The sequence below is a fragment of the Meles meles genome, chromosome 3 (genome assembly GCF_922984935.1).
Source record: "Meles meles chromosome 3, mMelMel3.1 paternal haplotype, whole genome shotgun sequence".
NCBI classification, from domain to species: Eukaryota; Metazoa; Chordata; class Mammalia; order Carnivora; family Mustelidae; genus Meles; species Meles meles.
This window is the reverse complement of record NC_060068.1, coordinates 61,570,252-61,642,340: the sequence shown is the minus strand read 5'-3', so window position 1 is coordinate 61,642,340 and position 72,089 is coordinate 61,570,252.

Sequence of the window (72,089 nt, the reverse complement as noted above, 5' to 3'; positions counted from 1 at the left end):
TTAAAAATTCAGTCAACATGGCAACAACATATCTGAACACTTACCTATTTCTTAGTGAGAGAAGGAAAAACAAATGATCGCTTAAGTTGTGAGGAGAAATTAAAATGCCCGTATTTCAAGTTTTGGAAATCAGGGAAGCCAACATGGAAAGAAACTGAAAACTTACAATAGTGGGGTGAAAGTCCTTCAGGTTGCATCTTAATGTCCACTTTAATTTCATTGCCACTACAAACATTTTCACAGGGACTATCTCTGGGAAAAGCAGACAGTCACTCTGTCAACTATTAGAGCTCATTGGTTTCATTTTTCTGCCCCTTAGCCTCTGGTCACAAACACTGATGACTTCCTAACGTCAAAGATACCTTGTTAAAGGACCAATGCCAAGTTAATTTACTGCAATAAGAGAGGCCACTCTCTTGAGAATCTTAGGAGAATCTTGGAATTTATGGACAAAATTGAGAAATCTCTAGGTTTGGAAGAGCTATTTAAAAGTGTTCAATGTTGAGGGCAGGCCCTCATGGGCTAAGCATGGGAGCTAAGTATACGATATGATAGCTGAAGATTAGTAAACACAGAGATATGAGAGTTTAAAAGAAACTTGAAGAGTAAAAAGCAGTTTGATGATTCTAGTGTAGCAAACTATTGAAGAATAATCTATTGTTCAGACAGATGGATTTTCAGGAAGTATGTGAAATAAACAATACAGTATTTGGAATGTTATCTTCCCGCGCAAGAATTTCCAGGAATGATAAAGTCATGTTAATATAGGTGATATGGTGGGGCACCTGGGTGGCTCAGTTGGTTAAGCATCTGCCTTTGGCTCAGGTCATGATCCCAGGGTCCTGAGATCAAGCCCTGCATTGGGCTCTCTGCTCAGCGGGGAGCCTGCTTCTCCCTCTCCCACTCCCCCTGCTTGTGTTTCCTCTCTAGCTGTCTCTCTCTCTCTGTGTCAGATAAATAAATAAAATCCTTAAATAAATAAATAAAAATATAGATGATATGTTGGTAGTTATCGATGTTTTCAGTTCTTACTCTCTTACGGGACTTAAGAGGCTGATAGTTTCATTATTAAGGCTGGGACTCTGATCTTTGATTTGTTGTGCATCCATATTGTTCTTATCTTCGCAAACTTCCAGAATGGATGCCTAGGGCTCACCGCTGTTAACAGCATTTGACAAAGAGTAGAATGTATACTGCTCCTGGTTGTGAGTTCTGGGGGAGAGAAATCAAAATAAGTATCCAGAAATTATACTTCACTTATACCTCCTCTTTCAACACACTGTAACTCCATCTCACTATTGTGCAAGGTGGAAGTACACAGCATATTTTTAAGACCTTATGTTGCCTGGGAGAGGTGACGTTTATTACTAATACTGCAGGTCTAATCTGACTTTGAGAAAGGAGTCTGGCACACAAGAACTATCAGTGGCTTTAAACAAAGAAGGCGGCTGTTTGTTGAAATGATAATCTGCATGACCAGGAGGGTTTCTAAAGGGGAAAATCAAGGAAAAAAGAATGCAAGTCACATTTTTTTACTTTACTATATTTCTTTTCATTAATCAATGCATATACATTTTGCATAAGAAAACAAACATAATACTGCTATATAGAAATCTTTGTGAATCAATACATCTCATAATACACCCAGATTGTTTAATTCACATTCACTAAATCAAGTATACACACCATCTACTTTATTTAATAAGCAAACTAAAGAAAATTAGTGCAGCTTTCTATTTTTATAGTTCTTATAACTCTTTAACTATTTTTGTACATGATATATGATTTTTAATAAAGTTTTCTTTATATAAAACCCAGAATAATAGAAAATCTAACTGTCAATTTGAAGGGGGACTTGGATTTAAAGGATATATGTGTATGTGTGTGCATGGGTATATATTTATATATATAAATATGTATGTAAGATAATAAGTATATATAAATATGTATTTAATTTTAATAGATACTATCAATTCTGTTGCAAAGGGCTCATAGAATTTCATCCTTCTGCCAGCATGTATAAGAATTCCCATTTCCCCACCCTTTTTCCAACATATCAAAGGATTGAAATGGAATTGAAGTAGGGATGAATGAAAGCAATTTGAAGCAGGGCTCTCCTTTAATCAGAACATTAAGTCAGTCAGTTTTCTGTAATATTTTATCAGCCTCCAGACCATTAATTCATCCTTTTAAATAAGACACTGGAATTCTATCTCCAAATTCTGAAATTATGTAATTTGGGCCATAGTCAGCATTATGCAAGTCACAGCTGAGTACAGCCCCAATATTTGAAAGCCTTGCTGTGAAGGCTGGTTGAAAGAAGAATGGAGAGGAGCAGACAAGAGACTTAAAGATGGCAGAAAGAGAAAACAAAGTCAACACTACTAGGTAGAAGAGAAGGAGCAGCTTAAGTTCATGAATTTCCTTCTGATTCCACTGAGGAGTCTACCTGGGTCTCCTTTTCTCATCCTGATTGCTCATAACGTTTCCCTGAGGTTTAGCTGGCATAGTTTTCATTTGCTGTTACCAAGGACCTTAGGTCTTTAACAAGTTGAAGAACACAAAATGTCACCTCTGAAATGGAAAGTCATACAAAATGTGTAAGTCCATGAGCTGAAGAAATGCATCCATCCATACAGATAGAGGAAAAACTTATGGATGATAAAGGCTTGGCAACACAAATACCAAATCGAGTAAAATATGTGTAACCAGAGGACAATCGAAGGAGAAAGTATTTGCATTAATGAATGAAGTAACTCTTTGCATAACTATTTGCATAACTCATTAGTTATAGCCATAACAGTTTGCTGGTAACAAGCAAAGATTTGAGGAAAATGGGAAAGTGTAAAATTTTCAGTGCTTGTCCAAAAATATCCAGAAGAGAGAGTACTTTGATCCTGCAAAAGGCTTGGTGTTAAATGTTCTCCCCATTTTAGCTTTAAGGATCTATGACAGTAGACCAAGGATGAAATTGTATTGCTTGTTCGAATACAACTTTATTCTTGTCAAATGGCTTCTAAGAACATTGCCTCATGAGATTCTCGTCACTCCAATGCATAGTTGAGATTGTATTTCCATTACAAAATTTAGAAATTGAGATTCAAAATAGATAAAAATAAATCAAAATAAATAACTTATTATTCAGAGTCTGACAAGGCATTGCAAGGACAAAATAAGAATACTAGTATTTTTGTCTCTTGATCAGTGCTATAATCTCTAGCCTGCCAGAATAAATTTAGGGGAAACTTGTAGTGCAGAAAATTGTACGTCTACTTTAAATTTCAACAAGATATGAAAGCTATTTATTAAATAAAGGTCAACCTCACTTCATATAGTATTGGCCTCAAGGGCAACTACTTCTACTGTGTCTCTTATCCAATCCCCAAGAACAAGGCTAATAAGGAGATACAAGAACCAGGGCAGTTTTGAGCCTTGGTGCTAGATGTGGAGTTTTCTGTTAGATGAAGGAAGGAAATGGAAAGCCATTGAGACTCTGTTACTTGTCTTTCCTTGAAATCTACCCTCCTTGCCATGTTCCTTTTGACTGTTCCTTTTCTCGACTAGCATATTTTATATAATAAGAGAAACCTAGAATTATTTCACATTTTCAGGGAAGTGTCTCTTTATTGAGCTACAAGAAGCGTTATGCCCATTCTTATAATGAAAAAGAGCCAGATTAATCTAAAATTCATTATTTCTTTTACCCATCAGAAACCCAAGTTCACAGAGCAGATTGATGGCCCCAAACCTGAGAAGATATTAGTGCCTACAAAGATAGAGGAGGGGTGAGCACTCGTTTCCATGGATTAAACAGACCCTTAGCCAGACACCAGTAATAACTGATGAAGGCTGATTGTGGGTTGGTGGGACACTGTGAAGCCCAGCAGAGAAAAAAACTGGGGCGATAGCACATTCCTGTAGGCTGTCTGCAACGAACACTGAAAGATGCTCACAGAGAAGATCCAAAAGAGACTTAAGAATGTGTTCATTGTAGAACTTGTGGACTCGGAGGAGAACAGCAGCCTTGAGAGTTGGGAAAGAAATTCTTATCCTTAGGACACTGAAGAAAACTCAAGGCAGCTTGAGGATGGGACTCGAGGAAGAAAAATAACCACTCCCAGGCAAAAAGCAGGACTATGCCCTCAGCTCAGAACTCAAAAAAGAGGGAGGGGGAGGGAATTAGAAAACTCCATCCCTGAGACCCAGGATTTAGAGTCTGCCTAAGACAGATTTCATCCGAACAGCAGAGAATTTCTGCTAGCAAACTAACACACTTGAATTACAAATTATAAGTATGAACAGAATATTGCAGGGAGTCAGCAGAAGTAAAACACAAACATTGCAAAAAGATCTTTTCTGAAGAGAATCTTCAAGAGGCAACCTGAGGTGTAGCACCCAGATGAGACACTGTTCTGGCATACAAATTCCCACACCAAACACAGAGTATGATTGCAGAAATTTGAAGCCCATGGCACATTGAGGGTAACCACAGGAGCAATGAACACAGTTCAACTGCTAACTGAACTCAAATAGAAACCATATGTAGTATGTTTTTAGATCACAATGGAATTAATATAGAGATCAGTAACACAGAGATTTTGAAAAATCTCCAAATATTTGAAAATTGAGCAACACAATTTTAAATAATCCATGGGTCAGAAAAGTAGTCTCAAGGGAAATTGAGAAATAATTTGAAATGAGTGAGTATGAAAATTCAACATATCAAAATGAGATTTGCAGTGAAAGCAGTGCTTACAGGAAAATTTATAGCATTAAATGTTTATACTGAAAAAGAGGAAATGATTCAAAGCAGTGGTCTTACTTCCTACCTTAAGAAAGCAGAAGAAAGTAAACTTATTGCGAGCAAAAAAAAAGGAAACAATAATGAGTAGAAATAAATGAATTTGAAAATAGAAACGTGATAAGTGAAAATCTGTGAAACCAATAACTGTTTCTTTGAAAAGGTAAAATTGGTAAACATCTAACTGACAACAACAATTTTTTAAAAAACACAGAAAAATGCAAACTACCAATATCAGGAATGATAAAGGAATGGTGCTACTGACATCATAGACATCATCAGGACAATACAGAAATACCACGAACAATTCTATGTCCTAAGTTCTAAAACTTAGGTAAAATTGACTAACTCCTCAAAAAACAGACTACCAAAATGCACTCAAGAAGAAATACATAGCTGGAATAATCCTTTATCTGGCAAAGAAATTTAATCTTCTCCAAAAAAGAATTCTATGCCCCGGTGATTTTATTGGTAAATTCCACCAAATATATTAGGAAAAAATAATACCAAGTCCTATCTAGAGAATAGAAGGGAATACGCTTCCCAGGTCATTTTATGTGGCTGACATTATTCTACTGTTTAAACCAGATAAGGGTTTTATAAGAAAAATACTGAAAAATATCTCTCATGAACTGAGACATGAGTCCTTAACAAAATATTAACTACTTAAATATAGTAATATATAAAAAGGATAATCTATCTTGACCAAGTGGGATTCATCTCAGGAAAGCAAACCTATTCAACATTTGAAAATTGATCAGTGTAACTCGCCAAATCAATAACCTAAATTCCTAACAATGGTTTTGGGGATTTTTAGGTATGTTTGTTTCAGTTAATCATGAGCTTATTCTAATATTTGAATGGAAAGGCCAAGGAACTAAGGTAACTTATATGATTTTGAAGCAAATGAATAAGTTGGAGGACTCATATTGCTTATTTTCAAAACTTACTAAAATCTACAGTATTCAAGATGTGATATCTATCAAAGAACAAACAGATCAATAAAACAGAATAGGAAGCCCAGAAATAACATCTATTTTAATATAGTAAAATGATTTTAACAAAAGTGCAAAGACAAATCAAGAAAATTTAGTCTTCCAACAAATAATGCTAATAGAACTCAATTTCCATGTGCAAAAAAGTGAATTTGACACACAACTCACACTTTACACAAAAACTAACTCAAAATGGATCATAGACCTTGATGGAAATCCTCTAGTTGGAAAATCTGTGTGATTTGGGTTTTGCCAGTAGTTTTTAGATATGACTCCAAAAGCAAGATTCATCAAAAGAAAAAGATTATGACTTGGATAAATTATCAAAATTAAAATATTTATTTATAAAAATAAATATTTATTTTTAAAATTTAAAAATAAAAATAAAAATTTAAAAATAAATATTTATTTATAAAAAATACTGCTAAGATAACAAAAAGGGAGTGCCTGGGTGGCTCAGTGGGTTAAGCCTCTGCCTTCAGCTCAGGTCATGATCTCAGGGTCCTGGGATCGAGTCCCGTATCAGGCTTCTCCCTCTCTCTCTGCCTGCCTCTCTGCCTACTTGTGATCTCTCTTTCTGTCAAATAAAAAAAAAAAAAAAAAAAAAGATAACAAAAAGAAAAGTTATATCCTGGAAGGAAATCTATACAAATCACTTACCTGATAATAGACTTGTATACAAGGTGTATAAAGAACTTTATAGTTTTCTAAAATTAAAAAAAGGTGCATTTAAATTGATATTTCATCAAAGTAGATATACAGATAATAAATCAGCACATGAAAAGATGATCAGCATCATTAGCCATTAGAAAAATGCAAATTAGGGGCGCCTGGGTGGCTCAGTGGATTAAGCTGCTGCCTTCGGCTTGGGTCATGATCTCAGGGTCCTGGGATCGAGTCCTGCATCGGGCTCTCTGCTCCGCAGGGAGCCTGCTTCCTCCTCTCTCTCTGCCTGCCTCTCTGCCTACTTGTGATCTCTCTCTCTGTCAAATAAATAAATAAAATAAAATCTTAAAAAAAAAAGAAAAATGCAAATTAAAACTCCAGTGAGATATCACTACTCATACTAAAATGACTAAAGTAAAAAAAATTACAGCATCAAGTGTGGTGAATGTAAAGAGGAACTTGGTGGGAATGCAAAATAGTATGGCAACCTTGGAAGATATTTTATCAATTACATATGAATATAAACATACTGTATATTTACCATATAACCGAGCTTTCCTATTCCTAAGCATTTACCCTAGGGAATTATAATATTATATTTATGAACACTTGTATGTTTATATTCATAGCAACTTCATTCATAAGCTCCAAAATTTGGAAACAACACAAATGTCCATCTGGACAGGAATGATGAACAAATAGTGCTATACCCATGCAATAGAATACAACTCAGCAAGAAAAAGGAAAAAACAAAACAAAACAATGGATTCTCACAGAATGAATCTTAAACACATTTTTTAAGTGAAAGAAGTCAGACTAAAAGACTTCCATTTTCTCTGATTCTAAATATATAGCATTCTGGGAAAATACAATGCCGGAAAGTAGATCATCCATGCCAAGTTTGAGTCTGAGAGGAGGGGTCTACCACAAAGGGTGGTACAAGGAAATTTTGGAAGTGATAGAACTATTTGGTACAGTACTGTGGAGGTGACTGTATGACTTGGTCCTTTTGTCAACACCCAGAGAACTGTATGCCACAGTGAGGGAATTTTACTGTGCAAATCTTATTTTTTTATTTTTATTTTTTTAAGTAGGCTCCATGCCCAGTGTGGGGCTTGAACTCATGACCCTGAGATCAAGAGTCACATGCTCTACCAACTAGGCCAGCCAGGTGTCCCTGTATGGAAATTTTTTAAAAAATGAGTTAGAATGTCAGGGGAACCCAAGAGGAAATATAAATTCTGATAATTGAATTTAATAACTGTATTATAAACCCACACTAACACAATTGTTAAAGAAACTGACTTAGATCACTTTGAAAAATATTGTCTTGACTGGATGATATAAGATGAAAGGTGAAAATAACTGAATACAAACACTGTGAAAAGAATAAACACAAAAATAGAGTGGAGGAAAAGCTGCTAGGATTCCGTGGCTCATTTTCTGTGATCACTAAGTCCAGGGGGTCACTGCTCTTTCACTCACTCAGACAGTCTTTCCTGGGATTTACCTTGCCTTGCTTCCTGCCTCTTCTCATCACTGGAATGGTAGGATCATAAGAGTATGAACCCAGGTGAAAGGGTTCAATGTGCCACTTGGATTAATGTTGTCTAAACATAGGCTGGTCTCTTGCCTGTCTAAAGGATTTCCCATAGTTCCATTGCCATTTCACAAGGCACTCAAAGCCCCATCTGATAATTTCATTTGCCTACCTGTGTCGCTGTGTCTGTTTACCCTCCTGGGGACTACAGTGATGGCTGGTTGAGGAGACTCAGTGTTTTGTTTTTATTTGTTAAAGAGAAGAAGAGAAATCCTGGGGAAAGGGGCAGAGGGAGAATCTTAAGCAGGCTCTACTTCCAGTGTGGAACAGCACACAGGGCTCCATTTTACGACCCTGAGATCATGACCTGGGCTGAAATCAAGAGTCAGGCCCTCAACTGATTGAGTCTCCCAGATGTCCTAAGGACTCAATGTTTCTAATTCTAGGATTCCATGAATTAATTCTCTCGTTCTCTACTACTCTTGCCCATTTTAGAGACAAATAGACATTTCACATATGAGACAGGAAAGAGTTGGAGAAACAGATCTATCTACTTAAGCTAGGCTGTGGTTAGAATAAGAACTTAGAGTTAGAAAAGGCTGAGCTGGATCTATATTGCTTCAACATTGCCTGTTCATAAGCCAATTCTATTTAACTCTTATGCAAAATCAGTAGTGTCATTGCAGCCCTTCTCCTCCAGGTGAAATTCACACAGATTCAGCAATATTTTTAGGGAAAGTATATAATAAAGAAAAGATTATATGTGGCATGCTTGGAACTTTGTATATTTAAGAATTTTAGAAGGAATTCACTCTAGGGCAGCCTGGATGCAGTTAGTTATGCAGCCTACTCTTGATTTTAGCTCAGGTCATCATCCCAGGGTCATGAGATCAAGGCCTATGTCCAGCTTCCTGAGCGGGGAGTCTGCTTGAGGATTCTCTCTCATCCTCTTCCTCTAACCCTCCCCCACTCATGGGTGCACACATTCTCTTTCTCTCTCTCTAAAATAAGTAAGTCATTAAAAGAAAAAGTTGAAAAAAATTTACTCTTCCAATATGACCGAAATATTCCATGTGCAGTATAAAAAATCGTAGTATTTATGCTGTCTTTTCCAAGAATATGTTAGAACATTTCAGCAACTTCATTTCGTTCTTATCTTTATGTCCGTCTGTGAGCTGTCAATTAAGGAATTTATAAAACTTTTAAAAATTTATGCATCTTATTGATTAATACAACCAAAAATTAAATGACTAGGGCAGAAAGGTTATAACAATTTCTATTTTTAAGACTTTTTAGTGGGTTAAATAGGTGATAGGGATTACAGAGGACACATATTGTGATGAGCACCAGGTGCTGTATGTAAGTGATGAATCACTAAATTCTACACCTAAAACTAACATTTATACTCCATTAATGAACTGGAATTTAAATAAAAAATTGGAAAGAAAAAAGCAAACAAAAACAAAGACTTTTTACTATAGTAATATGTACAGCAAAATCATGTCTGTGTGTGTATGTATAAAATAAGTGTGAACTTACTGATATTTCCATACTAATACTGTGTATTTTAATGTGAACATCTGGTAAATTGGTTTCAACAGCACACTTGAATATCTAAATCTTACTCATGCTTTGTAGTATTATTTTCAAACACTTTCTTCATTTTCTATATTGTATTTCTCCAGGAAGATTAAAATAATCTTCAGGGCGCCTGGGTGGCTCAGTGGGTTAAAGCCTCTGCCTCTGGCTCAGGTCATGATCCTAGGGTCCTGGGATCAAGCCCCACATCGGGCTCTCAGCTCCCCGGGGAGCCTGCTTCCTCCTCTCTCTCTGCCTGCCTCTCTGCCTAGTTATGATTTCTCTCTGTCAAATAAATAAAATATAAAAAAAAAATAATCTTCAGTGTAAGGACTATAAGTGCAGGTTTTTTATTTTTTTATTGAGGCCTTGAAATTAGTATAGTCTTCACACAATGTCCTTCAATATGCATTATGATTCAATCAGAGAAGCAGTTATGTTAGACGGTATCTTATGGGGAGAGGAAAGGAGTACTTGGATCTACTGTCCAGTGGTAATGAAGAGGCACTGAAACCCTAGTATAAACTCCACAAAAGTTGGTTCTGTGGGATAAAAAGAAGGAAGAGTTTTTCCGTTAAGTGGGATTTGTAGACCTTGAGTTACGCCTTATTGTCTTCTGCTTCTAAGGTCTATACTCCAAAATTTTTAGTAGATCCTTTCTCTCTCTCTGTTTATATCTGTTTCCTTCACAAGACACTGGATTCTCCGATGACAAGTTGTATCTTGTTCACCCTAGTTCCAGTAAAGCCCCAGCCCAGTCACTTGCAAATAACAGACGTATAGTAAATAAATATTATTTTGGATTAGCTTTTGCTCAGATTTTGCTTGCAGGCTTGACCTCTTTACAAATTAAGGAATCCCTAAGCATTTATTTCTTAGCTTCCTTCTTCATTAGCTTCTTCTAAGTCTATTTGTTCTACACTCTGATGTTTTGGTGACAGTTGCTGGTTAACTCATTTGGGCCATGGTAAGTGCAGAATCCTTCCAAGGCAAAGTTAGATGGATGAAGTACTTTGGTGTAAAACAAATCAGAGCCTTAATCTCATTTTGAGCTGGTAGAAACTTTCAGTTTTTTGCCTCTGGCTGACCTCCTCCTCAGTTTTCCACAGGGAAAACCACAGCCTCTGCTTCATCTCTTCTGAAGAAGTCTTTTTCTTTGGCTATAGGTGGCGTTTTGTCTATAACTAAGATAGTTTTGTACTTGTCTCTGCCCACTGTCTACTATGAACCTCTACAGAGAAGCCTTAGCAAACGCTTTCCTCTCCAGTAGACTCACTCTGGGTTTCTTCTTTTGATTTGCTATTTGTGGGAGTATTTTTTTTTTTTTTCATTCTCTGGAGAGGGATTTAGGTGATCAGATCTCACTTCTATAGCTAAACCAGCTGTCAGTGGGAAAATCTTCAAGAGATATGCAACACAACTCCAGCTGTTTCAAGGCTGTGGAGACCTAAGTTTCTAGTCAACTAAACCCATTCAGGTATCAGAGAAAGTCCCTCAAAGGCAGCAGCAGTCGCAGAGCAGATGGCTATTTTTGTCTGTTTGGTTTTTCTTTTATATTTTGTAGAGTTGACCCCCTTGTTCTCTTTTTAAGCTAAATTCAGTCTTTGTCATTGAAGAGTTAAGAGGATGAATCAAGAGAGAGAAGTAGGAAAGACTGAACCTGAAGAGAAAAAGCTTAAGTGCAGTGCCGGCAAATCCCTTTTTTAGATTGAAGAGCAAGAGTAGAGACTAAATACAGGCATAAGAGCAGTCTGAAATCAAAGAAAATGGAAGTTCTTTGTCCCAGAGGTTACCATCCTGAGGTCACTTTTTACCATGACCACACACAAGTGGCGAACCCTTGGCCAGGAAAAGTAAATAAAATAGGACAGAACTTAATTCTGTGTAGTTTTGTGGATTTTTACCTTACCCTTCCATCTCAGTACGAGATCTCCAAAGGCATACTTCTATAAAGCGTTCTTTTTATTTACTGTTCTTAGTTAGAGCTAGGTATACCATCATATGGTCACTTCCTCTAAGGGAGAATGCCTCCATTGTACAGATTCCCAGAAAAATCTACAACCCAACCCAATGACATTAACTTTTCTGAGAAGCAGAAGTGCACTGAGCTTTACTAAATAGAAAAATGGAAAGGACCCTCCTGAAAGGCTTGGTGTGTGCCCACACATAACTAACTCAAGTTGATTGCTCAAGTAATAGGAGGCCACAGGAAAAGCATGCTTGAAATGAGTGTCTGCTTCCTGCATGGTTTAGTTGCCACCAAATATGACCCCCCTCCCAGGAAAACAACATCTTATCAAAAAAAGTATTCTACCAATGATTCATCTTTGTTTTTATGTCACTGAATCTTACCATCTTAGGAAACAAGCATAGAAAATACTCAGAGATTAGAAGATAGGTTTAACATCTATGGCAGTATCATGGCTAAAGGAAAAATACAAGTTGTCTGACCTATCCATCTATAACAGTATCCTGGAGCTGTGAAACTTTTTACTTTACCAAATTCCATATAGGAATGATCGAAAGAAAGGCTGTTTGGTTGAAAAATAATACATAAGGAGAGTACAGAACAAACCAAAAAAGGAAATTAACCACCTTCAAGTGGTTGTTGCAGATGTTTTCACAGGTCTCAGGACATCTGCTGTTCATCAATTCTCGCAAATACATGGTGTCACTATAAAGCACAGCATTACTCTTGTATTTATAATCTGGAGGTTTCCTATTTTTTCTTTCATGCTTTGCTTCTATAACTTATAGTCCTCAAGAAACTAGTTATTCTAGGCAGATTTGTTTATGGTAATAGAGATAAAATCCCTTAATTCAAGGCATCAAAAGATGGAGAAATCCATGCCCTTTCATAAGCAAAAAAGAAGCAGCAGTTAATATTTTTATTAAACACCTACTTTGCTTTTATATTCTGGTATTTATTTCCTTAAATTAAGTATTTGGTGGTTAACTTGAACCGCATAAACATTCACTACAGAAAGCAATTTAAAGACCAGAAATTGTCTGTCCTCAATTTATTTGCTGCCAGACTTTTAGCAAAACTGTTTAAGATGGCTCTTTATAACAATTCTATCTTTATAATTATTTAATATTCAGATATGAAAGAACATTTTTAATAGAAGATATTTTAGTTAGAAATAATTAAATTTACAGATACTGGAAATTACATATGTGAATTTATGTAGACTGTTTATAAATCAAAAAAACATAAAATATTATATAGAAACATTAAAAAGTCTGAAACCAAACAGCAAAATTTAACTTATAAACCAATATAGGATTCGATACAGGGATATATATTCAAAAAGAGAAATCTTTACCTTTTCATTTTATGACTTAAGTAAAAAAAAAAACAACAAGGAAAGCAACAAGTCTATGTGTTGATGTGTAAATATAATTGCAAATGTGTTCCTTGGTTGTTTAAATCACACATTATGAATAAGTGCTTTTGTTTTCCAAGTTCCTGTGGGATATAGCAGGTCAAATGTCAGCTCTGGCCTCAAAATGTCCTCTTAAAATCCTGTCTCTCCTTCCTCCAAAAGCAGGTGCATGAAATAAACCAGCAGGCAGTCAAAGTTGAAATTGCATTTGTGTGTGCTAAATCATGACATTCAGTCTTGAAGAGAAAGAAGAAAGCACAGATGTCTTTTCACCAAAGGACCTATCTCTGTGGAAAAAAAAAAAAGAAAAGTGGGGGGAGGGAGGGACAGGAAATCACAGAGACATACCACATTCCTGTTTGTTCCAACTGAGCACTTCCACAGACCTTCTTTGTATCAGACAGAATGGAGACCAGACTCTCACAAGTGCTCAGGCCAAGATGAGGGCTGCAAATTCTCAGTAATTCTGTGTTCAGCCTTCTCTCCTTAAATTACCAAAATATTAACATCATTTTATATTTGATCATTATGAATTTCATTTCCTGGGTAAGCAGGGTACAGTTTTAGAATGGTAAGAAATGGGGGAGGGAATCACAGCTAAGATGTGCATGTGGGCCCCTTTGGGACCATCTCTTTGAATACAATGTGCAGTACCGTGGTCCTCCCATACAAATAACCTCAGCGATTTCTCTAGAATGAACATTTGAGCAACTTTTAAAGGAAGCTTTTTAGAGATCTAGACATGTAATTTGAACATGAAGATTAAACTGTGTTGTGTACCTTCATTTTCTTCCATCTTCAAATATAAAACTGGGGATATTTCCCAAATTATGTTGTTGATTTATGTTCTCTTTTAGTTATTTATGTTTTGAACATATATTTTTAGTTTTAAAAAAAACAAAAATGGAATGAAAATAAAATTCACACTTACTCCTTCTTTTTTAAAGAATACATTCTGGAAGGAAAAGCACCAGTCCTACCCCACTTCCGTCCTCCAAAATTATGATTACTTATATTTGGTTCTTAGCTTTCTAGACACTTTTTTCCCTTGCTTATAAGACAACAGGACCCAAATGGAGTTACTTATGCTAAGCCCCTATTAGCAAACCAAGACTTAATACCTAACCTAATTGCAGTTTCAACTTTTGCAGGGAGGTAATCTTCACCAGTCAGTCTGGAAATCAACAGTAGTGAGGTAATCCATCTGATAGACCCTTTCTATCCCCCAAAGAATGCTCCTTAGATCCCCTTTCTCTTTGCTAGATGGTATGCTGCCTGACTCATGAATCCCTGAATAAAGCCAATTTAATCTTCAAATTTACTTAGTTGAATATTGTGGGTTGTTTTGTTTTGTTTTGCTTTGTTTTTAGGAATTTTCCTTTTTTTTTTTTTTTTAATTTATTTGACAGAGAGCGATCACAAGTAGGCAGAGAGGCAGGCAGAGAGAGAGAGAGAGAGAGGGAGAAGCAGGCTCCCTGCTGAGCAGAGAGCCCGATGCGGGGCTTGATTCCAGGATGCTGGATCATGACCTGAGCCGAAGGCAGAAGCTTAACCCACTGAGCCACCCAGGTGCCCCTGAATGTTGTTTTTTTACAAAGGATATGTGTGTGCATGTTCATGTATGTATACATATATATTAATAAATATACTCATGTATACTTTACAAAAATCATATTTTATCTGATATCTGTATTTTAAATTTTTTAACAAAAATATCTTAAACATGTTTTCACAGAAAAATATATGCCTCATTTTGTAGCTATCTTATATTATATAGTGTTTTTAAACATTCTCCTATTTTTTGCTTGGTTCTAAATTTTGCTGTTACAAATGTGTGTTTTTTTTTAAATTAACATATAATGTATTTGCTTCAGGGGCGAAGGTCTCTGATTCATCAGTCTTACACAATTCACAGCACTCACCATAGCACATACCCTCCCCAATGTCCATAACCCAGCCACCCTATCCTTCCCCCTCCACCTCACAGCAACCCTCAGTTTGTTTCCTGAGATTAAGAGTCTCTTATGGTTTGTCTCCCCTGACCCTGGCCCCATCAAATGTTGTGTTTTTATAGATAGATAATCTTTGTGCATAGTTGCATATTACTCAAGGATCAAGTCCAAGAATAACAACAAAAAAAATTGTTGTGTCAAAGTGTTTGCATTTTAAAATTTCATGAGTTTTCCCTTATTGTCCTCAGCCAGTGAGAGTATGTGAAGTTACCTCCTTTTCCTCCATATTTATAACTGGATATTACCAATCTTTACAGTTTATACTAAAACTGATCGATGATGGGATCGAGCGCCACATCAGCATCCCTGCTCAGTAGGGAATCTGCTTCTCCATTTGCCCCTCCCCCTGCTTGTGCTTGCTTTCTCTCTCTCTCTCAAATAAATAAATAAAATATTTTAAAAACTGATAGAGGGGAAAGAGTTTTATTTTGCATGTCAGTTGTTTTGTTTCATTGATTCTCTTCTCACTTGGTGAAATTTAATATTTAATTGTGTGTCCAGTGATCTTTTGTTTTTTGTGAATTTCCTGTTCAAATTTTCATCTTATTTCTAATAGGTTATCTTTCTATTATTGTTTTATAGACACTGTTTATATAATGAACCAAAACCTGACCTGTTAAGATGTTGTAAATATTTTCTGAGTCTTTTCTTTGTCATTTAAATTTATGTGAAGCATATTTATCATTCAGAAAAGTTTTAATTCAGTGTTTCTAAGCATACAGATTTTCTGAGTTTTGTACTTAAAGCTTGCTTAGGTAGCTCTTCCTTAATAAAGAGTATGCAGTGGAGCTCCTTGGTGGCTCAATTGGTTAAGTGTCTGCCTTAGGCTCAGGTCATGATCCCAGGGACTGAGGCCCACCTTGGGCTCCCTGCTCAGCAGGGAGTATGCTTCTCCCTCTCCCTCTGCCTGCCCCCCCATCCCCCTGCTTGTGCTCACTGTCTCAAATATAAATAAATAAAATCTTTAATAAAAAATAAAAATTAAAATAAATAAAAATAAGGAGTATACAGTAGCCCCCTTCACCTCCTCTCTTTCCCTTCATCACATTTTTGCTTTCCTCAGTTTCAGGTACCTCCCATCAACCAGTCCACCAAGGTCTGAAAGCAGATAATCCTCCATCTGACCTATCATCAAAAGATTAATATTAGCCTAACACAACATCGTTCACCTCACTTCATCTCATCGCATAGGAATTTTATCATCTGACATCATCACAAGAAGGGTGAGTACAGTACAATAAAATATTCTGAGAGAGAAAGAAAAATCATATTTGTATAACTTTTATTTTAATATATTATTATAGTTTTTCTATTTCATTATTAGTTATTACTGTTAATCTCTTAGTATGCCCAATTTATAAATATACTTTATCGTAGGTATGTATGTATGAATAGGGAAAAAACATAGTATATATAAGGTTCAGTACTGTCCGCAGTTTCAGACACCCTTTTGGGGGTTTTAGAACGCATCCGCCACAGATAAGAGGGACTACTATAAAATAGTCTCCTTTTTTTTACAGTTGGAAATTTTATTCATCTGACTTATACATGTGTGTGTGTGTGGGTGTGTGTGTTTGTGGGTGTGTGTGTGTGTGGTGAGTTAGTCACCTAAACCTATTTTATTTCAAACAAATTACCAATTAAAGTAGATTTTAAAGAATGAGAAACATTTGATAAGACAAGTTCCCTCTCACTATTTTCCATTTTTGAAATAAACTTTTAATTCACTTCTTGAGTCCTACCCTTCAAACACGCACACACATACACACACACACACACACACACACACACACACACACCCCTACCTAATAGATGAAATTCTAAATGCACTGAAAATTCACTTACATCAAATGATGACAAATTGATCTATTTATAATGTTGGGTCCTACCATTCAGGACTGTGGAAGGTTCTGCTATTAACTCAAATTTTATCTTATGCCTGTCAATTATTATAATTCTCTGTGCATGGGTCAGATGTGTAAATAAGTGATATTATTGTATGCAGAGCCTATCTCATGATATCAGAAATGGGAGAAGGCAGCTTGGAGCCTCAAAAATAAGAACTGTGTAGAACAGATTAGATTCTCCTAAGGACTCCTAAAGTTACTGATTGTTGGTTCGGTTTTGAAGTAACAAGACCCATCGTGTTCTGCTGTCCCTCACGTACATCCAAGGTTAGTGGACATGGAAACAACTACCCAGCTTGTAAAGTCTCAGGCCACTGACTCAGGACCAAATACAAACATTTCCAACCAGTTCATTCTGCCGCTTCCTAGAACATCAAGTATTAGGCTCATTTTCCAAGCAACTGGTACAATTTTTTTTTAAAGATTTTATTTATTTATTTGACAGGCAAAGATCACAAGTAGGGAGAGAGAGAGAGGAGAAAGCAGGCTCCCTGCCAAGCAGAGAGCCCGATGTGGGGCTCGATCCCAGGACTCTGGGATCATGACCTGAGCAAAAGGCAGAGGCTTTAACCCACTGAGCCACCCAGGCGCCCCTACAACTGGTACAATTTTTAACTCCTAATTACATACTACGGTGCTTTAGGCCCGTAGCTTTCTGTTTGCAGGATTTGAAAAATGACAAGGTCCAACCACAGAAAGCAGCTCCAAGCAGCACTAAACAAGCAAGTTCTGCAGAACTTGCTTAGAGAAGCAAGCAGACCCCAATTATGTTTTAGAGGCCAGTGGGTTTCCTGAGTGGTGATATTTATTGGATCCCTAAAAGAAAACTCCTGCCTCTCAGGAGTTAGTGCTGAAATCTGTTTACAAAACTGATTCCCATACAAAACAGACTTAACTATGTGTGATCCTCACAGAAGTTTTCACAAGAGATTATGTTTAAATGCTAGTCTACCAAGGAGGGTATGTTTTAAATTGTCCAGTATTTTCTTCCCTACTGAACTTCGTCAGACAGAAACTGTTGAGTTCACCATACCAGATTGTTTCATTCCATGCCATCCCACAATTTTTTTTTTAGATACCTGAGAAACATTTTCAAAAGTAAAAATTTGGGGCATCTGGGTGGCTCTTGATCTCAGTCTTGATCTCAGGGTCATGAGTTTCAGCCCTATACTGAGCTCCACATGTGTGGAGACTACTAAAAAAAAAACCTCAAAAATAAAAAATAAATTAAAATCTTAAGGAAAAATAGAAATAGCAATCTTACATTGGTTTTCCTTGTAAAAATCTTATATTGGCTTTATATTCCTTAATTTAAAAAAAGATAAAGAACCTGTGGTAGAATAGACAATTAGTTCTGATAGAAAGAAATGAGCTGTCAAGCTATTATCACAGGAGAGAAGTAAATCTGAAAAAACTACGGACTGTATGAGTCTAACCATATGCAATTCTGATAAAGGCAAAATTACAAACATACTAAAAACATCAGTAGTTGCCAGAGTGCAGGGGAGGGAGGAAGGATGGCTAGGTAGAACACATGTTATTTTTGGAGCAGTGAAACTATTCTGTATGGTACAGTAATGGTAGGTATAGGACTTTATATATTTGTCAGACCCATCGTATATACAGCACAAGGAGTGAACTCCTAGGTAAACCATAAACTTCAGTTATTAACAATCTGTAAATACTAGGACAAACATCCCATTGTACTGCAAGATGTTGGTAATAAGGGAAACTATATATACAAATGAGTTGGCAGAGTGGGGAGTCATATGAGAACTCTCTATTCTTATTGCTGAATTTATCTGTAAACCTAAAGTTACGCTAAAAACTAACATTTATTATTTTAAGAAACACAAAAAAAAAAAAAGTCAGCTTGAAGAGGAAGCACAGCATTCCCTCAAGCACACTGTTCATTACAATGTGAGATAACGTCACAACTGTATTCCCAATTCTATAAGAGATTGATGATCTCTTTCCTACCAAGTTTTCTATGGTAGTCTATCAAAAAATTTCCTTCTGGATTCTCTTTTGAAAGAGGGAAAAACAGAAGAAAATTATGTCTGAATCAATTCATGAAATTGGCCAGTTTGGGAAGGTATAAAGGAACAGGAACAGAGAAGAGATTGTGCCCGAGAAGAGATGCCTTGGGTTGTGTTTAGGTTATGTCTCATTTCAGGGTCTTCAGGCTTGTTGGCATCAACTTGTTCTGTTTAAATTATAGATATTATACTGAAGTATCCAGTTTAGTGGAGTTAGGAGATAGTGCTGAAATCTGGATGGTAACGACTGGTCTCAGGTCCGCCTGAACTGGTGTCGGGAAAATGGATAGAGATCCCAGAGTGCATCTTTATATAAATAAAATCCCACTAGATGTGAATGAGGGATGAGAGACTGGGAAATGAAGTGTAGCGCGGGTTGCATGTCATTTAAGAGAGCTGTCAAGCTGGGGATTGAGTCTGTGCAGTCCTGAGATGTATGTTCCCCCAAATGTTCCCAGTTCCAAACAGCTCGAAAATAATGAGGAGAATCTTTTCCCCACATATTCCTGCAAGTGCAGAGCTCAAAAAGGAATGGCTGATTTTAAAAATACATTTTCTCCTTCACAAAGCTTCTGTATGATGATGTGCTCTATTCTAGAAGTTTTATCTTTATCACATCACCCTGTATCCAATTTCACAGCTGGAGTATGAAAACAGACAAAATAGTTTTTAAAAATTAACAAAGAAAACCTTACTGTTTCCCTTGTTGAGAATCAATTTTTAATTTAATGTCCATAGCATGTTGTTCTCTTATCTAAGTTTATTTTAAAATCTGAAGTGGCTTTGTTAGAATTGTGCTGTGTCAGCACTTGGGATATGTGCTTCTGGGGAATGAAAATTAAGATGACCAGATATTGTCTATGTTATAATAGCGATGGCACTGAATTTCTATCCACTAACTTGAGGAAGCTCCATTGGATTGTGATTTTAGGATAGCTGTTTTTCTCTAAAAATGCTAGAACCAGCCCAGAAATAGCCCAGAAAAATAACGGCCCAAAGTACTCTGTACCAACCTTATACAAAAATATTAACACATAACTTTAAGGGATACAGTTTTTTTTTTTTTTAGTCATACCCAGGTGCCCTCAATGCTTCTGTACCTCCTAAATGAAATGAGTTTAAAAAAAAAAAAAATCGGTCTTAAAAAAAAACCTCAGATTCTTAGTGTTGGCATGCACTTTCAGGTTTAGTCTAAATGTCTCTAACTCCCTCTAAACCAGTTTCTCACTTATGGCACTATTGACATGTGCCGGACAACTTTATGTTGTAGGAGGAATGTTCTGTGCACTGTAGGTTGTCTAGTAGCCTCGCAGGCTTCTATCCACCTGATGCCAGGATCACCCTCCACCAGACTGAAAATGTAAAATGTCTCCAGACATTGCAGAATTTCCCCTGGAGTGGGGAAAAGAGGAGGTAAAAATCATCTGAATTGAGAACTACCATTCTAAACCTCCCCCAGTGCTCTTAAAAAAAAATACACACACACACACACACACACACACACACACATATAATTTATTTGTTTTTTAGGCAGAGAGAAAAAGAGAGAGACAGCATGTGAGCAAGGGGAAGAGCAGAGGGAGAGAGAGAATCTAGAGCAGACTCTGCACTGAGCTGGGAGCCTGACCTGGTCTCTATTCCAGGACCCTGACATCATGACCATGTCTTAACATATATATACTATGGAATTCTTATGGAATTCTTTACTTTCTATGTATCTGTCTCTCCAGATATCTATCTACCATCATGTATCTGTCTCTATATGTCTTTTACCAAAGCAAATGCGTGTGTAACCAGACTGGCAGATATTCGGAGTCTAGTACTAAGTTTGAAGTTTGTATTTTGTTTGTTTATTGTTCCAACAACACGTGAAGAGCGCTCTCATTCAGGTGTTACTGTGTGTGGTCTTTCTTCTGGCCCAAGTTTCTCTTCCTCTGGGGTGGTTCAGTTCTGCAAGAACTTTGCATTTGCCACTTAGGGCAGATGTTGGCCTGGTGTGGACTGTTTCTTCATGTACTGAGGGACTTACAACTATTTATGAAAAAGTCTTCAGCCTCTTTGTCTGTGAGTGGTTCACTCTAGAAATTAACGATCTTCCTGAGGTGATTCACTGTGTTCTCAGCACAAAATCCTATTTCCTTCCTGAGACTGGCTTTCCTTCGTCTCTCTGTGTTCCTTTGAGAGCCTCTCTCGCTCCCTCTGCCTGCAGTGCTCTGTCTCTGTGCCTCTGTTGTCCATCTGCCCGACCCACAGCCATGTGAGGTGTGTCATGCACCGCGTCTTCTAGTCAGGGACAGGAAGTTCCCGGCAGGTGATGGAGACAGAGGCCATAACTCCACCGTCCATCCCAGGCAGCGCACTATCTGGCCGTCTGTGCTGCAATACTCCAAGGGTTTGGATTCCCAGTCCATTAAGATCCCAGCAGGAAGCTAATGTCACACAGCCTGGAGTAATTTGTAATGAGTCTAATAAAGGAAATTTGCAAAGATATGGTCAGAAAGTAAAAGAATCCCGAAACAGAGGGTGGTACCAAAGGGCTAATTGCACGGGCTGGGTAGGCCTGTGGGAGCAAGTGTGGAGAGCAGTTACTGTCATTTGGAGAAGGCTGACTGACAGGGGCTGCGGTCTGCAGTCACACAGCCAGCCCGGGTAATGACCTCCAGGAGGAATACATTCCCCAGCCGCGCTATTCATACCTCCCTTCCTCCTAGCTTCACTCTGAGAGCAAGCGAGTCCATTGATGCAGCCTCAGAGACTATAGCCCCAGAGCTCAGCGGTACCCAGAGGGGTAGAGTGTGAGCAGCAGACGGAAGATATCGAGCATACATCCTGGCAGCATCGCACCCCTGCTATCTTTTGGTCCACATTTGCATCTCATAGATAGATTGTTCTCAGTCAAAATACCTGTAAAAGTGACGTTATAAACTACTGAAACTGAATAGGATCTTAGTAATCAATCATTTAGTCAGGAAAAAATCTCCAAGCATAGGAAGAAATGGAATGCTTGCCCATCATACAGTGCCACATCAGAGACAAAAAACCAGACCTCCTAACCCACAGTCAGTGTGAAATATTTTCATTTTAGAAGGAGAAAGAAATCTGAAATGGCAAATGCAGTTTAGGCCTTTTGGCAGAATGTGATGTGTGTGTGTGTGTGTGTGTGTGTGTGTGTGTGTGTGTGTGTCTAAGTCTCTCTCAATCAGCAGATCTTTAGAAATAAATAAATATAAATATAGATATTTATCAAAGCTGGAGTGTCTGAAAGCATAGATGGCATTTCACTAGCTGCCACCAAAATACACAGGCAGCATTTCAAAGTTGAGTGGAGTTCCATTTAATTCACCACAGGCATTGGACTTGACATCAAATATTATATGACTTCAAGAAATAGGGATATTCTTCCTTTTCAGTTGAATATCTTTGTGTTTCAAATTCAATACTTCTAATAATTTTTCTCTCCTTTGTAATATTTAAAAGCAGTATTACTATCACATCCTTATTTCTATCCCATCAAAAAATTTTTGATTTGAATATAATGGCATATAGTCTTTAACAGTCTGAATTATTTGCACAACTGGAGAAGTGTCTTATTTATTTGCTGCTATTGGAAAACAATTTTTATCATGCTATTACATTTTTTCAGAAAACTTAAAAATTACCATATTAAGCAACATGTTTTTATAAGTGTAAGTATGTGGATTGAAGACATTTATGAACTGTGTTAAAACTTAAAAAAAAAAAAAACAAAAAAAAACAGGGCACCTGGGTGGCTCAGTGGGTTAAAGCCTCTGCCTTTAGCTCAGGTCATGATCCCAGGGTCCTGGGATCGAGCCCCGCATCAGGCTCTCTGCTTAGCAGGGAGTCAGCTTCTTCCCTCTCTCTGTGCCTGCCTCTGTGCCTCCTTGTGATCTCTGTCTGTCAAAAAAAAAAAAAAAAAAAAAAGTTCAAAAACTGAAAAAAAAAAAACCTCTTTAAATCATATTACCCTTACTTGGCAATGCAGTTTTTGCTATAGATAAATTATTCAATTAAACTGATCAGGTTCCCCTTGAAGTAGAAGGAAGAGGGCTATTTGTCTCCACATGAAATAAACCCAAGATATTGTGCTTTTTTGAGTTTTTATATCTGTTCCCTGTAGGTATTTGGCTTTCTTAAGCACTTCTAGGCCATGAACTATCAAATTTTATTGTCAAGCTACCTGATTCTTATATCACCTTTTCACAAATTAATACCACCAATTTAATTATGTATTTATTGCAGTCAACAATATCTATGGAACATATTCTAAGGAAACTTCAAGGAGACTAATTGAGTCAGGATAAGTGATTTTCCAACAAAATTATCCAAGGATAAAATAAACTGCCTCAAAGTATATAAATTCCCCATCATGGGGTATGAAGAGATTTTAGTATTACAAAGGCATGTTATCAGAAAAGCAAATTTGTGATATTTTTTCCAAACACGAGATGCTGTAATTCTAGCTATAATTATTACAAGACCTACCCTCTCTAAACTCAGAGACTTAGCCCACTTTTCTAGCTTTTACACAGCAATTAGCAATGCCTGACATAGGACTACGAGATTGCTTATTTCTTGGTTTTTGGCTATTTCAAGGAGGAATAGTTTATCAGTTAATATCCTATTCCACAGTGAAGCAATAATATATGTTATTCTTCAAGAAACATTTCATATCCCTTTTACTCTGCTATTAATCTTAGTTTACTCACTATTTGATACCCTAAAAAATAATCAAGAGCAGTACTGTGTTGTGTTTAATTCAAATCTAAGTAAAACTCTGTAAGAATCGGGCACCTGGGTGGCTCAGTGGGTTAAGCCGCTCAGGTCATGATCCTGGGGTCCTGGGATCGAGTCCCGCGTTGGGCTCTCTGCTCAGCAGGGAGCCTGCTTCCCTCTCTCTTTCTCTGCCTGCCTCTCTGTCTGCTTGTGATCTCTCTCTGTCAAATAAATAAATAAAATCTTTAAAAAAAACAAAAATCTCTGTAAGAATCTCCCAATTAGTCAAATCACAGTTCAACACTTCCATAAAGTTTTGACTATGTAGGAGAAAGTTGTCAACTTCCATTTTCTCTGCTTGTGAAAAGATGTGACTTCTTTTCCCAGAAAGTTTTCTCATTCAGTCACCTATCAGAATTAATGGGTATGTGACTAGCACTGAGAGTAAGGAGAAGGCATCGTGTAAAATGGGTCTTTACGTGGTGCATGAAACCATGTGTTGGACTCAGAATAGGGTCATTCAGGCTCATTGACTCCCCAATGATTGCGGGGTCCCTATCTTGGCCCAGGCCCTCTTCTAGCATGGATAGTACATCTTTGAAAAAACAGGCAAAAATCTCTGCCTTCAAGGAGTCTGGATTTCAGGGGAGGAAGCAGAAAATAAATAAGATAATTGGCTTTTATTTTGAATTTATTTGTTATTTAATAATAAGTGCTAGAAAGGAAAACACAAAGCAGAAAAAGAGGATAAATGTGTGTCTCTATGGATATATGTTCAGAGGAATGCCAAAATTTTAGTTATGTTGCCCAGCAGTTATGTCACCAAAAGAGTGACTTTTGAGTGAACATTGATTAAATGAAGGTTTAGCCCTGTGGATATGTGGGGGGGAAGCGTTTGAGGCATAAAGATGGCTAAGTAAGTAAGAATAGTAGGACACGTGGTTGGATTGTGTATAGTTTCTTAGTCAGAAGATGAATGTTCGCTTCCACACAAAGTGAGATAAGGCTTCCCTGGAGACTTTTCAGCGGAGGAAAGACACGATTTGGCTTATGTTTATACATATCACTCTGGCAACACTATTGAGAATAGACTAAAGGGAGAATGGGGTGGAAGAAGGAATGCTAAGTAGTAGATTTAAAAAAATGACACGTGGGGCGGATAATGGTACTTGGATTGGGGGATAGTAGTGGAGGTGGTGAGAAGTGGTTGAATTAGTCTATACATTTTGAAGGCATCGTTGATAGATCCAACATGAAGGATGAGCACCAGAGTGAGTTTAAAGGTGACGCGAAGTTTTTGGCCTGTGCAAGTATGAGACTGGAGTTGTCATTCATTGAGGCTACCTCAGGACCTACAGCTTGATTTGTTTGACATTGAACCATCATCCACCTGCGCAGGCTCCGATCCCATCAGACTGAAAATAATCCAAAATACCTATCAGCGTGTTACAGGTTTTAATTTATTTAAAAAAAAAAAAAAGTTGCTGGACACCTGGGTGGCTCAGTTGGTTGGACGACTGCCTTCGGCTCAGGTCATGATCCCGGAGTCCCGGGATCGAGTTCCGCATCGGGCTCCCAGCTCCACGGGGAGTCTGCTTCTGCCTCTGACCTTCTCCTCGCTCATGCTCTCTCTCACTGTCTCTCTCTCAAATAAATAAATAAATAAATAAAATCTTAAAAAAAAAAAAAGTCTTAAAAAAAAAAAGTTGCAGACCGAACTCATGTAAACCAATGGGTAGTATGTTGTCAACAGGGGAAAAAAAGAAGATAATGGCCATGGAGAAGATTTGTAATAAAGCAATATGACTAGTGATCTTTACATCAACATATAATTCTGAACATTGCCACATAGGCAGACTAAAACGTTTGATTAAAATGACCTATTTTAACTCCAATTTGTTCCCCATCAATTGCACTTTTTCTGCTGTCCATTTCCCAGCATCCCTTTAAGCAATTCTTGGCTTAGACTAAGGGTTCACTCTGGGGAGATCCTAATTAATACAGTCACTTCTTTTTCCTGGCTCTCTATTTCTTGCCTTTTTAGAGTATAGTTGACATACAACATCAATTACCAGAGTACAACATAGTGATTCACTATTTGTGTACATTATGAAAAGAGCACTCTGATAAGTCTAAATATGTGACTTTTACGAACCCATTTAAATGGTATGTGTAAAGTAAAAGCACTTGCAAAGTGCTTTAGACTAATTTGGTGGCTGCAAAGTATTCAGAAGAGTTGGATTGAAGGGTATCTCAGGAGGGCAAATGATGCTCCTTTTATTTTAACTGCCTTAGTTAAGCTCTGCAGCATCACGTAATGGTATTATATTTCCTGCCACTGGTCAAGATTTATCGTAATGAATCTGGTGAGATAACCCCGGGAATCGTAATAGTCATTATAAGCAGTTTCACTGAAATGTGTTACAGAATGGTGACCACTTATTTCTTTTTGTTGCCGGCAAATATATGAGTCTTTAATTGACTGAATGACAGTAACACATTTTTCCTTTCTTCCCTCAGCACAGTCTGTTCTGATTAGGGGAAAAATTATTAAAAATGTTCCGTGACATCATGCTTCACTGGAATACAACATTGGAAACAATAAGATGTAGGACTCCTCTCCATTGGAGGAGATACACTGTCTTTCTTCTCCTGCTTTTGCCTGCTTAACACGCTGCTTGTTCTTAATGACACGCTTGGGATCGTGGTGACCTCTCTACAACTCGCCCAGCACATGTAGCCAGACTATGACCAAAACAAAATATCAAACACAGGAGTATGATTCTATTCTGCATGCAAAACAGCTGGGTATTAACTACTTCAAAAGGTTCTGAGTATTAGATACTTCAAAAGAAACCTCTCTCTGAAAGAAATTCCTCATGTGTTACGATTGGGGAAGTGTTAACATTGCTTTAAATGAGATTAATTTCTAATTGCATCCTTCCCCTCAAAACTTTCTCCACCAACCTCGGGCCCTAAGCTTTCTGTTTGTTTTTTATTCTCTCTCTATTTCTTGTATTTCTTGAATTCCACTCCCAAGGCCAAATTACCTATTTTGTCTTTGGGGGTTAAAACGGATTCCATTTTTCTACCTTTCCAACCATGTTTCATTAAAACCCAATGTTGATATACCTCCATGAGGGAATCAAATCTGTCCTCTACCCAGTTAAAGTGAAACTGGTAGATGGAACTAATGTGGGCACCCTGAGTCTTCTTAATGTTCCTTATGTCTCGTTTCTTTACAAACACAAATTGCAAAGTTTCTCTGAAATAATCGTTCCTGTATATGTTACCCAGTGTACAGACTCCAAAGGGAGTATGCAGTAAATATGAAGTGTACTCCTACTTTATACGAGACATTATGGTAGATGCCAAGGTAAATACTGCAAAGCCCTGAAATGCCTTCCTGTCCTGAGAAAACTCCAATCTGCGGGAAAATCTGAGAAAAATAAGTCAGCATTGCATTACAAGGGCTATCTGGGTGCTGGTGGAGTGAGATTAAATCCGTGGAGAACACAGCTTATTTAGAATGTGTTACAATATTTTCCACGCTATTGGATCCGCACGATAGCGCTTTGCTCTCGTTAGAGCATATGCTACTATCGCTGTTTGACAAATGAAAAAACCACGTCTCAGCACATTGTTTGCAGAGTAGCTACTAGTAGAAACAAGGTCTGGAATCTTTATGTGTATGCTTCTTAAGGTAGGTAGATAAAGGGTTCTCTTGGGACTCAAGTTACACCCCTTTACCTTCCCTCTGTAAGTTTTTAGTTATTATTGGAATTTGAAATCACTCTGTATGAATATCTTAGTTCTGTTTCCTTGGGAAACAGACAGTAAGGCAGATAAACAACACACAAAACATTTGATGGGGTGTGTGCCTTGGGATCAACCTCTCTAAAGGAATGAGAAAAACAAGAGTTGGCAGAGGGGGAAGCTGGATTTAAATGCATTTGCTATAGGGAGTTTTGCAGCTCCTTCTTCAAAGCTGTTCCCTGTCGAGGTGACAGGGTTGGGTCTTTATGCTGCCTCTTTGTGGAATGCTATGTGCTTGGTCAAGAGTGAGTCTTTGGGTCAGGAAACTTAGCTACTGCAATTCCCAGAAAGGTATTCGGCCATGAATAGCCAGCAGCCAGTTACTAGAGAAGTCAGCATAGTTTCCAGAAGTGAAGGTCTAGGTGGTGCATCACAATTCCTCCTACAGCTAGTCCAGAGAGGGTGAGTTAATGCTATGAAAACCAATTAAGCTCAAGATGCTGGTGACAACACAGTGTAGATTTATTTCTTGCTCACAGAACATATCCAGTAACATTAGGTATTAACTCTCCTGAGCGGCTGTCCTCAGGGCAGTGGTTCAGCGATCCATGCTGTTCCTTCTTGTGTCTTACCATTTCCACACATGGCCCCCAAAATTATTCAGCGGCTTTTCACTGCTTCATTCTGAAAGTGACATGTCATTCTACTCTTACCTTATAGGGCAGAATTAGTCACAGAGCACTGTAAGAGGACTGGGCAATATGTGTTCCCAAGAAGGGAATGTGTTATTCCCAAGAAGGAGAAAACCAGATGAGATCAATGCCAGAAGCCTCTCCATAGACACTTTTTGGGTTTTGGGATACTAGGAAAAATTACCCTGAAACATTTAACCTCAGGCAATTAATTAATTAGTATTCACTGATCACATTTTATGTAACAGTCCTACATTATAAGTTTTGACAATTAGTATAGCAGAGAACAAAGCATTGAAATCTAAATGGGAGAAAAGATGATCACATTGGCAAAACAGAAGAACATTATTCAAGGCAGTACATAATTGAGAGTTAAATTGTGAGTGTTGCTAAACACTGTACGAGCGCAGAAGACAGATAGCGAAGAGAGAAGTCAGGGAAGACTTCCCAAAAAAGACCAAAATTGAGTTGGACCTGAAAACGAAAAACCCTGTAGAAAAAAGAGCAGTTTGCCCCTTCAGTTAACATAAGGTCTAAATCATGACCAACCTAAGAATTTTTAGATGCTTCTTTGTTCTGAAAGTCTCATGTTCTCAAGATATGCTGCCATGGTTCATGCCAAATAATGAGAGAGAGCTGATAAATGATGAAACAACTTCTCACAAACCAAGAAACAAGTTATTGAACAGCAAAAAATCAGTGAGGAGCAAATGTGTCTATAACAGAAAGCACTTGGCTGAAATGGCTTACTGAATTCTTACTATTTCAAGACCCAAACTCAACTGATAAATTCATTGGTTCCTATAGTGCTCATCCCCAACACCATCTGATTCTACCACTTGAATAATTTGTGACATTGAACTAATTTCTCCTTTCCACTCCCCAAAGGATCCCCCCCCCAATGAAACAGTCTAATCTTTTGGATTTTTTTTTAAAGAGTTGACTCACTTTTGCTAAGGAGAGAGAGCTAAAATATACACCTGTTCCGTTTCTGTTAAGTCACGTGTTCTCTAACTAATCCTCACAATCCCTAAGGTTGAACAATTTTATCCCAATTTTATGTATGATGACATTGAGCTTTAGTGAGCTTAAATCACTTTCCCCAAGGCTGGAGTTAAATTACTTGCCCAAAGTATAATTCAACTATATATCTGTCTAAGATCCATCCTCTTTTCACCATGAAGTTCCAAGCAAAGTCAATAATTCTATCAAAATTAGCCTACACCGGATCACAGTATTACTGCAGAATTTTGCATAAGGTGAACCCCATTTTGAATTTTAAAATAATTTGATTGTTAAATTTCCTAGAAGAGTATTTCTCTAAGTGTTTGCACCATATGGCAGTCCTCAGCCACGGACTCTCAGAAACCGCCTTATGGAAGCTCAAACATAATTCACTCTGTGGTTGTCAACATATACTCCACATTAGTAATCTGTAAGAAATTAAGTAAGACCACCCAATCTGGAGACTGATCCTTTAGCTGTTTCTGACCTGAGCCATATTCACAGCAATGGCCACAAGGCTGACCATACTGTGTTCTATTCTCGCCCTACTGGACAATGCTGGTCCTTTTGAACACTTTGAAAACCACATGCTTTCAAAGCATCTGCCTGCATTACTATGCAACAGCAGTTTTCAATGGACCATGCGTGAGATGAATGGAGCTCAGGATATGTCTATCACATACAGCAAGGCACTAGAGATTAATGAGACCAGATGTTCCTAGGAGTCATGGGGAAAGAGCAATGGAATGTTGCTTTGCTTTTACTATTGACTTTTCCCCTCTTGCATGTTTGGTGGAACAGACAGTACAACTCAATCTCATACAGAAGCAAAGCTGCTCCAAATAATTCAGAAAGTGTTATAATAGAGTTGCTAGGTGACTGTGTAAACAGTCTGGCACCCTAGCAGGAAATTAGAATAACCTTTTTATCAGTTAAATAAATAAATAAATAAATAAATACCCACACATTAAAATGAACCATCAACAACAAATAAAAGAATTTAAAAGGAGAAATGACCCAAGTGACACCAAAAATGTAAAATTTTAGAAGCGCCATATTTGTTGGAGGTGGGAGAAGGCATTCAGAACAAAACTGCAGAGGAATTTGAATTTTGCACTGAAGTAATAAATGATCCAAAGCATGATTTTGTTCTTTATAGAGCTCCCTTGGTACACACAGCTGTACGTGGCCCCGCCCTTAAGAAGACGGCCTATGCTGAAATTCCTAGTGAGAGGCTTCTCACCCCTAAAACTCCAGTTCCACTGAAAATAAAGCAAGCCACGATAAGGGCTGAGTCACGGAAGCTAACAACACTTGTCTTTCAGTCTCCAGCACAGCCCAGAAACCAATGCGAAGACTAAGTGGATGAGGGGGACATACAATCATCCCTCTCACCAAGCTGATCAGAATTCCCCCTGTGGTAATCACTGGGCAGCTGCTGGGAGAAAGGGTATTTAATCTAAATGCAAAATGGCACACACGGCTGGTTGTCTGGGCTTCAGTCCACTGAGGGGAAAACATGCCATCGTCTCACCTTTTCCCTCCCTGGAAATGAATTAGTGTGTTCAGCTTTGAAACTCATCAGCACACCCCTGTTTTCACTTTCCCCACAAACAGATAAGACGTCTATAATTTTGACTGAGAGTGAACACCTTGTTGACATGATGATTTGTGTCGGGTAATGCAATTGGTTCCCACAATGCGATGTGAGATCAGAAGCAATGTGAGCAATCAATCTGCAAAACAAAATGTCTTTGGGTCCAGTACTGTTTTATTACTGGATTCAGAAAACAGCTCGTGCACAAAACAATTCTAACCACAGATAACCAGCTCAACCTACGATGTCTGTGCAGTAGACTAACCCAAACAGAAGAAGGTTCCATGGTTCTGAAAACAACTTCCTTCTGCAGTCTTTCTCATTCTCTCTTTCCCCTGTGTATGTGGGTTGTGTGTGTTCATCCCCCATCTTACTGCTTTTCCCAAAGGCAGCAGGAATTCTCTGCTATGCCTTCAGGATCAAGTATATCAGAAGTCATGTCCAGCATTTCTAGAACTGTTCCAAGTGTCTAGTCCTAGGGTCTGATATTAGGAAATTCATTTGCTTTTCATACGAAGCTGCATCTTGCCATTTACCTTTATCAATAACACAGATAATATTTAGATTTCCTATCTTCCTTATTTCTTCTCTTAGTTTTCAATGTATGTCCCTCTTAGGGAGGAAATCTTAAAGGCAACACCTTTGTAAAAACTATAAAAAGTTTTACAAAAAACTTTGTAAAATGCCAGATACAGAACTTGGCTTTTGATTAAGGCTGTCCTAGTACATATGGTCACATATATTGGTTCTCTAAATTTGCTTTGTTTTGCTCTCCTTCAGGCCATCAGATTGAGAGAACAACATGAATTGGTGCTGGGCTCAATGACCTCTAAATAGAATAGCATTTTTTTTTTTTTAATTAGAAAGAGAGAGAGAGAGAAAGCATGCTCATGTGCAGGGGTGAGGGAAGGGGCAAAAAGAGAGGGAAAGAATTTCAAGCAGACTCCACACTGAGCCTGGATCCTGATGGGGATTGGGGGGAGGGCTTGATCTCACAACCCTAAGATCATGACCTGAGCTGAAATCAGGAGTCGGAGGCTCAACCGACTGGGCCACCCAGACGCCCCTAGGATGGCCATTTAATTCAAACCAGAAAATATTCAGGAGTTAAGGGTGTAGGAGGGGAGACAATTAACGAAGACACTGTGACAAATGTTGCATACCAGGGATATTCCAAGAAATAGGACCTATTGGACCCTGCTTGTATGGGACTTCCCAAACTGAATTTCGATTTATTTGTTCTTTTTGTCTTATCGTTTTCTTTCCTCCTGATAAATTTCTAATGCAGCAGCCTAGTTTAAAAGAGAAGCTCCATTAGCAAAGTTTTTAACTAACTCAGTGCTGTTTTAAGTAAATTAAAGTATCTGTACCATGTCCATGTCCATGCATTTGTTTATGTCCCTGGCTTTTCTCTATGGAAATTCCCTTAAAGTGAGTATTTTACTTGCCAACAAGAGCATTCTAAAGATTGGAGTTCCTGTACAATGTCAAGATACAGTGTCCCCACCAACACCCATCTGAAAGTAGAGCATTCCTTTGAAATCTTTCATAAGTCAAAATGGAGTAAAGCAGAGAAGCAATTACCATTCATTCATATGGAAAAAAATTCTGAGAATGCACAGACTCAAATATTAACCTCTCAGGCTTTTCTGATACCTGAAGACACATCTTATTAACGGATGCATAAAATAAATCAAGATAAAGCACAGATGCTCACAGACACAGCTCAAAGTTTTGGTGGTTTGATGCTGATTATAGTTCCTAGAAAGAAGCTTGGCGGTGTCAGTCTTGCTGCCTGGGGTATATGGTGGCCCTATAACAACTAACTGCTATTATAACTCTTTCATGAAAAGCAAAGTAGTATAAGGCAAACTTTTGAATAGTAGGGGATACCTGTAATTGAGGACCAAATTGCACCATGATCATCCTTACCTGGAAAGCTGATCCATCTTGAAGTTGACATAACCATCATGTGTGGTTTTGAGAGAACATCTGTTTCCATAATTCCCAAGGAGAAACTGTCATGAATCACTGCTCCCCCATAGATTTACATCTGTCTGAAAGTTGGCTTCAGTTTTGCTTGAGGTCTTAAAAGTCCTAAAATGTGTATTAGAAATTCAATTCCAGGGTATTTGCAATGAACAATTAACATTTTGTAGCATAAGACTAACAAGAGTTTCCCTCTTATGCCAGGAAAGCAAAAGCAATGGGGATTTTCTAGGGCAATGGTATATTATTTCATTTTCCTTTCCCTCTCAGAAGACTCAATATTACTTAGAAGATTCCCAGGGAATCTGAAACTCATAAAAGTTATATTCTGCTGTCAATGAAGTTGCAAGTCTCTCCTCTAAGAAAAGTTGGATATCTTTATAAAAAGAAAACACCAGGACTTTTTAGATTTTCATGTCCCTGAGAAAGTTTACTTTTTAAAAATAAAAGCTACTTATCCCCTACTTAAAAGTTGGAGATCTAATGATTTCCTCCATCCTTTGGGCGAAAAAGAAATACCTTAGATAGAAATGTTTTATGTTGAATTTACATTGGATTAAAGCTGTAATACCAATGTGTCAAGGCAGTTTGCTTAGAATCTGAAGACTTGATATGGTGTGGGAAGGAATAGCAAATCTGTCTTTAAAATTATTTCCCCTTCCCTGCTAATATTTATTTTCTAGACATATTAAAAGCAACACCATTGAACTTATCTAGCATCAAATCCTTATCTGATGTAGAAGGGCAGCAAAATTAAAAATAAGATATTGTAAAAATTGTCCCAGATCTGTCCTGCCCATATTTCCCTCTGAAACAAGATTATCATTTTCATTTCTTTTATTTATTGACACCACTTCATAGTTTCTCTGATTTCCAGTAGTAATTATAAACAGAGAAAGTGAAACTTTTACCAACTTGATTTTTATGGAAACTTTTTTGTAAGTTTTAGAATAGTTTTATAGTCCTATAAAGGTTGTAAAGATAGGACAAAGGAAATATACAATTTCCCCAGATGTTAAACTCATGTGGTATATTTGACAAAACTAATAACGTATATTGGTACATTGCTCCTAGTTTTTTTACCCTTTTTTTCTGTTCCAGGGTCCCACCTAGAAAATCACAGGGTGTTCTAGTCTTTTCTTTTAAAGCTCCTTTGCTCTGTGACAGTTTCTCTGATTTTCTTTGTTTTGGGAGATTTTGGTTTTTTGGTTTTTTGATGACCTTGATGGTGTTGAGGACTACTGGTCACATATTTTTGTAGAATGTTTTTTGGCTTGGGTTTGTCTGATATTTTTCTTGACTATACATAGTTTTTTGTTTTTTTTTTAAATCTTAATTGTATTTTTTTTTTTCAGTCTTCCAAGATTCATTGTTTGTGCACCACACCCAATGCTCCATGCAATCAGTGACCTCCTTAATACCCACCACCAGGCTCACCCATCCCCCCACCCCCTCCCCTCCAAAACCCTCAGTTTGTTTCTCAGAGTAGTTTTGGGTTTTTGAAAGAAAGACCACAGAAGTAAAATGCCATTCTCATCTCATCACCTCAAGGGTACCTACCAACAACATGAGATATCATTGGCAAAGTTAACCTTAATTATCAAGCTGAGGTGGTGTTTCTCGGATTTCTACGCTGTAAAGTTAACACTCTTCCTTTTTCAGACTCTTCTTTAGAAGCAAGTGACTGCGCATAGACTGCACTAAAAGAAAGTGGAGTTCAACTCCACCTTCTTGGTGGTGGGTGAATTATTTGGTGTTCTTCATAGGAGATTTATCTCTTTGCTTCCATTTATTTGTTTCTGCAATCACTGATTTATATCAGTAAGGAATCATGGATATCTATTTTATGATTGGGTTTATAACGCAGTAAAATGTTATTTATATTGTTGCTCAAATTGCTTCATCTTTCACCACTGTGACTCTATCCGTTGCCTCCTCTGTCCCATCTGCATACCCCCATCATTTTGTTTTGAGCACTCCCTTACTTCTGACACCATAATATGCTTCAGGCTCCTCATGTATATTCCCTGCTATATATAGCTCTAGGATCAGTCATTTCCCTAAGAAGCCATGGTTTCCTTTATTTGAGAATGGTGTTATTAGCTAAGATCTTGGGCCTCCTTGAGCTCATACATTCAAGGTCATGGCTTCAAGGTCCCCTCAGCAGGCAAGACTAAGAAATACATGGACCTATGCTAAGACACATGTCTGCTTATAATTATTTCTTTATCAGTTTGTATCTATGTTAAGCTAAACATGAGTTCCTACTGATATCTTAAATTTTCATCCAGTACTGCTAGGCTCACACTGATCTTCCTCCCTTTCTTATCTGTAATTCCCAACTCTAACAATAAGAAACTCCCATCATCCTCATTCGTTTACTTATTTACTCAATCCTAGCATGTGTGTATAATAGTTTCAGAGTTATTAACATGTACCCACTTGAGGAAAAAAAAAATACTTATTACCTGGAATACAGTGTTTGTGTATTTTCAAAGTTAGTTCATCGGAGCTTCTCTCCCCACGTTCAGTGAGACAGTGTCATATATGTGTAATATAGTTAGTCTTCTGTCACATTCCACATTCCATTTTGGGGCCTCTGAATCTCCTGATTGTTTTGTTTTTATTAGCATACTGTTAAGGAGCACTCTTAGGCGCTGTCAATTTCTAAGGGCTGTGTTAAACACCCAGTGGCATGTGGGCACCACCACATTACCATAAAAATTAGTAGTGCCACTACCCTTAAAAAAGAAAGTAAGAAACAAACAGATAAAGGGGGAAAGAGACAGAAAGAAAACAGAGGGAAGGAAAAGAGGGCAGGACATAAAAATAAGTTAGCTACTGAAACCCATGATCTTATTACACATTCCCTCACAATTTTTCCCATTAAATCATCTTACCATATGAGACATTTCAACTGGATAAATTCTATTGTGTCCTATTCTTACATGCAATGCTCTTATGGGCTGTCATTTACACAGGGAAACTTCCTTAGAGTTGACCTAAAGAAAGCATTAGATGGCAGCCGGAATAATGCATCTTTTTCCCTGTTAGATGTGTTGTTTTCTTTTGTTTTGTGTCCTCCTTAGACTGTATTTTCAGCACATGAAATTTTGTACAAACTGTCACTTCAGGGTCCAAAAGGATTTATCTCTTTTAGAAAGTAATTTCTAACCTCAATATTACAGTTTATATCACTTAACTTCTTTTCTTACTAGAATACAGAAGGCATTCGGGCACAAGAGTAGGTGTTTTGTGCATATTGATCAAACCAGTCATTTTGGGTTTGTCAGGTTCATACACAGACTACTGCAGCCAGAATAAAAATTTGAAGAGTTCAGCCATTATTCTGCTGGAAACTTCTAAATGACAGAGATAAGATAAAAATATACATAGACTATATACTGGTGAGAAAAATGTCTTTGGACAAAAGAAAATTAGAACTCCAAAATGGTACAGATTCTGCTAGTCTTAGTTGTATGATTTTTACTCTTACATTCACTGGGCCTAAAAATATCTTACCAACCCCCCACCCGTAACAATAAAATTCAAGGACATGGATAGCTGTTCACATGACTATTTCAGGCAATTACACATGTAGATGTTAGACACACTGCCTTGCCAATTAGTTTTAACACTTAGTTTTTACTCAACGGGGTGACTAGGAATCACAGACTCTCTCTTTTCACTCGGGCAGCGATCTCAGATAATTCCATGTGCTGAGTAAGAAAGTGTTCAATGAGGGGCGCCTGGGTGGCTCAGTGCTTTAAGCCGCTGCCTTCGGCTCAGGTCATGATCTCCGGGTCCTGGGATTGAGTCCCGCGTTGGGCTCTCTGCTCGGCAGGGAGCCTGCTTCCCTTTCACTCTCTCTGCCTGCCTCTCTGCCTACTTGTGATCTCTCTCTGTCAAATAAATAAAATCTTTAAAAAAAAAAAAGTGTTCAATGAACCTGTGGTGGTAAACATGGACTCTTTCTTTAAAATCTGTGCATCCATGACGAGCATCAGAGTGGTGCTTGCCACTGGTCCCTTTCATTTCTTGCATTTTTTTCTTTATGCTAACCCTCACAGCACTTCCATATTTCCCCAGTCACCTCAACTTTTCATGGCAGGAAATAGGCCTATTCCATGGGAGTACTTTGCGGGATAACTATTTACCTTCTGCCAAAGGAAGAGCAGAAAAGTTTGTAATTTAAAAACAGAAGAAGGGGCACCTCGGTGGCTCAGTGGGTTAAAGCCTCTGCCTTCGGCTCAGGTCATGATCCCAGGGTCCTGGGATCAAGCCCCACATCGGGCTCTCTGCTCAGTGGGGAGCCTGCTTCTCCCTCTCTGTCTCCCTCTCTGCCTATTTGTGATCTCTGTCTCTCAAATAAATAAATAAAAATCTTTAAAAAAATAAAAAATAAAAACAGAAGAATACTGGCCTGACTGCTAGAAAACTTTGTGTCAAGGGTTCGGTCTGCTCCAGACTGGCTGAGGCACCCAAGGTTAATCACATAACCGGGATATCTACTTTTGATCTTAAAAACATGTAAGTTGGACTAAATGATTATTAAATTTCTTTTTAGCTCCAACATTCTAAGATTCTAATGTTTTATATTATCAGATTATAGAGATTGCCTAAGTAAAGAAAGTATTTTCTCAAAGTGTGTTTGCTGACATTTGCTTAAATATGCCATGTTAACCTAATGTGACACACACTATTCGTAAAGGACACTTGTCTTGCCCCTGTTCATACTTCTCCACCGTCTCTATCACAGCATGACCCTAAAGGGTAGCTATCACTCAGCAATCAGTAATGAAGTGGAACCCATCTGGTCAAGAGTTTAAATTTGAAAATCCCACTTACGGTCATTTTCTTCTGCTTTACCACCTGGGGTTCTTTGAATTCTTACTTTCTAGAGATGTAAGTTTTGCATAAATAGAAGTGATTCCCATAAAAAGGCAGGGGAAATAGAATTCATTTCTTTGGAAATAACATTGTCTATTGGGTTCAGTATTCAACAATGGTGTAAAACTTTATTTGGAAATTTAAAATAGCAGGTTAGTGTCTTGAGGTATCAGGACAAAGGGGAATTTCCTGTATATCCCAGGCAACAATTATTGTTTGTGACCGGAAGCATGTCATGGGCTAGTTCTAAGACTAGTTCTAAGACTAAGTATTAAGTCTAAAAGATGCCACAACCTTTCACCAGATACTCTGAATTGCTCAGACCCATGAGGCTCAATGGGATTACTGGGCTCATCCCATGTATGTCTTTTTCAAGGTAGCATCAGTGTAGCAGGACCCTTTTTTCCTCACATGACAGGATGTGCAGGTGACCCATATAATATTTACAACCATTCCTGATCCTTTCCAAGAGGATCAAAAGGAATTTTAAAAAAATAAATAAAAGAATTGAGGATCACGTGGTCAGTCTTACTGCAACTAGAAAGGACAGGGAAATAGTGGAATTTAGTAGCAGTAGTGTTGGACATACAACAACCATATCTTCTAGAAGAGAAGACAGTGGGCTGAATACTTGTCCAACTCAAGTAGTATATTGGTTCTACTTGGATGTTCATCAGCAAATGAGTGGGTAAGACCTGAGACAGAAAGCTGTTTATCACAGAATGAGGAACTCTGCATGGCTCTGAAAAGACGGTTAGTTAGATGTATTTTTAAAAAGCCAAAATAGTGTTAGGAGAACTATAAAACTTTTCTTCTATGACCAAACTCAAAAAACACATGACTATTTTAAACTATCAAAAATGAGCTGGAAATAAATCATTTAGGCAAGGGAAATAGGATTACTGAGTTTTAATATAGCTGTCAGGAAATTGTTTTTTATTATCTCAAAACTAAATTCTGAGTGACACAAACTTAGACTGAATGAAAATATATCAAATGTGCAATCAAATAAAAGTGCTATATTTCACAGAATATTATTGTTGGCACTTATCTTTCCGAGCCTACCATTTAATCAACTAGAATTATGTTTAAAGCAGTAATTTATTGCAGTGACTAGATGCCTTCCAAGTTTAAATCTCCGGGGCATAACTGAGGTCCCCATCACCTCACTTATTTCACGCAGAGCCTACCGGTGTGGCTGCCTGCTTAACACCAGGACTTGTCCCCCTCCACCTTCCGTGTTCCCCCTATCAACAGCCCTCATTCAACAAGAGACTCTTAGGTCCCCATTTCTCCCCCTACCCTGACACCCAGTCTTTGTCTAAAGCAAAGCACAATCCCTTTACATGTTAGGAAACTTTCTTAAAGTTTCAAAGTTTAAATAAATAAATAAGAAAGCAAGCAAACTATAAGTAAAGTGGGAGTTGTAACAAATCTTTAAAATCCTAGTAGTCATGGTCTCTGGCCTCTATGGAAATGGAATGGGTTCATTCATTTGAGACTGCTTTTCCCATCTTCCTCCCCATTTCATTCCTTCCTTCCTCCCTTTCTTTCTACCTTCCTTTCTTCCCTCCTTTCTTCCTTCATCAGAGGGTAACCCAATTCAAATTGAAACTGTCACTGGCTCAAGGCATGATCTCAAGTTAAGGGATCCCAGTCTGTTTGTCCTACTCGTCTATTTGTGTTTCAGTCCAAGGAAATTTCTCATCTGAGCTATGCCGCATGTCTGTTACGCCAGCTCTCTGATGCTCTTATTTTCTGCCTTATTACCTGCATTTGTAAGGAAAGGAAGGCAGTTCTCTTTTGGCCAGCTAAGATTCCTCCCTTAATTTTTCTTTTTATTGTGACTTTATTTTTTAGAGAAGATTTAGGTTCACAGCAAAACTGTGGGGAAAGTACAAAGACTTCCCATGTACTTCCCAAATGCAGAGTCTCCCCCATTATCAGCATTCCCCACCAGAGAGGTACATTCATTATAACTGATGATACTGTGTTAACACATCATAATCATAGTTTACATTATGGTTCACTTCATGATATTATATATTCTATAGATTTAGACAAATGTATAATAACACGTATCTATCATGGTATCATACAGAATATTTTTACTGCCTTAAAAATCCTCTGTGCACTGCCTATTTAACCACCCCCCCCAAAACCTCTGGCAACAACTGATGTTTTTATTATTGTATAGTTTTGCCTTTTCCAAATGTCATATAATTGGAATCATAAATTCTGTAGTCTTTTCAAATTGGCTTATTTCATTTAGTATGTGCATTCAATGTTCCTCCATATGTTCTCATGGCATAAATCTCATTTCTTTCTGGTGTTTGAATAATATTCCGTTGTCTGGATGTACCATAATTTATTTATTCACGCAGAAAGACATCTTCGTTGCTTCCAATTTTTGGCAATTATGAAAAAGCTTATAATAAACATATGTGTGCAAATTTTTGCATGGATAATATTTTTTCAACTCTTTTAGATAAATATGAAGTAGCATGATTTCTGGATCATATGGCCAGAGTATGTTTAGTTTTGTAGGAAACCATTAAACTGTTTTCGTAAGTGGCTTTTCCATTTTGCATTCCCATTATCAATGAATGAAAGTTCCTTCTGTTCTACATTATTACCAGCATTTGGTGTTGACAATATCCACATCTGGGGCATTTTAATGGATATGTAGTAATATCTCAAGTTTTAATTTGCATATCCTTGATGACATGTGATATGGAGTATCTTTTCATATATGTGTTTGTTATCTGCATATCTTTTTTGGTGAAGGTGTCTGCAAAGGTTTTTGGTCCATTTTTTAATTGGTTTCTTTGTGTGTTCTTATTATTGAATTATGAGAATTCTTTGTATATTTTGGATAAAAGTTCTTTATCAGATGTGTCTTTTGCAAATACCATCTCTTAATCTATGGCTTCTCTTTTCATTTGACATTGTCTTTTACAGAGGAGAAGTTTTTAGTTTTAATAAAGTCTAGTTTATCAACTCTTTCTTTCATGACATGCCTTTGGCGTTAGGTCTAAAAAGTCATCACCGTGCCTAGAGCCATCTAGGTTTTCTCCTGTATTATCTTCTAGGAGCTTTATAGTTTTGAATATTACATTTTGGTCTGTGATCTATTCTGGGTTAATTTTTATGAAGGTTGTAAGGTCTGTGTCTCGATTTATTTATTTATTTTTTTACATGAAGATGTCCAGTTGTTCCAGCACCAGCACCATTGGTTGAAAAGACTCTCTTTGCTCCACTGTATTGCCTTAACTCCCTTGTCAGATATCAGCTGTCTATACACATGTGGCCTATTTCTGTATCTTTTACTCTGTTCTGCTGATCTATTTGTCTGTTCTTCTGCCAATACCATGTTCTCTTGATTACTGCATCTTTATTGTAAGTCTTAAAGACATGTGGTGTCAGTCCCCTTTGTTTTTTTTTTTTTTCTTCAATATTGTGTTGGCTATTGTGGGGGTTTTTGACTCTATGTAAATTTTAGATTCAGTTCATCAATATTTACCAAAAGAACTTGCTGAAATTTTGATAGAAATGTTATAGAATCCATAGATCAAGTTGGGAAGAACTGGCACATTGACAATATTGAGTCTTTCTATCCATTAACACGGAGTGTCTCTCCATCCATTTAGTGTTCTTTGATTTCATCTGTCATGGTTGTGTAGGTTTTTTTTTTCATATAAATTTTTTAATATTTTGTTAGATTTAGTTGTGTTTTATTTTGGGGGCCACTAATATAAATGGTATTGTATCTTTAATTTCAAGTTGCAGTTGTTTATTGCTAGCCTTGCCCAGATTTTGAAGTCACCACCTTTGTTATTTCAGGGGATCAATGGACTCCTGAAAATTCTACCTTACCAGTGCTGCTGTGTGCTCCACTCCATCCAGTTTACTTGATGCTCTAGCCAGTTATTTAGATGGTGCATTTTTTTATTTAACAAATGCAGTTCTTATGGATAGATGTTTATGGGCCAGGCACTCTGCTAGGCTTGGAGAACACTATAGTGAACAAAAAGATAGTGCCCATACTGATGGACCCTAATAGAAATATTTATCTATATATATTGATATTAATATAGGTAGAGAAATAGAGATATATAGATATAACTATTATAAATTAAATATACTGGGAGATAAGAAAAGGATCCTATGAGAGAGAATAAGAGGGATCTAGTTTAAATTGGGTGTCCAAAGGAACGTAACAAGAAAAAGTAAGATTTTTAAATGAAATTTTAAGGAGAAAAAGCAATTCTGGAAATGAGAGGGAAGTATAAGTGTTTGGGCACTGTGAACATCTAAAACAGTCCTAAAGTACATCAGGATATCTTCGTACAGTTGCTCAGTGTGTGCGGTACCCAAGTTGCTGAGGATATAGCTTATTCAATGAATAGATCCCATTGTCTTCTAATGCATCTTAACTTCTACTCTGAGTTGGGGCTTAGAACTATCTCACAGATGGAGTGGATGCATGGTGCCTTCATCCGGGAGGTCAGGCTAATGTACAGCTTTGAAAATACCAGTAGCAGGCTTCTGTCTCTCTCTGTTTTGAAGTTTGTACCTCTAGTAGTTCTCAAGCTCTTGCTCTGGTTGACCACTCTGACACTTCCCTCATAATCTTCCACAAGGCTAAAGTCCAAAGTCTGTCTACAGTTTCAGCCAAATATGAGAAAGTATGAGCAATACTTTAAAAAGCACAATTTTGGTTGAGAAAGAAATTTACATTTAACTTTAAAAAGCTAGTTTTTTGTTTCCTTTCTGGAGATGGTCCATATCTCATGGACTGAGTCTAAGGACTCAGTTTTTTTAAAATGCAAATATAATCATCTCTTTCTCTAGCATACCAAAGTAAGTCATAATAAAAAATTGAATGTCACAAAATAGAATTTCAACGTGACCTATAAACTTGGGGGGAAAAAGGTAGAATGGGTGGTTAATACAATTAGATTTGTTGATTTAACCTGGAAGTGGATAATAAATTATTTAAGCAATGAATAGGCACAATGGGGAATTTTTTAAAAATTTTTAAGAATATGTCAAATATGCAGTAGAGATAATTTTAAATTACACATATAATTAATTAATGAAAGTGTTTTTATAAACTTACTCTAGAAACACAAGTATCCTTTAGAAATTTATTTTAAATTTTTTTTTAAGATTTATTTATTTATTTATTTATTTGACAGAGAGAGAGAGAGATCACAAGGCAGACAGGCAGGCAGAGAGAGAGGGGGAAGCAGGCTCCCCACTGAGCAGAGAGCCCGATGCGGGGCTCGATCCCAGGACCCTGGGATCATGACCTGAGCCGAAGGCAGAGGCTTAACCCACTGAGCCACCCAGGCGCCCCTAGAAATTTATTTTAAAACCCTATTAATGACAATGTCAATAAAGCTGGCATATTTGCAATTAGTAATGACATTTCTCAATATAGTAATGCATATGTCTTTGCATTTCATGTTTATGAATATTGATTGTGTTATTTCCTTATGCCTAAACTATGATGAATACCCTGATGCTGTGAAAACAGAATAAAAACCTAAGAAGATTATCGATTTATTAGCTTTTCCAGTTTATTTGGAAACATTATGTTTTTTTTTTCCAAAAGATAACTAGATTAAGTATATTTGTTAAATTGTTAAATCTCTGAAATTGAAGCAATATAATTTATATAATATTTACCTTTAAGTACATGTTTATTTTGAAAAGAAAGTTTCATTCCTGCAATATTTGCCGCCCATGAAATTGAACTTAGAATAGGTCTTTTCCCAATTAAATAGGATTTTAAAAATAAAAAGCCATACATCATCGCGACTACAAAGAACTTTTAAACTGGTTAATAATATTAATAAAAGTAATACATGAGGAATGGAGTAATAACCACAGCACTGGTTGGTAGAGCATAGATATTCTGTTGAAACTGTAATCAGAAAATTTTCTAGATGTGCCAGGCTAAGTGGTTACCTCTTACATGCAATTCAGATGCATACAACTGTATGTTTTTCTCCTGTTTGTCGCTCTGGAAACCCACCTAGAAACTGGAAGCCTTCCCTGGAGTTGACCAACTCTTTGGCTGGCTGTCTCCAGGTTGGTGTGAAGCTGAAATTAGCAGTGGAGGTGGTTTTGTAGCTCTGCATTTCCATCTCAGTTCTGTCACCAACTTGGGCTTCTTTCTCTTCTGGTTCTCATCTGTTTGGGGGTTTTGTTTTGATTTTCCCCCCTCATGCTACATTTCCTTTTAAATTCTGCTTAATCACAAAGACCAAGATCAAAAATGGAAATACATAACTCTCGACAACTCATTAGGAACTCTGATTTTATACCAACAAAATTTTCACATGGAAATAGGGAGGAAGTGAACAAGATAGAAATCATACTCCTCCCCGCCCACACAAAGCCATGAGCCCTTCATTATTTCCCCACACAGTTCTTTCCCTTTTTTAAATTCAATTAGCCAACATAGAGTATGTCATTAGTTTCAGATGTAGTGTTCACTAACTCGCCAGTTGCATGTAACACCCAGAGCTCATCACATCACGTGTCCTGCTTAATGTCCATCACCCAGTTACCTATCCCCCCACCCATGTCCCCTCCAGCAACCCTCAGTTTGTTTCCTAGAGTTAAGAGTCTCACAGTTTTTTTCCCTCTCAGATGACTTCCTGAGCCAACATAGGCTACACACTGAGGATTTTTACACCTTGAGAACTTCTCAGAGGAAGCCCAAGGCAAATTAAAACATTGTGAAAGATATAGCATGTTTAGTGGCCTCATGGCATTAGTAACTATATGTCCAAAGCACTAAATAACTCACAAATTAAAAGCCATTTCTTCATTGAATGATCTTTGTAAAAATATGAATAGTATTGATTAAGGGAGATTCTGGTGTATAATCTTTCAAATAATTAATGTAATGCATGGAACTGATTACACAAATAAGCATTCAGTCAGAATAGCAAGCCACAACCCGCAGGGTTCTACCCATTGTCTATATCCAGGATGGTAAAAAGACCACCACCAACCTGCCCCAGAACAAAATCCTGGCAGCACCGAGCCTAAATTTGTCTTTACAGCAGCTGTGAGGGGCATGGATAGTCACATTTAACCTTTCTGGACTCTGAATTCTGGTCACAGTTTTACAGACAGACTTGTTCTTCTATAATGCAATCACCTCTGACCCCAGCACTTGTCAGCCTGCTCAATTCCCTCTACACCAACTTTATTTACCAATTATCCCGTCTTCATGCAAAGACGGAGTCACAGCTTCTCACATTAACAGCCTAACACCTAATTTGAGGAGTTAATTATTATATTAATTATTAAGTTAAATAATTATGACAACTCTAGAAGCAAGGTTTTGGAAATTTTTCCTTAGATAGTTTTTAATGTCTATAAAATTTTGAGAGTACCTATTTCTGAGGCTGAATGAACAAAATGTAATAATGTTAATAATGATATCTTAATTCTAGGTCTGTAATACTTGATATCATTACAGTGAAAATGATGTCCAATGTTATAAATTTCAAGGGTTTATAATGAATATTTCACCAATAGATAATCTCCTGCCACACCTTCTCTGTTTTTTTAAAGGAAGAAACTAAATATTTGTTAAGTCTCTGGGACAGGTTTCTATGATAAATTGCCCCAGAGCCAGATTGCCATGTATGAATCCTGGTTCTGACATTTATTAGCTGAGTAAAATTAGTTAATTATGGAATCTTTACATTCTTTGGATTCCTCATCTATAAACGGAGAACAGTAAGAGTATATTATGAAGCAAGTTTTCTAGGGGGCTGAATGAGTTATTAGTATAGAGAACTTAAAAATCCTTGGCTAATAGCATATACTCAACAAATGTTAGATATTATCAGTGTCATTGTTTAAAAACACACAATAGTGTATTTCAGCTCTTAAAATGCAAAATAGTGGGGCACCTGGGTGGCTCAGTGGGTTAAGCCGCTGCCTTCGGCTCAGGTCATGATCTCAGGGTCCTGGGATCGAGTCCCGCATCGGGCTCTCTGCTCAACAGGGGGCCTGCTTCCCTCTCTCTCTCTGCCTGCCTCTCTGCCTACTTGTGATCTCTTTCTGTCAAGTAAATAAATAAAATCTTAAAAAAAAAATGCAAAATAGTGTAAGAAGCTGATAAATGAAAGGAATTGTATAACTTAACAGTAAGAATAAATTAAAGATGGGAATCAGAATTTTCAGAGTTTGGAAAATCAGTCATGTAAATTTCTAAACCATACAAATAGCTAAAAATATACAGCATATGACTTAACAAATGGTAGGCACGTTTTTGTTGAGGAAAGCAGCATTTTACAAATATCTAAATTTAATTTCTCTACATGTAAGACTTTTGACTTCCATATTGTCTCCTCATTCAAGGGAAAGCTGCTGAGTGTTCTGTCCAATACATTAAACAATGTTTCTTTTTAAACAATAAGTAGGAGCTGATCTCCATCATCCCTTTTCACCCTGTCTTATGTCTTCTTCGCCTTCCTAAATTGAACAAGTCTCTTAAATTGTGAACTCAGGATCTTTTTATACTTTTAAAAATTATCAGGGACTCCAAAAGCTTCACTGATAGGATTATATCTATCAATATTTACTATAATCTACCCAAAAAAAAAAAATATTTACTATAATCTAAATGGAAATTGAAAAATTAAAATTGCATGTTTATTCATGTGTTTAAAGATAGTCATCGTAAACTCATTACATGTTACCATAAATGACACATTTTATGAAAAATGACTTTATATTGAAAACCAAAAATATTTGAGTAAAGTGTTATTTTAGATTTTACAGATCTCTGAAATGTCTAGATAATAGAAAGAAGGCAATTGGATTCTCATATGTGCTTATGCATTTACTCTGTTACTACATCAGTTGTTACATAGCCTCTGGAAAATTCCACAGTACACTTAAGATGAATATGAAAAAGGCAAATAATATCTTAATATTATTATTAAAATTATTTTGAACTGTTGGATCCCTTGAAAAGGTTTTAGGGACTTTCGAGATTCACTGAACTCCACTGTAAATACCACTGTCCTTGAGAATTCATTTGTTTTTGTTTTTGTTTTTTCAAGATTTTATTTATTTATTTAATAGACAGAGATCACAAGTAGGCAGAGAGGCAGGCAGAGAGAGAGGAAGGGAAGCAGGCTCCCCACCCAGCAGAGAGCCTGATGTGGGGCTTGATCCCAGTACCCTGGGATCATGACCTGAGCCGAAGGCAGAGGCTTTAACCCACTGAGCCACCCAGGTGCCCCAGAGAATTCATTTGTTATCTACCAAGTATTTATTATGCAGTGCTGTATACTGTGGAGTATACAGGAAAAATAAGATATACAAAACGCTTCGAAATACTTACATCCTTGGTAAGGAGATTTAAAATATACATATTCAAAAGCAAATAACATTTAAAGACCATTCCCTTTCTTCTCTCCTATCTTGTATAATGCTAACAAGTTTATATATGTTATATCCTTAAGTGAGGTTATATGCCATAACATTAGGAACAAACCCATATGGTCCAAAGAAGAAAAAGATCATTGTAGCCTGAGAAGACCTTAAGAATGTAGAAGAAAGTTAAGTTGAGCCCAGAATAATCAATAAGACGTAAGTAGGAATTAAATATCGGGAAGGGTAATTAAAACACACCACGGTATAGCGTGGCATATTCAGAGTACTTTCAAGAGAATCGGATGGTTAGAGAGGAAAATACAGATAGAGGCAAAGTGAAAGGTAAGATTAGACTAAGACTTAACTTTGGAAAGACTTCAATTTTACAGTGAGGATATGGGGGTTTCCTTATGTAAGTAGTAGGAATCACAAATGTTTTTGAGCATTAGGGTAACATGAAAAATGTATGGTCTAGATAGGAAGGAAGGAATTGGAAAGTGGAAGAACAAGTTGGGCGGGGAGGAAATAATGTAGACGTTGCATAGCCAACGAAGAGCATTTTAAGGAAGTTTAGATTTCAAGGAATATTCCACTATCAACTCACTCCATTTTCCCAGGATCACCGACCAAGACCTCTCACCATACAAAGCTGAGAAAGATTTAAGAGCATATATCGCAAACAGCCACAGAAATTCTAAACATCGATGGTTTGCAAAATTCACATACTGCCTCATAACTCAGTACTCAGGGTTTCATGATTGTCCAAAAACTCCATGACAAGTTGTGACTTTAGTTCTGGTCATGAAACATCTCCCTCTGAGAGGGGCCAGCCAGTCTTCTGGGGGCTTGTGATGTGATCAACTATAGTTGGCACCATCTGCCAGTTTCAAGGGCAGACTCTCATGAAGGAAAATCTATCTGACCATTAATGTTTCCAGGCCAGCTTATATGTTTTGAACTCAAGGAACCAGTGAGGAATGGGAAATTAATATTAGCTGTCACCACTTGGTTCTATGTTCTGTGATCTTTTCAATCATGAAATTATTATTATTATTATTATCACTAATTAGCTTGTAATTGAATACTATGGGTCAGCTATTTTTCTAAACAAAGGGAACCAGAATCATCTTTTTCTCTTTTAGGATGCTTTTCTAGGCATGTTCACTAGTGAGTTATGTTATATTCTATTAGATGTTACCGAATGCTTGCTACTCTGAAGTAAAAGAGAATCTGGGAAAGACAATCTTCTAGTCTGTCACACTTTCTAGTAGAGGAAATCAGGGAAAAGGTGGATGGGAATGAAGGACTTTGATGCCTGCAATCACAGAGTCTGTCATAGTACCTAAGGCAAGACAGTATTATAACTTACATGGGTCGTGAATGAAGAATAAATTAGGCAAAAATAAATTAAGTAGCTCCTAGGCAGTGATTGTTAATGGTTGCTAAACAATTTTAGAGACTCAATTGCAGTATTTGCAAATTCAATTATATAGACTTGAATTTACTTTAAAATAATTCAACGGCATAAAAAGACTGAGTAGAGATATCAGAGAAACAAGATCAGCCATATATTAATAGTTATTAAAGTTGTTTGATAGGTATATAGTGATGCTTTATACTTTCCCTCCTGCTCTAAATGTTTGATAATTTTAAACATCATTCAATAAATACAAAACTCCATCTAGCATAGAGTAAGCACCTAATAAAATTTTAATAAAATGACGCCAGAAACTATTGTATGAGTAGCATTTACATGGATCTGTTCACTGTGCATGCGTATGTATAATTATATTAATTTTTTAAAGTTTACATTTCTCTCCTAATAATGGATGAATAGCTTGCCTCAGACTAATGCCCTGTCATAATTAATATAAAGTCTGAGCAAAGTATGTATTTAATTATATATATAAACAATATATATAAAGCATATATTTATACACACACACAAACACACACACATACAAAATACTGTAGGGGATACAATCCTTGAAAGAAAGGAAGCAAATTAAATGAGCACCACATTTAACCATTCCTCCCCTGAGGGCCCTTCCCTGTTTGCAATGGAGTCCAGCATAATAAAGCTCTGACAGAAAGCAACTTCCCTAATAGGCTGAGGAGAGATAGATTTGGCTGTCAGGAAAGTTCTCAGAAGGAGGTAGCCACAGAAGGGAAGTACAAAATCTGCATAAAAATTCTTTCAAATTATTGGCTGACTATGGAGCTGCTTATATATAAGATACAAGTCAGAGCCCAGAAGACCAAAAAAAAAAAAAAAAGAATGAAACCCAAAAGACAAGCAAACTATTTCATTAGCCATGTAATTCTAGGGATGCACAGCTTGGTTTTTAAGTTTTATCTAGTGTCATAAAGACCTCAGGCTTTCCTCTCAGAAGGGCCATACCTTAGGAATAAGAACAGGACTAAGGGCTATGCCCTTGAACTAAAGATGAAAATAACAGAACACACTCACATGACCTAAAACCAGTTATCCTCGTTAAGATGGTTAGTCAACAATTTAACTGCAGAACAAAACTCAACACCCTTAGAGAAAGATAACAAAACTCAGAGTTCTGCAACATAACAATCATATATCCAATAGATAGTCAAATAACCCTAGACATAGAAATAATCAGGAAAAATCACCCATCATCAAGAGAAAAAGAACATCAATAGAAGCCATGCTATAAATGGCCCAGCTGTTTGAATTAGCAGGCAAGAACTTTAAAACATCTGTTACAAACATGTTCAAGACTTTGTAGGAAAAGATGACAGAATGGGAAATCTTGGCAGAAAACTGGAAAGCATAAAAAAAATTTATTTTGAAAAGGGATTATTTAACTTAGCAGTCAATCAACTAGTAAATACAGAGCACAATGCCTGTGAAGGGCTGTGTTTGGTGGCACATGCATAAATAGGGCTGCAGAGAAGAAGTCACACCGCTGATCTTCAGCCAGAGTAGCTTCTATTTCCTCCTCTCTTTTTGCCTGGTAGGCCCGGTCTTTAATAGGACTCTGCTCTGGGACAGATTCAGGTCCGTAATAGCCTATGGGTTCCAAACCAGGCAGGTGACTTTCACGTTTTCATAAGTGATTGAAATTAAATATTAACCATAGCAATTTCAAGTTATAACAATAGATCTTTATATCCTTATGCTATTTTATATTTAGCAAAGGCTATCATGCACATCTAGCCCGTGTTTCTCAAGAGTCACGTGTAGTATGAGTAGCCTGGTCTCTTCATAAAATAACTGCGTCCCTCAGAAAAGTTTTCAAAAAGATGGTCATGCTGTAACCTAAAAGGATCGCTAGACAATTAATTGGTAAAAAGCCCAAGCTTCATTAGAAAGAATGGCATTAGCTCTGAGCTTGGGGACCCTGAGCATATGGGGGTACCAGGTGATTTATTTACTTTGCAATTATCCAAGAGTGCATGGCTAAAAGGTAATTGAAAATTCCCCAAGCACTAGATGTTGATTTACTTCACAGTTTCAATTGTAGAACCTGGCCTATACCCAGCTCTTATCTCAGAAATCGCTGAAAGAATAAATCATTATAAACTGACCTACAAATCCCCACAATCTTGAGTCTGAATTCTACCACCTTCTAGAATTTCTAAGACTGTCTTTAAAACCAGTAACAGTCACTAAATGCTTTTTATCAATCCTATAAAGTCTATAAAGTCCAATGTTTCATTTGCAAAAGAACAATACACAGTTCACAAGATAATACCCCAGCTGATGCCTTGTCTTGCTGTTATGAGATGGGAGGGCATTCTGAGTTAGATTTCTGACAATAGTGACAGCAGGTAAGGAGGTATGAAAGGCACAAAGTCACACTGGAGGAATTGGTAGTTTTGTTCGAAGCCACAGGCAACCAACATTAAATGCCCTCTTCCAAATGGCACTTGAATTCCTCCCTGAAAGATCCAGTTAGGCCTCTTTATGACAACCCAGCCCATTGAAAAGCTGAGTTTATTTGGTTTTACATTAAAATTCTCAAAACGATTCCTCTTGGTGCAAAAATGTATATTTTAACTTCCCATAAGCCATATGAAAAAAAAAATAGGACTTTTTTCCTATGATCTCCTTATCATGGGATAGAGTCCTATTTCTGGGATGTTTATAAAAATGTAATAATATATGAACATCCTGAGGCTATCTGTATATAATTAAAAAAAATTTTTTTTTTGTCGCTTGAAAGGAATTAGTAAAAGTGATTAACCATTTCCTCATAGGCCTTTTTTCAACTTAAAAATCCAGTTTCAATATTCAAGGTCACAGAGTGAATCTTAGGCCCATAAGGTAAATATTGATGAAATCTGAGGAAAACTTAATAAAATTTTATATACCCTTATAGTAGATTTACTGTCTTAAAATGAAGTGCATGAAGCCATCAAGATTTTGCCATCTTTTTCTTAAATTCATTTACTAAAAATTTCATAATACAAAGTTCTGCTTATTGCCAGCTCTGATATACAGAAATATACAATTATTATGTGTACACAATACCAAATAAATTACTAATTTAATTTCTAAAGGAAAATCAGAGGATAATAATCATTGAATTACTTGCCCTATATGTAGGGTAAGATTCCATTCCTCTTCCCTAATTAGTGTGAACCTTACTGGAAAGCTCTAAATTGAGTTATTTTTTAAAACGAAGGAGAGGCCAGAAAACCATTTCCCCTGAGCTTCTAGGGAGGTCATTTCCCCTTCTCAATGGAACTGTGGTGGTCATAAATTCAACATGCACTTAGGTCTTGGAGTTGCAAGCAATCTCTCAAGTTACTCAAGGAAGAAGAGACATTCTTTCTTAGTCAAAACTACTGTCATTAGAAATCCTTTATGTCTACTGCCTCAGCGGCCATTTTCGGCCAACACTTCTGCCTGTCCTGCAGATTTGCAGGCAAGTGGCAATATTTTTAAATCCACCAACAGAAAATGTATCAGGTAATTTCAGAATAGCAACAATTAACTGAATCAGTTTCCAAAATGAATTACAAAAAAAGCACTATGTTCTGAGACAGAGGAATGATTTATAATATATAAAAGAGTAAAATCGCTTCTATTGTATTCTTTGTTCCCAGTTTCAATGCAGAAGTCTAGCATTGTGGAGTTTCCCCCTCACACTCCAGTATTAAAAAATGTATGCCATGACAGTTGATCTTTTCATAGTGGCAAAGGCTCAAATGAATCACAACTGAGAAAAATAATGTGCAATAAAACCACATTAGAGAGTGACAAAAAAGAGCACTGCCTGAGAAATATCCTGTCCTTTTTTGTGGCATTGGTAACTGGCTAGATATAGTTTATTTGTTCGCTGTGTAATGGGACCAGATGCCACTCAGAATGTTATCTTTCATGCCACTTGCCATACCCGGACTGAAAGGAAATGAGGATTACCTGTCCCAGGCTAGACAAAGAATGAGATGGTAAGAGGTAAGAGGATCTACGTAAAGTCATGACCACAGAATTATTGGTCATGTGTCTTTGGGTCTATGTTGCTTTCAGAGAGAAAGATACAGGTGGAGGCGGGTAGTAGAGAGAGATGGAAGATCTAGAAATGGCTGATTTCAGCTGTATTAAGTCATGCTTAGAGGGTTAAGTCCAGGAAGTGAGAGGCCACAGGTCAAGCAAACAACAGAAAGAAAGTGCCCTGACTGAGAGGTTCCTTGGCCCTGGAAATTCGAGAAATATTTAGAAGCTTGCAACATTTCCTCACATCTTCCAAAAAACTGGAATTTAAAAGAAAGGGCAATAATTGGTAACAAAATAACAATAACCATACCTCACATATGGGTTGCTCTATACACATTTAATTTCATATTAATCCTTACTACGATTATATAGGGTATTAGTTCTCCACTGTGGAGATGAGGAAATGAGCTCAGCGAGGACTAATGGCTTGTGGTACACAGCTGGTAAACAAAAGGCTCAAAAGAAGAACTTCTGTTTCTAAGTTCATACTCAGTGCACCATAGCAAAGCCGCCTCTACAAGCAGGAGAAAACAAACAAATAAAGACTCAATACATTATTTCTTCTTTTCGTTCAAATTCTGTACAACTCGATTACTATGTATCGAGTACTTACTCTATTTTAGACAGTATGTTATGCGCTGTGAATATATTAAACAACACAGCGTCTTCTCTCTTTCAAAGACTTTCAAAATAATTCTGAGAAGAAGATATCGATAAAGCGATATAAGTTTGGATGTAGATAAAAATGCCAAAATATATGTGTGAAATATATACATACACTTTAAATGCAGAGATTTATTTTTATAAGCTTTACAAACTTCTGGAAAACTGCCAATTCTCGGTTGCTTGTAAGGAAACTTAAAATACATTTCCTAAACTTACATGGCAATAATAATAATAATAATAATAATAACAATAACAACAAAATAGCCAATGCTTCTTACTGCTAATCATTAACTTATTTCATTCTCATAGTAATTCTGTAAGGCAGATAGCATTAGACCCTTTTTGTACTTGTTGAGGTAAAATAACTTGGCCAAGGTCATACAGCTAATAAATTGCAGAATCAAGATGCAAGCCCAGACAGAAAGATGGTCCAACAGATGAATGTGCCTTATAATATATAAAGTTTTAAGTCCCAAAATATACCCAGGAAACTCCAAAATTCTATTAGTTTCCCTTCTCTTACTAAATCAGCAATGAAGGTAGATAGCTACAACCCTTATATTTTAAAAAAAAAAGTTTGAATGTCTGCCAGGCCCCAAATTACATCTGAAAAAAATCAGTCACACTTACTTCCTTTTCTTTAAATGATCATGCTTTGTAACTTTGGAGTCAATATCCTGACATATGATTTCAACTAAATGGACCACAACTGGTGTCTGTGTCAATGGTAGCTGTCTGTGGGTGAGCCAATGGCAAGAAAATCCTGAGTAGTAAGCTTTCCCAGTCCTGGATAAATTAGAAGCATTACAAGAAATTGGTCAGTAGAACACTAGAGCATGGACCAACTTACCCAAGAAGTCATAGCTACTCTTGCTGGGGACAATCTTTGGAAGACTTCCCTTTGCTTTTTTACTTCCCCATATGTTCTTAAAATACATCCTATAGCTTTGGAGGCAAAAATGTATTTCAGTCTAAAAAAATTAGACTGAATCAGTCAAATTAGCACAACCTGAAGAAAATTATTCCAATAAAATATACAAAATTTTTCTTGAGAAAACACCATGTCTTTTAGGCTAAAGTTCTTCTTTTTTTTTTTTTTAATTGACAGAACTGTTCAAAATGTATTATACATATACAGTGTTATATTCTTCACAGGAACACTCACCATTCTTTCATTTTTTTAGAAGAAATTAAGATATTATCCAAAATAATAGAAAATAAATTCTCCCTCTTAAAGAGAATACTAATCCAATATCCCACCCCTGTTTATAAATTCAGGAGAAAATGAACTAGAGAACAAGATCGAGTCACTGATGGGTCCAAATTCTAGCTACCATTTCTTCTGTCACTGCAATATGATTTTGCTTTTTTAATATTGGTCCCACCTACCCAACATGCATGACCTTGCTTACTGAGGCAAGTATGCCCTCGAACATCAAGATACCTAGAGAGGACATGATGATGTCTCTGGGAATATCTGGGTTATACCCCTTTGGTTTACATACACAATCCAACAATTGTTCAGGAAAAACATCGATTAAACCAGGAGGTTGAGTCAATAGAAATTTTCTAGTTTATTTGACTTTACCTAGCTGAAATTAAAAGAGACCACTCAAATGATTTTTTACAAAATAAAGAACAATTCCAGAGAAATTATAGTTTCCATCTAAAGAGAAAAGCGTCTTGTTCTTCTTGCTAACCAGATACTACCTAACCAAAAATTCTGCAATCCAAGAATGTCCATGTAACAAAGGATTATTGTCACTATTATGGTACTTAAGAAATATTAAACTTGACTCATTGAACTCACAATTACATGTATCTCAATAGCAAAAAGATATATAACATACCATGGAATTTACTTCTAATTCTGGCCAAGATGTGATAACAGGGATTTGATTTACCCTACCACCTGTAACAAACAGAAAACTGGACAAATTATATAAAACAATATTTTTCAAGACTCTGGACATCAAGCAAAGGAAGACTCTGATCTCTGATATATGGAAAACAAATAAGGCATTCTCTATAATTGCCCAGATTCCTGCTTTGGGAGACTTTCCAGACCTTAGACCAAAGAAAGGTAACTAAGGTAGAGTCTAGATGATTCCCTGATCTGAGAAGGTGAGGTAAGAATCTGGGGAGACTGATGAGGATGGGGTTTGCAGAACTGAGTAGCAAAGAGGACAAAGAAGCACAGAGGGAGCCCCAAAGATCTGTATTTTCCTCTGTTTTATTATGGATAGTTTCTATTACAGCATCTTCAAACTCACTGATTTTTTTTTTTCTTTTGCAATGTCTGATCTGCTATTCCTATATTTTCTATAACAGGCATTGTAGTTCTCATTTCTAGAAGCTTCACTTTAGTCCTTTTTATTTATTCCATGCCTCTACTTAAATTTTTGAACATATTGAATGCAATTATAATACACATTTTAATATTTGTATCTGCTAATTCTAACATCTGTGTCAGTTCTAGGATGATTTTAATTGATTGGTTTTTCTCCTTATTGTGGGTCATATTTTTCTGCTTCTTTGTATCCCTGGTTATATTTCATTAGATACCAGACATTGAATTTTACCTTATTGAACTGGGTCTTTTGTATTTCTACAAATATTCTTGTATTTTATCTTAGGGCACAGTTAAGTAACTTGGAAATAGTTTGATCTTTATGCATCTCATTTTTAAGATTTGGTAGGTGAGATCAGAGCAGTGTTCAGTCTAGGGCAAATTATTTACCATTAGGTAAGGCAAAACCCTTTAAACAAGACGATTTTGAGTACTATAGTCCCCGTCCCATGAATTATAAGGTTTTTCATTTTGACTTATAGGTAAAAGTATTATTTTAAGCCTTGCATGGGTAACAGGTACTATCCCTCTGGTGCTTTCCGGTGTTCCTTTCTGTAGTCTTGCACGGTTTCTTCATGTGCCATGCTGATCTATAAATATCCATACTCTTTAGAAAATATAACAGATTGCAGAGTCTCCACAGTGCAATATTCACAATGTCCAAATACAATCCAAAATCAGTCAACATAAAGAAAATGAGAAAAAAATGTGACGAAGTATTAAAGAAAGGCAGTTAATAGGACCCAACCTTGCAATAACCCAATTGTTGTAATTATTATACAAAGACTTAAAAGCAATATTCTAATTACATTTAAGGGAGATAATGAAAAATATTCACAAATTAAATAATGGATGGAAAATAGCACAGAAATGGGAAACATAAAAAAACAAAAGGAAATTTTTGCACAAAAAAGTGTAATGGATGCAATAAAGAAAATTCACTGAAAGGGCTTTATAACAGAAGATGACAATCTGTGGACATAATATCAAAAAATCCATTCTAATAAGTAGAGAGGGGAAAAATAATAAAAATATAAGAGCCTCAGGATTTTGTGGGAGCAATATCATAAAGGTAGTTAGAATCTCGGAAGGAGATAAATTAAAAGAAAATCACGGGAAAAAAAGTCTAATGTTTTCCCAAATTAGGTAAAGATATAAATTTATAAATTTAAAAAGTTAAACATTATAAATAATGTGTTCCCAAATTAGGTAAAGATATAAATTTATAAATTTAAGAAGGCAGCAAAACTATGAAGAAAACCATGCCTAGATCCATTAAAGTGAAATTGTTGAAAGCTAAAGATGAATTAAAATTTTGAAAGCAGCAGAGAATAAGAACTAAGATTACATACAGTGCCGGATCAAAGACTTGAATGACCACAAGCTTTTCATCAGAAAGTATGGAGATGGAAAGACAGGGAACAACATCTTTAATGTACTTAAAAACCAAAACTGACAACCAGAATTCTACATCAAGTGAGACTATTCTTCAAGAAGACTAAGAAAGTGTCTTTACCAGACTTGGCGGTAGCAGAAATGTTAAAGGAAGTTAAAGAAAATTATACTAGATGGACATTAGACATTAAACAGCAAGTGAAGATCACTGGAAATGTGTATTGTCGATAAACTGTATCTCAATAAAGTAAAAAAAATAAAAATAAAGGAAATTAGCTAAAATAGTATTATGGTATAAGTTAGAAAAACAGCAAAAATGGGAGGAATGAGGTAGAAGTATGCCAGTTGTTTTATTTCAAAATAACCCAATGAGGTTGAACCTAAAAACAGATTTTAAGCTTTCTTTGATTCATTGTTACTCATTGCAAAATTATCTTTCCATGGCAAGAAGAAATATGTGGTTTGAAATTATTGTTATAATCTGACTGGGCCAGAGGAAAAATGCATTTTTATGTCAGAGAGGTTTTCAAACACTGGTAGAACTTAGCTACTGGAAAAGAATTAGAGAAAAGCTGTGGCATTCCACAGACCCTGCATAAATTCTTTTTCTTCCAGATTGCTTAAGAAGTAGAAGTAAGGGTTAATTGTAGAACTAAGAGATTAAAAATGTTGCAAATTCATTGGAAGAGTTAAAGAAAAAAAAGTCTTCAAACTGTTGACAATAAGAGGCACCTTGGTGGCTCAGTTGGTTAGGCATCCAACTCTTGATTCAGCTCAGGTCATAATCGCAGGGTCATGACATCAAGCCCCCAGTCAAGTCAGGCTACCGCCTCCTCAGTAGGGAGTCTGACTCTCTCCTTCTCCCTCTGCCCCTTCTCTCTCTCTCTCTTTCTCTCTCTCTCTTTCTCAAAATTAAATGAGTAAATCTTTAAAAAAAAAAAAAAAAAAGGAAAGACAGAAACTGTTGACAATCAAAACTTTAGAAATTAGATTTTTCAAACAAAATAAGCCAAGAAGATTGATGATATCATGAAAGAAAAAAAGAAAAATCAAGAATTAGGAATAAAAGATGAAACAAACGACTAAAGACAGAAATCACCAAAGCACTATAAAATCAGTGGCAGGCAAAGAGGCCTCTGTCACAGAAGAGCTGAGAAGTGTGCCCCAATCTGCAGTCTGTGCAGTGCCCTGGGGGTAGCAGCAGCCTGCTAGGAACCATCTCTCCAGTTGCCACACTCCTGTGGAACCCAGGTTCGCAAGCCTCTGGTGCTACCAGAGGTTGATTAAGGGGCAACCTCTGAGCAGCAGCTGCAAAAACTGGGGCACCAGATATGAAAACTGGGGCACCAACCATGTATAAATCTCTGTCCATTTGACTCTGACACACTGGGGTGCAGCAAAAGGAAAGTAGGAAGACAGCACTTACATCGGAAGTCTCTGGAGAGGATTCCAGTCAGCCCCTCAATGAGTATTTAATTAGAAGCCTGCCCCTCAGGCCACAGATGATGATTAACCTTCTTCACAGTAAGACAGAGTTCTTAGGTCTGTTGCCTTTTGCTCTGTCCTGGGGTGGTAGCTGTTTAAGAACTCTTTCTCCAGTGATAACAGTCCTATGTGACCCATTAGCATAAGCCCCATTGGCTGCCAGAATCAGGTGATGTGGAGATATCCCCTGGTAGCAACTGTAAAAATTGGGGTGCCAGACAGGGGTATGAGCTCCTTTCTGAGTAGCACCAATTATTATAATTCCATGGGACCAGGAACACCAGCCCCCCTGGTTTCCAGAGCCAGGAGCTAACAGTGTCCCCTAGGTAGAAACCACAAAGACTAGGGCACCAGACACATGTAAAACTTCCCTTCCAGGAGATACTGATGCTCTGGAACATGAGAAAGGGAAGGCATCAAGATGGCATCCAACTGTCTCTCTCCTCAGAAAGTGTTCTAGTAGTCTCCTAGATAGGTATACTAAATTAGATGCCTGGTCTAAGGCTTGTGCTTTAATATAAGCAAGTGAGCCTTCTTCGCTTTAAGCTTGGAAATAATCAGCTACCTCTGAACTGGGCCCTGGAGTGGGCAGGTCTGACCGTGCAGCCCCTTTAAGAGCTGTCTCCCAGTTTGCTACAATCTTGTGGGTCTCGGGACATGAGATCTATTCATTTTCAAAGTTAGATGTTTGGGGGGCTTGTCTCTCTGATGGAGGTCCTAAAAGTTGAGGTGTTCAGTGTAGGATTCAAACCCTCTTCTTAGGAAAAAGCTCTCAGTTTTGAGATTTTTTGAAGTTATGGGTTGCCAGGCTGGGGGTGTTGTTTAAGGCAAGACTTTGTCCCAGCCACTCCTACCCATTTTGATGTGGTTTTCTTCTTGTTTCTCTGGTGTGTAGTTGTCACTCAGGGTACCTTTAGTTTTTTGTGTGTTTGGTTTTTTTTTTTTAACATTTTATTCATTTATTTGACAGGGACTGAGAGAGAAGGAGAGCAGAAGTAGGGGGAGCAGCAGGCAGAGGGAGAAGCAGGCTCCCTGCTGAGTAGGGAACCCAGTGTGGGGCCCGATCCCAGGACCCCAGGACCATGACCTGAGCCCAGGGACAACGCCCAACTGACGAAGCCACCTATGCACACCTCGCCTACCCTTTTTTTTTTTTTTTTTTTTTTTTTTTTCCAGAAGAAATTCTTTTATCTGTACCTAAACACTTTGTGTATAAGAGGAGGAAGTTCAGGGTCTTCCCATGTCACTACATTGAACTGGCACCTCTGCCTTGCTCCAGCTTGCCAGTATCTCCCAGAAAAGAGCTTATGTGCTCATCTGGAGCCCCAGTTTTTGTGACGGCAACCCAGGGAACACCACCAGATCACCTGGGCAGTGAGGCTTACACTAGCAATCCCAGAGTAATAGATATTTTTGCATACTTTTAAAAGCTACTGCTGAAGGGTATGGCTTTCAAATGACTTGACTAGGTGCTGAGATCGTACTCTTAGGGACATTGGCAGGTCTTGGCCCATCCTCAACTACTGGGAGCTATTAAAAATATAATAGGATTGGGGCGCCTGGGTGGCTGAGTGGGTCAAAACCTCTGCCTTTGGCTCAGGCCATGATCTCAGGGTCCTGGGATCGAGCCCCGCATCGGGCTCTCTGCTCAGCGGGGAGCCTGCTTCCTCCTCTCTCTCTCTCTTTCTGCCTCTCTGCCTACTTGTGATCTCTGTCTGTCAAATAAATAAATAAAATCTTTAAAAATATATATATATATATAAAATAGGATATAATAAGCTATTTGGACAGCACAAAGGTTTGAGAGAAAACAAAGAGTGAGGGCAGGGTTGAATGTCAAAGTTTATGAGGCGGTTGTTTCATCGACTGTAGAGAAACTAACTCAGAATGAAGAAAAATGAAGAAACAGAGGGATATGTTCCAGGTGAAAGAATAAGATAAAACTTCAGAAATAAGCTTTAATAAAATGGAGAGAAGTGATTTACCTGATAAAGTGTTCAATGTAATGGTCATAAAAATGCTCACCATACTGGGGAGAAGAATGCGTAAACACAGTGACAACTTCAATAAAGAGATGAAAAGTATATAAGAAAGTACATAATAAAAGTCACAGAGGGTAAGGGGCGCCTGGATGGCTCAGTGGGTTAAGCGTCCGCCTTCAGCTCAGGTCATGATCCAGGGTCCTGGGATTGAGCCTGCATCAGGCTCTCCGCTCAGCGGGGAATACAATAATTAAGCTGAAAAATACACTAATGGCGGTTCAACAGCAGACTAGATGAAGCAGAAGAAATGAGTCAACTAAAAGACAAAGTGCTAGAACTCATTCAACCAAAGTAGCAAAAGGAGAAAAGATTGAAATAAACCTTAAGAGGCTTATGGGACAACATCAAAGGGACTAACATTTGCGTAACATTACAAGGAAGAAGAATGAGGGGGGCAGAAATCTTCTGTGAACAAACAATGGCTGAAAAGTGCCCTCGCCTGGGAAATGAAACAGACATCCAGATCCTAGAGACCCAGAGATTTGCAAATAAATTGAGCCCAAAGAGACCCACATCAAGTTGCATTGTTAACCAAAACGTCAAAAGTTAAAGACAAAGAATATTAAAAGCAGCAATAAAAAAAAAATCAAACTTGTTATGTATCATGGAACCCCCATAAGACCACCAGCAGATTTTTTTAGTAGAAATTTTGCAGCCTGAAAGGGAGTAGCAAGATACATTCAAAGTGCTGAAAGAAAAAACACTTCCAATCAAAAATACTTTACTCGGCAAAATTATTCGGAACTGAAGCCAAGATAAACAGTTTTCCAGGAAAGCAAAAGAAGAAAGGAGTTATCTGGTAAATAAAATCGGGAGCATCAGATTAAAAACTGGGCAGAAATAGATAATGTTCCAAAAAAAGACACACAGATGGCCAAAACTCGTAAATGAAAAGATGTACAACACCATTAATCATCAGGAAAATACAAATCAAAATCATAATAAGATATCATGTCATACCTATTAAGACGGCTATTCTCAAAAAGACAAGAAATAGGGGTGCCTGGGTGGCTCAGTCAGTTAAACGTCTGACTTGATTTTTGGCTCAGGTCGTGATCTCAGGGTGGTGAAATCCAGCCCTATGTCAGGCTCTGTGCTGAGCATGGAGACTGATGAAGATTCTCTTTCTCTCCCTCCTCTGTGCACCCCTGCATTTGCACTCTCTCTCTTCAGAAAAAAGAAAATGCCTCTGTAGGGAAAAAAATAAATAAAAATAAAAAAGAAGGTAGAAGACAAGAAATAATGAGTGTTGGTGAGAATGTGGAGAAAAAAAGAACACTTGTATGCTGTAGAAATGTAAGCTGGTACAGCCACTATGGAAAACAGCCTGGAGGCTCCTCAAAAAAAATGAGAATAGAGCTACCATATGATCCAGGATTTCCACTGGTGGGTTTTTACCCAAAGAAAATGAAAACACTTGCTTGACTACATATATGTACCCCTATGTTCATTGCGGCATTATTTACAATAGCCACGACGTAGCTAACCTAAGTATCAATCACTATATGAATGGATAAAGAAACGATGGTGCATATGTGTACAATGCAATATTATTCAACCATTAAAAAAAAAAGGAATGAAATCTGACCATTTGCAAAAGTAGGGATCACCCCGGATAGTATCAGATTAAGTGAAATGAATCAGAGAAAGGTAAATACCATATGATCTCTCTTATATGTGGAATCAAAAAAGAGCTCAAAGCACAGATTGGTGATTGCCAGAGGCTGGGGTCAAAGGTTAAAAAGAAAAGGTAAAAAGAGAGAAAGAAAATGGAATGAATGAAGAACACAAGTCACAAAGCGCGCTGAAGCCAGTAAAGCGAGACCCAGTTTTTCTTTGCTAACCAAATCACTATTTAGTTAAAAAGCAAAAGCTAAGTAGCTTGACATTTCAGAGATTCTGCTTGAAATAACATTAGGTGTTATTTCCAAATGGATTGTACAGCATTCCCAGATAGGAACGATTTATGTCCCTTATGCTTTAAATAAACTAATTCTGATATCCATTTGAGTCTGTGTATTAGTGTGGTACAAATATTTCTAGCCCCTTTGTTCATTTGTAACTCTCACAACTCTCGAATAAAAATATGTTCATCTGAAGCAGGCTTTCACAGTTATGGATACATACTGCTCTGTAAATGAATTGTTCATATGTGTGCCTCCCATGTTATGAGCCCATAAAGAGAGAAGCAGTTCCTTATTTACCTTTGAGTTGTCAGCCCTAGCACAGTGCCTAGTTTTCAAGAGATGTTCAGTAAGTTGTTAAATAAAGTGCGTTCTGTGTCTATTTATGCAGAACTGGCTACATAATTTGAGAGTCCAGCGCATAATCTGGGGATCCTTATTAAAGAAAATCCTTAAGGATTTTGAGATGGTGACTACAAAACACGTGCAAGCATATAGGTCACTTACCCACTAAGCCTGCCCTAAACTCATGTCGTCAATTACCCATGGGCTTTTACTTCTGTTCCTGAGTAGGAAGTAATTTAGAGAAGATGTTATATCAGAATGGCTTAAAAAAAAATAACAGCAAGGATACAAAAGGAAAAAAAGATGACAGACAGTAGTTTGGGGGCTGTTACCACATAATAAAGTCCAAAGAGAGGTTAGAAGTGCAGGTAAGGTTAGAAGTGCAAAACAGTGAAAATTGTATCGTGAGGTGGCAGGAATAAATGTTCAGCATTTTTTAGCAAGGTTTGTAGCTTTTTTTCTTCCTAAACTACCTATTTAAGAAAAACTTCACAGTTCACCAAAATATTTGACTAGTTTAAACATTTTCAAATAATTTAAAATAAGTCCCCCATATTCATACCCAGTATCATAATGCCAAATATTTGGAGTATAATAAAATTGCACTGATCCTAAACACATTAATGATTTCTGGCATGATTCAAAAGGCCCTTCCGGCTCTTTCAGGGTCATTGTTAAAAGATAGCATTTTTCCTTGACTCTCAGGTGCAGAGGATCGAGTTAACAGGGTCCATAGCTCATGATGTGTTAACATTGGTCATAAAAAGGCCTCTCTTTGTTTTATTCATTTAGTTCCTTTTATGCTCTTACCTGCCTTACATTTACTAGTTCCTCTCCAGGCAATCATTCCATTCTGTTCAATGTATTTCTTTTTGATTGTATGTCTTATTATGAAAATGTGATTTTGTTTGTTTGGGATGAATGGATTCAAATAATGAGTTCAAATAGAGGATTCATTTAGGTACATAATTTTGTGTGTTACTCATATTTTTATCACTTTTCTAAGCACTATGTTTTTAAGAGTCATCCATATTTGCCACATGAACAGAATTCATTGTTTCTAACCATTACATAGTAACCCATGGTATATACCCACCACTTTCTATTGTCTGTCCTTCCAGTGATGGACCCCCAGATTGGTTCAACTCCTCCACCACAAACAATGCAGTAATGAATATCCTTGTATATGCCACTTAAAGGATTGGTGTGAGACCTTCCTGGGAATGTATATTGAGGAAAGGCATAGTTTAGACATAAGGTATAAGAAAAATTATTTTGAGTAGATCAGTTTATATCACTCTTTGGAATGGCTCCCTCACTAACAATAAATATGGACTATTCTACCACTACAACCTAGTCAGTACTTGGTACTACCTAATTTTCTAATTATTGCCAGAGGTAGATGTATAAAATGGTAAATGATAAATGATAAAATGATAGCTCATTATCCTTTTGATTTGTGTTTTTAGCATTACCCATGATGAATTTGAGCATCTCTTTGTAAATTTCTTTTCAGATATTATGCACGTTTTTATTGGGGTTTCTGTCCTCTTTTTGTTAATATGCAAAAATTCCTTTTACATTTTAGATATTAATCCCTGGTCAGTTAGAAATACTATAAACCTTTTGGGGGTGCCTGGGTGTCTCAGTGGGTTAAAGCCTCTGCCTTCGGCTCAGGTCATGGTCCCAGGGTCCTGGGATCGAGCCCGACATCGGGCTCTCTGCTAGGCAGAGAGCCTGCTTCCTCCATCTATCTCTGCCTACTTGTGATCTCTGTCTGTCAAATAATTTAAAAAAAAAAAAAAAAAACCTTTCTAGTCCCTAACTCACAAAAATATTCTTCTTCATTGTCTTCCACTCTTTTTTTACATCCATTTTTCACAGGCAAATATTTAACTAGTGTATGTTGTTAGGTCCTCCATCTGTATAGAAATCCAGTTTTCCTTACACTACCCATAAAGGATCTATTGTTTCCCACTGATTTGTGCTGCAACATCAAAACATCATTGTGCTAATTAAATGCTAAAATGTACCAAAAAAATGTTAAAGTCGTCTGTTAGAGTCTAGATAAAACAATGCATTGTTTTGTGATTTGCTTCTAAGAAAGAAGGAATTTAAACTTTGCTAAAGGGAAATATGTATAACAATTTAAGACACTCAAATGCATGGATAGTAGCCACAAGAAAAGCGAGCTATCACTGAGGTGTTCAAGCAGAGTCTGTCTGCCCACTGGAGCCCATGTAATGTTTGGTGCATAACCTGGTTCTCAGTTCTCTAATAAGAGGAGCAGGCAATCTATTGTCTAGGATCCTGCATGAGCCCTAGTTCAATGATTCTGTAAGTCTACGCCATCTAAACTTCCTTCCGACTTAATGAAACTGTGATTTTTTTTTAATGTTGTCATCTCTCCTTTATAAAATATTCTGATAATTTTATCAAAGGCCTTGCCCTGAAACCTTATGAAGTAATTATGCATATATCTTCATATATAAAATACTCATGAGCTTTGACTGCAGGTCCTATGTAAATCAGATGAATTAGACCCTATATCATTATGCACCAGACTTGCCTTTGTTCACCTTTGCAAACACCTTGACTAATTTCTTCAAATAAATAATGTATCTCCTGCAAGGTTTTCCAAAGAATTATAGAGCTGTCCTTGCAGACATAAAAAGTGAAGTCAGGCATGCTGATTCATTGGAGAAACACCTTCCTTCTTTCCTTCTTCCCTCTTTTCCTCCCCGCTTCCTCCCTCCCACCCTTCCTTGTTTCCTTCTTTCCTTCCTTCCTTCCTCCCTCCCTCCCTTCCTTCCTTCTTTCCTCCTTATTGAACTTACTAAGAATTCTTTACACATGTAGGGAAGGGAGAAAAATATTTTCTTCTCCCCATTTTAGGTTCTCCAACTGGAGCCCTATACATTAGACTAGCTATAGGCAGATAACAAGAAACAGAATTTTATCAATATGTGCCTATCACATGTACTCATAAGATCACTGAGTGATAAGTAACCCAAAGGAGTGTTTAGAAATCGGGCTTATACATCATCTTAGGCTAAGCAAAGGAAAAGGAGTCTGGGACTTCTGGGAGAAGGAAGCAAGTTATGAGACGGTAACTAGGAAAAATTTGGTTAATAAACATTGTTTAATTAATTTTTTTTCCATTTTATTTATTTTTTCAGCGTAACAGTATTCATTCTTTTTGCACAACACCCAGTGCTCCATGCAAAACGTGCCCTCCCCATTACCCACCACCTGTTCCCCCAACCTCCCACCCCTGACCCTTCAAAACCCTCAGGTTGTTTTTCAGAGTCCATAGTCTCTTATGGTTCGCCTCCCCTTCCAAATTTTTTTTTTTTTTAATAAACATATAATGTATTTTTATCCCCAGGGGTACAGGTCTGTGAATCGCCAGGTTTACACACTTCACAGCACTCACGATAGCACTTACCCTCCCCAATGTCCATAGCCCCCTCCCCCTCTCCTAATCCCACCTCCCCCCAGCAACCCCCAGTTTGTTTTGTGAGATTAAGAGTCATTTATGGTTTGTCTCCCTCCCAATCCCATCTTGTTTTGTTTAATTAATTTTTTAATGCAGATTTAAGTGCTGCCTACATGTTAAGAGTGCTCTTTTTCTCGGCACTGGAAGAGAGAGACATCTTTACAATTTCCTTTACAAAAGGAAAGCCTGTGCCCAGTATTTAGAGCTTTTTCCTGCATCGGCTCACTCTCAATGGCCTTTACCTCAAAATAATCCTTATGCCAAAGCGGCATATTTTGAGGTGGTATATTCTGCTACCTTCACACATATCAAGTACCCAATAAATGTGTCCACATTCTACTACTATTTAGGTTTTTGTGTTTTTAAAAAATCCTAGACTACATGCAAAAATCTTGTATATAGCGGTGGAGGAGAAAGTCAAGTCTTGATTGCAAATACTATTCCTAGTATTTGTAAAAGAAAGGACATCTCTCTAAAGTTGATGTTACTAACCTCAAGACCATGCCAGAGCCTTGACCTGGTCTGCTTTCCCCAGATAGTTCCCTTTTATAAAATACTGAAAATTCACACCAAATTAAGCATCACAGAGTTTTTGTCTCTGCCAGAGACCTTAGGGACACAGCTCAAGTTAGAAAAGTGCCCATAAAAAAACTGACATTTCCAGTCAAGTCTAAGTAGGAGATTCTGAGGACAGTGAACCCATTACTAATGAATAAGTGAATTTGCACTGTAATTATGTTGAGAAGGTTGTATCATAGCAATATATCACTCTCCTAGCTCTCTTTGAGCCAGGGTAATTACACTGCAATGAAATGACTAGAACAACAGTAAGATGCTGTTTGATTTTCTAATTATTATTGAGGAATGCCTCCTGAGCCCAGCCTCGAAGGCTTCTCTTTGGATTCATCTGCAGCTCATGCTGCTTCTCATGCATTATACATTAAACCCATATGGCTGTTTGAGGTGGAGGGTCTCTAGAGGGAAGTTCCATGCTGCTCTTTTCACTGAGGGAGGGAGAAAGGTAGGAAAAAGAAGAAAGAGGGGAGAAGACTGGGGCTAGTGAGATGGAAGGAAGGAACATCACTGGGCAAAGTTCAGAATTCAGATAAAGGTGAGTCGAATTAATAACCATGAAAAAGAGATAGGAGAACACTTCCAGAAAGTTTTTTTTTGTTATTTTGGGTTTTTGTTGCTAAGTTTGAAGAAGCTCCTAAATAAGGCTTCTCTCTGAATCTGTCAGTTTCTGCTAAGATCCTCCGTCCTATCATTTGCTAAGGAGAAAGAACTGGAGTTATTTGGCAAAATGCATCAGTGCACTTGAGGCTTGATTTTAATGGAGTCATGTGAAAAACTGATACTTAAAGGTATCTGTGCAATATAGTAAATATAACAATATTTTATTTGACCAAATATGTGTAATTTATTTTTAAAAGGAAGTATAGAAATTTTTCCATATGCTCGGAATCCACCCCCAACAGTGTATAGATTATTAATTCCTTGGAAATAAATTACAGAGGGAATTCCTTAAGCTCTTTTCAGCAGAATAATGCATCTAAATTTTAATTTATGCAAACCTTGAAAGTTACACCCATTTATTATTCATATTCATCTTTGTTTCTCTGCCTTGGAACTATAGTCTTCGGATTCCATAGCCCTTAAAGATCACCTAGTAATTTAAAAAAGAATTGACCCAGGCACAATTATAAGTATTTAAAATTATTTATTTTATTTATTTCTCATAAAATACCAATCAGGTATATATTTATATTACACTAATTATTTCCCCTTATAGATGGGAAAACTGAGGCTCAGAAAGGTGATATATTTATATAAGACTTAACTGTATATTATATGTTATCATTTAAATATTAAAGATTATAAAATATAAGTATTACTTTTGTTCTTGTAACTGGATCCATGATTTGATGCAATTTAATTTTAAATTTGATTAGTCATCTTGCTTACAGAAATAAATACAGCCTTGAAGCTTGGTAGGACATTTTCATGGTGCTTCCTTTTTCACAGAAAAACAAAACTAAACAACAATAAAAAAATCATATGAATTAAATTATTAATGACATTTCAGCCAGTGGGCTGTTAAATGTCATCCCACTCACATTTTAATTATCAACACCTCTTTATAAATTGGGTAACATTGTTTCCTGTCTGCAAATGTTAACTTTCCAATTAAATATCTACCATTTAAAAAATATTTTTAAAAGAATCTGATATAGGTTAGTTAAGCACGGGCTTGATGGAAGAGAAGCCTGCAAATAGCTCTGAGCAGATTCTCTGTATTTATTTTGAAATGGAGCAAGGCTCCAAGGAGACATTTCATTTTACTGTTTCCATAAAGATGGTGTTTTTCTCTTTCCAATTCTGGCTTCTTGCCCCTGTGCTCTTATATAGTCAGGAGCCTCAGGGAATTCCAGATCTCTGATTCTCACTCTGCCTTTTGTCAGTGACAAATTAAGTCTCTCCCTCATAACCAGTCTACGGTTCAACCTGTGCTTTGTGCACTATCCATCCCTTATTAACCAGGATGAGACATGCATCTGCTGCCTCCAATTAACAAACATATGAATTGTAATATTTGACTAGAAATGGAAAAGAATCACTTAAAAAAGGAAGCTATCTGATATGTAGAGTTCTGAGCACTTTGACTTTTAAAATAATACCTCAGAAAAAAAGGGGTTTTTTTGCTTGCTTGTTTGTTTCTCTTGAGGGCAAATGGTCCTCAGAAAATATTAGTAGAATTATAGTAAGAAAAAAAGAAATTTTAAAAAGAGGTATATAACTATTCTATTGCTCCACTTTTTAAATTAGTAAGCAGGAGCTTAAAATTCTGTTTAATAAGTGTAATTATAAGCAAGCGTAGCGGAAGAACAACACTTTCCCCTCTACCCTTCTGAATTCTTGGCTGAGACCTGCTATAATAAAAGATGGATTAGTAAGAGAAAAATCATAGAAGTTTATTAACACGTACGCTTCATTTGTACGTGGGCGATACACAGGGAAAAACAAGTAACTCCCTGAGGTGGCCTAAACCACCAGCTTGAAATCATCTTCCACTATAGACGAAAGAAAGGGGTACGTGTTGGGGAGGTGGGGTGGAGAAGAAGCCAATTATGAGAGGTTACCAGGAAAAGCCTGAGTAAACAAGGCCAAGATTTGTTATGCAAATTTAAATCTTTGGCTTCTCCATTAATAAGATTCTCTTGTGATTTAGAGTCATCCTTCTGTTCTGGGTACACAGAGAGAGACGCCCTTACAAATGGAGATTTATTTTATTTAAATGTTAATTTCCCTTGCAAAAGGATAACTTATACTGTTTTCAGAGCTTGTCCTGGGTCTGCTGTTTCTCGGAACAATCAGCTCAAAATAATCTATGTGCCAAAGAGGCAAATTTGGGGTTGGCTCATTTTGCTACTCTTCACAAGGTAGTTACTTATTTCTGCTTGCACTCTTCACTAGGTTGAGTGGAAACTAGGAAGGATTTCATGTATCTTTGTATTCTCCCCCCACTCCTGCTAGTGCTTCCCACATTATCTGGTAAATAGTAAATACTCAAAATTTATTAGATGATGGAGTGAGTAAGCAGATAAAATAATTAATGTATAGAATTGTAGAAAAGACTGCCTTGGAGATTATTTTGCTCAACAAATGAGAACTTCAATGCCTTTAAATGTAGACAATAAGGTTGTAAAGAGAAAAAGTCTAAGATCTGTTTAGTGGCAGGACCAGAACTCAGTCTTGGTTCACTCACAGTGCTTTTTACTGCTTCACACTTAAATTCTAAAGTATATCCACCTAAGGGTGAAATAGGAAGAAAGGATTAAGGATTAGGAATGTTTGCAATAGAACTGAATAGACAGAAACCATGACAACTGGGAAAAGACAAGGAGAGACACAGAAATAGTCACATAAAGGCACACACCCACAGGATAGACTTCTGTGGGTGTCTCAGAGATAGACTTCTATGACCTGGTATCCCCACCTTGTGGTGTTTTGTATAATTCACTTACGGACTTGGAAGTTATGTTGCATTTTCACAACTTCAAACTTTAAAGTCCCATTTATCAGTTGGTATGTACTCTGAGGTATCTACCAATAGAAAGCAATTAAATGAGGGCACTTGAGTGGCTCAGTTGTTATCAGGAGTTTGAGAGTTCAGTTGTTATCAGGATTTTGAGAGTTCAAGCCCCACAAGCCTACTTAAGAAAAAAAAAAAAGCAATGAAATGAATCATGACGCAGGTATATGATAGAGCACTATGATGCAAGTGTTGCTTGAAATATGGACTTGTATGGACCAAACTTTATTTTAAAAACTAACTGTAAAAAACAAAACATACAGTAGCAGAAATCATATCTTACTGAATGGACAAAAAAGGAGGTATAAATATGTACATACATGTTTGACAAATCTAGAATATCTCTGAATATATACCTATATACCCATTTTATAATTTTTGTGTAATATATATATAATATATGTAATATATATATAATATCTTTATATCATATCTTACTGAATGGACAAAAAAGGAGGTATAAATATGTACGTACATGTTTGACAAATGTAGAATATCTCTGAATATATATATATACCTATATGCCTATTTTCTAATTTTTGTGTAGTATATATATAGATAGATAGATAGATATGCCTATATGCTTATTTTCTAATTTTTGTGTAGTATATATATATAGATAGATATACCTATATGCCTATTTTCTAATTTTTGTGTTATATATATATATATATTTCTTCTCCAAAGTCAACATATATACTACACAAAAATTAGAAAATATGTTGACTTTGGAGAAGAAACTAAAGGACTAGAGATAAGAAGTGGTCATGGCTTTGATGTGTTCTCCTTGGCAATGTTTGAATTTCTCACTAAATACAGATAATTTTTTAAATATATAAAAGTGGAAATAAAGAGCTAGTCTGGCTCATAAAGTTGTAGGATCCCATTTTTGACACTTTTTAAATTCTTCAAGTTTTGCCAGGATTTTTGAATACCAGTAGTCACAAAGGAACAAAATAAAATTAAAAGAAATTATATTAGAGGCTATAGATAGAATAAAACTATGCCTTTTAGTTCAGAGCACCATGTTTAACATCAAGTAAACAATAAGTCACAAAACGTGAGGCTAATCAATGAGTTCCAGAGATGGATTACTTTCACTCTACTCTTTTCTACTTACATCCCTCCTTGAAGTCTGCCCACTACTTCTCAGAGACTGCAATTCAGAAAATAATTATTTTCTGCTTTGAAAATATATCCTATCACTCCTTGCACAAGCCTCTGACTAGTATACCTGGAGACATTATTATATATATATGGTTTGGTGTGAGCATTTCAATCAACTCAGGAGACTAATTGTGCTAGATACTTTGTCGCTAAAATGGCAGGTATAACTCTGGAAAGGAATAGTACACAGCCATACAAAAGAATGAAATCTTGCCATTTGCAAAACATGGATAGATCTAGAGGGTATAATGCTAAGTGAAGTAAGTCAGTCAGAGAAAGATAAATACCATATATTTTCACTCATATGTGGAAATTAGGAAACAAAACAAATGAACAGAAGAAAAAAGAGACAGACAAAAAATAGACCCTTAAATACAAAGAATATACTGATGGTTGCCAAAGGGCAGGTGAGTAGAGAACGGGTAAAATAAGTGAAGGGGATTGTGAGTACAATTATCTTTTTTTTTATTTTTATTTTTTTATTTATTTTTTTTTTGTGAGTACAATTATCTTGATGAGCACTGACTAATACTTGGAACTGTTGAATCACTATATTATACACGTGGAACTGATATAACACTGAGTTAATTATACTGGAATTATCAATACACACAAAGAACTGAATAGACAGAAAAAATAAAAATAAACAATAACTTTGAAAGA